This window comes from Musca vetustissima, unplaced genomic scaffold, assembly GCF_032173495.1.
Source record: "Musca vetustissima isolate MV318-11 ecotype Yass unplaced genomic scaffold, APGP_CSIRO_Mvet_v1 utg47448, whole genome shotgun sequence".
NCBI lineage: Eukaryota > Metazoa > Arthropoda > Insecta > Diptera > Muscidae > Musca > Musca vetustissima.
In genome coordinates this window covers 182,525-254,613 of record NW_026879202.1, presented here as the reverse complement: position 1 = coordinate 254,613, position 72,089 = coordinate 182,525, and the positions used below count along the sequence as shown (strand labels likewise).

General features: G+C 32.8%; 3 protein-coding genes across 3 annotated transcripts; all 3 read left to right on the top strand.

Moving 5' to 3' along the window:
• Positions 1–1,901: 1,901 nt before the first annotated feature.
• On the top strand, positions 1,902–11,110 carry LOC133323997 (GATOR complex protein Iml1; the record flags this gene model as incomplete). Its single annotated transcript, XM_061532895.1, has 14 exons — positions 1,902–2,328; positions 2,440–2,614; positions 5,696–5,890; positions 6,244–6,321; positions 6,604–6,668; positions 8,721–8,849; positions 8,915–9,219; positions 9,274–9,441; positions 9,944–10,104; positions 10,174–10,339; positions 10,412–10,524; positions 10,606–10,661; positions 10,726–10,831; positions 10,889–11,110. Coding segments are annotated over 14 exons (2,366 nt in total), but the record flags the coding sequence as incomplete, so codon positions are not given.
• A 5,850-nt stretch (positions 11,111–16,960) lies between these two features.
• Positions 16,961–19,762, top strand: LOC133323999 (N-alpha-acetyltransferase 60). Its single transcript, XM_061532897.1, has 6 exons — positions 16,961–17,077; positions 17,469–17,607; positions 18,009–18,173; positions 18,260–18,480; positions 18,558–18,671; positions 19,630–19,762. The coding sequence occupies exons 1-6, from the start codon at positions 17,061–17,063 to the stop codon at positions 19,760–19,762; spliced, it is 789 nt and encodes a 262-aa protein (XP_061388881.1). The 5' UTR covers positions 16,961–17,060.
• Positions 19,763–50,676: 30,914 nt separating this feature from the next.
• On the top strand, positions 50,677–71,090 carry LOC133323998 (protein cueball). The gene is made up of 4 exons (XM_061532896.1): positions 50,677–50,781; positions 68,997–70,362; positions 70,560–70,893; positions 70,977–71,090. The coding sequence occupies exons 1-4, from the start codon at positions 50,700–50,702 to the stop codon at positions 71,088–71,090; spliced, it is 1,896 nt and encodes a 631-aa protein (XP_061388880.1). The 5' UTR covers positions 50,677–50,699.
• Positions 71,091–72,089: the final 999 nt, after the last annotated feature.

Sequence of the window (72,089 nt, the reverse complement as noted above, 5' to 3'; positions counted from 1 at the left end):
GGAACATGATATGTCAAAACGACAAACAAAGCGAATTTAAATTAATTCGCTTTGACATATCAATTTTGAAGCAAATTTTTTTTCTACCAATCAGAACACAGAATTTTGAAGTATTAACAAATATTATTTTACTTTTAATTCTTTTTTTGAAATTCTTCTCATTTGAGTAATTAATAATTTTGTGAATGAAAATCGTCAGAAAGATTAAAATCAACATTTGTAAATGCAATAAAATGGCGGTGGAGTAATTTCAATATGTGATTCACGCAGAAAATGTGTTTATAACGCTACGAAATGTTAGCCCTATACCCATCCTTTCGTATAAAGGATTGAGAATATCTCTACTAGCTGAATCAATCAGTCAGTATGAAAAAAGATATTTTTCCTCTAAAATCATATATAATATGTGGATGTATTTGGTCCGATATGGTATATATAAAATGTTTGCTTATTCCATATACTAGAATTTATTGTGGTTGTTCGAGAATCAAATATCAGATAATTGTCGCAGGATTTTTGCACAATCAGGGTTAAGCTCCATAGAAAAACTAAGACCAGTGGATCGACCGAATACACCTCATTGCTCACAAATTGTTAAGGGCCCCATACACTATACATCATGCCGAATTTACGATTCAAAATGTGATTTTTTTGAACAAAAATCGAATAGTGATTGAAGAGTTTTGCCAGTCAATCTCACATATACAAAAAGGGGTTCATCGGCATGACGGCATGATGTATAGTGTATGGGGCCCTTGAAATATTTCATAAAATTGATTTCAAAATAATTTTATTAAATTTTTGTTTGAAGTTTGTATTTTCCTACGGCGAATCCAAAATTATATTTGACATATAATGTTACCATAAGCTTCCTTGATACGGTTACCTTATTAATATACCTTGTGTACAAATATAATAGAATTGTGACGGAATAAAAAACAACTGAATTTACGACTCAAAATTCAATTTTTTGGACAAAAAAAGATTTTTTTGAATAGTGATTGAAGAGTTTGCCATACACTAGTCAATGTCACATATACAAAAAGGGGTTCATCGGCATGACGGCATGATTTATAGTGTATGGGGCCCTTTATATCCCGAATTCGTTAAAGTGAGTATTCGTTTTACCGGCCGTCGACTGTATTACTAAATATAAAAATGCTCTTGTGTATACCCAAAGTGTATGATATAATCGGCCTCGTCCGATTTTAGTCTCATTCTCGTTGGAAAGGTAGAGGAGAAGCTAGTTTATACCACTTATCTAACTGTTTGGAACCGAATACACCAACGGCCAGTGAAATAGAATATTTATGGTTTGACATTATTTTTGCTTTTTAAAATCATTTTATTTTTTAAATAATACGTTGGTCTTTCGAAATAATTTTTTATTTAGTTCTATAGATATTTGTTCTTAACTCTTGGTATTTATATTCAATTTGTAAATTAATTTTTTTATACATTTTCTTCAAGGTAATTTATATCTTCTTGATCCACTATTTCCTCTTTCATGTGTACGATTCACATTTTTTCTGCTTTAAAATATATTGCTCATATTCTTTTTTAATTTTTTTATAGCTGCTTATATACATACTCTGGTATGCGGTGGTTACTCGTTCTCTATAATTTCTTCCCGTATAACTTCTTTTTTTAATTTATTTTCAATAACTTCCTTTGGTTTTGTTAAATGTTTTCTCTTTAAATGTCCAAGAATTTTCTATGTTTCTGTCACCACCACTTATTTCACACATGCTGTACAACTATCTTTTTTATGGCATTCGCAAAATGCGATAATTATTATTTATTTATTTATTTTTTTGTTGGTTTAATTGTTGTGCCAACCAAATGCAATCCAAAACTCCACCACTTATTTATGAACTTATACAAAATACCATACATTGTAGGAGTTGATTGGAAATCTCTTACAATACCGGCATGTTTGCCCATAACTACGGATTATTTTCCTGACAAACGTTCGCTGCACAATGATTATGTTATATCCGATTATACACTCCTGCCGGACGATGTAAATTTGGATTATGCCAAAAGTCGTGCCATCTATCGAAAACCGTTGACAACTGAGGAGGTTTGTACTGAAATTGTTTCGCAACGTTTGGCTCAGGGCTTCCAGCTGATTGTTATCGAAGAGAAGCCTAATGCTCCAGCTCAGGCGCCCTGTTGTGGTGGTTTGAAACAACAGAAGCCAACATCCGTGTTGCATATGAAACCCGACAATGAAGAGACCAAAGAATATTTATTATCAATAGGTCGTATATTTCATAAAATAACATTAAATGGATCGGTAATAACGGTGACTGGTTATAGGCCAAGGTAAGTTTTTTTTTTGTTTGTTTTTAATTCATTTATTATTTATGAAAGAAGAAACGCCAATGGAAAGGTAAAAAATATTCCAATAATTAAAATAAATTGGAAATTTTCTAGACATCCATACCCACCAATAAATGTCGATTACCGTTATCGATTTCATGCTCCTCAACATGAAACCTATGAAATATCTGGAGTTAATTTTACCACGGAGAAGTTGGAAAATTTCAATTGGAATTATATGGATCATTATATATGTACTCGAGGAGATACGGATTATCCATTAATGGAGGTATGTATGGCATTGAAGCGATGGTTTATTATACCCTTCACCACATGACCGATTTGAGACATTTTAGACTTTATTTATGAACTTTTATTATGAACATAAAAAAAAAACAATGAAAAACGATCTGACCGAACTTTGTGTGCCATCCCGCATAGGAATCCTGACATTTATCTATACTAAGTAAAGTGATTGACTGACTGTCTTAGGATCTTGAAATTTGTGGTCCAAAGTTGTCAATTCGTACTAGAACGGCACGAAAAGTACAATTTGTTTTTGGCGAACTCGAGCTAGAACTCTTAAATTTTAACTGAGCGTCACTGATGGGGTGTAGAATAGATGTAGTAGAGGTTTTTTTTTGACATTCGAAATTTGGTACCATTTCTTAGAATGAGAATGAATAGAACCAAAAACTTGAAATTTGCAAATTAAGGTTATGAAGTAGGGTCGATACAAGGGGGTGGGTGGTACCATTTGAATTTGGAGAAACGGATGGAGCTGGAATCCTGAAATTTTAAATCAACATTACCGTCGGTGTGTAGGGTAGCAATATGTTGGTAGTTTTGAAATGTGTATGAAAAGTACTAAATGGGACTAAATTTGGTACCATTTCTTAGAATGTGAATGAATAGAACCAAAAACTTGAAATTTGCAATGCGAATTAAGGTTATGAAGTAGGGTCGATACAAGGAGGTGGGTGGTACCATTTGAATTTGGAGAAACGGATGGACCTGGAATCCTGAAAATTTAAATCAACATTACCGTCTATGTGTAGGGTAGCAATATGTTGGTAGTTTTGTAATGTGTGTGAAAAGTACTAAATGGTACTATATTTGTTACAATTTTAATTTAGGTGAACCGATAGAGGTGGAACACTGAAATTTGGAATTAGATTAATGCCATGTTCTGACGGGCATTCGAACAACGTAGTTCGCTCTCAGAATTACGTATACGAATTAACCCGTTCATACAACACTATTCTTAATTCATGTCATCAGAGTTTTTTTATTTCAAACTTTTTGTTTCTTGTTTCACACCAAAATTGTAACATATTTGCGTGAATCACATATGGATCTAAATAGAAAAAATAATTCTCTTTCTCCTGACTATAATATCAACCCCTATCTCTTTACTTTTAATTCATGTTTTCCATTTTTTCTGAAAATATTGTTGTTTTCAATACATTTTTATATTTTCTCAACTCAAATGTCACATTTAAAAAGTGGGAGAATTTTTGTTTGGGTTTCCCCACTTTTGTTTCTCGTTTTGTACGCTAATTAGAACCAAAGAAATGCACATTGCATTATGTAGACAACAAAATTTACATCCTTCTGCATATATAAAAACTAGAATTTTGGTTACTTTTCATTAATCATTTTCAATTTTACTGAAAAAGTTTGAAAATTTTAAAAATTTGTTCATGCTGTCAAAATTAATTTATTTTCGATAAATTCTCTCAATTGTTAGAGATGGGACAAAATTCTTGGTGATTCAGAGAGTGATTCGAATTGAACAATGTACAAAAGTCGGTGTTCGCTCAGACAATTTTGTTTGGGAACTAAGTAATTACTTCATAATTTAGGGTCGAACAACGAATGAGAGAGCGAACAACGCTCGTCTGTACATGGCATAATACTGCATTGTAGAATTGAGATATATTGGTAGTTTGGGAAATTCGTACTTATGTGTACTAAATTTGGTACAATTTGCATTTTGGGTGAAACAATAGAGCTGGAATCCTGAAATTTGGAGTTAGTTAGTTATAAATTGGGTTGTAGGATTGCGGTGTGTATGAATTTCTACAAATGTGTACTAAATGGTACTAAATTTAAATTTAGGTGAAATGATAGAGCTTGAACACTGAAATTTGGAAATAAGGAAATAAAGATAAGAAGCTAACACGAAGTATTAGGAGGAAGGTGGGAAGAGTTTCGATAGCTATAGAAATTGAACAGAAAACATAGATGCTGTAGCTTAAAGCAGGTTTCATAGTTGATAAGAAGCATAGAGGTAAGCTCAATGCCTAACCTTTCGCAGTAGACGTCAGCCCCTGTACCTTCATCCATCTTGGATTAGTCTGTAAAAAAAGGCAAGACCGTCCAGAGGAGGGTTGCTACGGTTTCAGACGTCTCTACTAGGGATAACGACATCTATATTGTCAAAACTCAGGACTGGTGATATATAGTCGCTTAGTTTTACGCGTTGGTCCAATGTGATACCTAGTTCGTTTAGGATACATCCATGCCCGTAGGTACAATTTCGCCATAAATTTTGTTCATGCAGCCTTAGGGCACTACGCGCTACCTGACACTTAATGCTGAGACACAGAGGCCTTAAGTTTAGCATTACGTTCAGAGCTGCTTGTGGGGTGCTTCTCGCGACTCCAGTTATTAGAATCGAGGCGGCTCTTTGTACTTTGTCTAGTTTGCTGGATGTAGACTTGTGGCGCAATCAGTGCCGTCAAACAAGATAACTTTTCCCAATGGGGTTCTTGCATGCATAGAGTGCAATCTGCCCTCTCTTCGCCCGTTCCTCGGCGTTCTATTCCATCGTAATTGACAGTCCAGGAATGTGCCAAGGTAATTGGCTTCGGGCGACAGGTGAAGCTGCACTCCATATGTACTAAATTTCGTATAATTTTAATTTTGGGTGAATCGATAGAGCTAGAATCCTAAAATTTAAAGTTTTAGAAATAAGTACTATAAGAGAATATACGTAATAAATTGTACTTAAATTTTAATTATGGTCGTTATTGGTTTTTAGATAATACCCACATTCGTTAACGAAGTTTGCGGGCATATGCTCGTACCTTATATAAAGCGAATATTTCGTAACACTCTATATAAAAATACTACATTACGTTACCAATCTTCATAAAATAGCGAAAGTTAGATGATTTCAACAGACGGAAAAGTCTTAATAGACATAGAATTTTATTCTCATGAAAAATATCAATTGAATGATAAATTTAATAAAAACTTTTCCTTCGGGTGGTGAAGGGTATAAAAACTTAAAACAATTATTTGTTTAATTAATTTTCAACGTTTTTAATTATGTTAACAAAAAATGAGTAAATTATTCTTTTAGAGCTTAAAATATTGGCGTTTCCGTATGTATTTGTTGCCGAAGGAAAATAAAGCTATGAATAAAATTATGGAACAGGGATGTCAGTACTGTGATGTATTTACCGAACCGACACCGGAAAGTGCCAAACAGCAAGTTGAGGATTTTATGCGTTTTATGGAAGTTCACATTAACAAACTGAAACGGCGTAAAGCACGCGTAAGCAATTTTCCATAGAAACCTAAATGTTTATCAATGTTCAATTTATTTTTGTATCTTTGTATTTTTTCTATATCTGTATCAACATGAGTCACTAATTTTTTATTTTATTTATTTATATTTTTTCTTTTATACATTTTTCAATTTTATTTATTTATATTTATTTTCTTTGTTACCGCTTATTGTAAGAAAACATATTTTAATTTATGTCTTCTTGGTTTATTAATTATTTTTTTATTGTTGTTTATGCTTTTACAAAATTATGTTTTTAATTTAAAAAATATTTCATACTTTCCCAACGATGTATTGTTGCTTTTTTGTGCCTTAAATGTTTGAGTTGGATTCGTTTACAGGATAGTCCTACCGCACAAAGTCATCTAACAAGACGGCGCCACAGTACCAGCATAATTTCCAGACCTCCGCCTAATCAGGTTCTCTACCTTTCAAATTCTTTAATTTACCACTTAACAAACAATTCTATTAAAAACCACTACTACTACTATTAAAAAAGATAAACGTTTTAATTTTCTTTTGTTTTTACCATTTTTTGTTTGTTTTGATTTTCGTCAATAATATTCACAAATTTGTCCATTGTCCATTTGTCAATTCATCACTAACGTGTGAATTGAAAATGATATTTTTTTTCTTTCTTTCTGTTATACCTTTGAAAATATTTATAATAATTATTTTCTTTAATATCCTTCCAAATTTAGGGTCTCACTAATTCTCCCTTTCGTGAAAGAGTTGGCAGTAATCGTTTACCGGAAAAACGACCAAGGTTTTTATTATTGATATATTCAATATTCCTTTGATTTGGTATTTTGTACAATAGTATTGGCATTTTTTCTTTGAATGGCTTTGTTTTTCTGTGATATATACATATATATATATATATTTTTTTTCAATTTCGTTGTTAAGGTGTTTGATTTTATTGTTTATTGTAGTATTATGCTTAAGACAATTATAATTAATATATATTTGAATATCTTCTGTATATAACATAAGGAGTTTATTAGTGCTTGTTTTTTTAAGTTTACTTATATAATATATTTAATTGGAAAGGGCTGTAAGCATTTTTTACAAGGAAATTTCTATATAATCTAGTCCGAATTATATTACAAAGCGTGACTCTATTAAATATTGTTTTGCAAATATTTTCCTTTCCACAAATACTAAATTACATGCAGGATCGGTTGTAATGACTAATACCAAATAATAATATCAACAAGTTTAAGTCGATGGGGATTTTTTGCGATATTTCTTTCCAACGAAATTATACATTGCTAAAACACATTACAACGGACGAAAATGGTTAAATCCTTTTATTAATTTATGTTTTCGATGGCCAGCTGCCTCAAGTGGATAATTAAAAGGCCTTTTAATTATCCATTTGAAGTGGATAATTAAAAGGCGCCATTCTCGCCTAGTCAGTCCTTGGATAATAGAAACTCGGTCATTTCCTCCGAGACACAGCACCCGCTGATTGTCCGCGACTGCTTATTTGATATTCACAGCTACCCAAAGAATAGGATTGGGCTTCCCACTATCCGTAATCTGTGGACCCGGCCATTAGCGTTCAGTTATGCTCCCCGTAGGCGGATCAGATCTTATTTGAACATCTTCCAATAAATTTTCCCTTCAGCAGCCCCCTTAAGTCCCTCACCTCCGAACATCGAAAATAAAAGAGTTGTATTGTGACGAAATCTCTGAAACAGCTGGATTAACCTGGAATCGAGTACCTGGCCAATGTTCTCGTTATGTCAGTAAACACATACATAGTTCCCAAAGCATGAAACGTGGACGCATGTTTATTTATAGTTCCGGAACAATAAGTTTACCGTAATTCAAAACAAGGATTTCCCCAGGGTAATATTTTTGGAGCTGTTTAACATCATTTCTTCCATAAAATCTACGGGTAAACTATTTACCACATGAAGTGCGTAGTTTAGAATGCTGTTGCTAGGAACAAAGATTGAATACCGGATTCCACGTCCATTTATTATCAGATGTCTTCAACTACGTTCAATGTGTAACATTTATGTAAACATTAAACCGAATTCTCTTCCTAGGCTATTTCCATACATTGAGAAATTTAATTACAGTTTATTCGTAAAAAAAATTACCAGGGAAACCTTCGAAATAAAATAAAACCAGTTAATTTAGATACGAGAAAGCTTTCACTGATATAAATCACCTGAAGTTTGTTACAACCCTTTCCAATTGAACGGACAATTAACCACCTGTTTTTGTTAATAAAAGTTTTCTAAAAATGTTTTATATCAACTCTTATTGTCTATAATTCTTACGAATAATTACGAACGAATAAAATAACTTTACAAGAACCGGTGGTAAATCCACTCTCATCATATTTCACAGCTTTTAATATAATAATTTTAAGCTATTTTCATATATATTTTTTTATTTATGTATGTTTTTCATGTTTTTTTTGCTATTTCTTTTCATTTATTTTATTTTCACGTTTTTTTTTAATTTTTTTTTTGTTTTGGTCTTTGGCTTTCAGCATGTTACAACTAGATTCTCTGATAAGCATCATCTAATATTTAATTCACCACAGCAAAGGTTTGTTGGTTTGTCACACACACAGTCGCACATAAATAGCTGCACATTAATGTAAATAAATTTGCAACATCAAAATTCATTTCACACCTAAAAAACATTTGTAAATACACAAGAAGTTTACAGAATTGTTTTTTTTTTAACTTATTTGGCTTACTTTGTTGCTTTCTTAACTGTTCTGTTTTATTGGCTATATACTGTATTTTATTTTAATCTTTCTAAAAATGCTTAATATAATTTGTTTTTAATTTAGTAGTATACGTTCAACTGTGGTTAAACCGGAGCGTGTAGGTGGTCGTATTATCCATCCCGCCGCCGATGCAGCAGCTGTTGCCTTAAACGCTTCGGATTCCAATGCCCCACATGATGATTATGACGAAAAGTAGGAAAATATTTGAATTTTGTAGTATTTCTATTCTAATATTAATTTAATATTCCCGATTATAGTTCGACAACGGAAATAAAATTACGTCCCAATGCCACACTAAATGAAATATTCGAGGCAATGAAACATCCGATACATGGCGTTGCCTTTATATCGCAAACACAAAGCCTGCCCTCATACACATTTGTATCATTCGATGCCCTGATGTGGCTGAAAAACAATTTGGACAATAGTCGAAATCCCTTGGACATATTGGAGAATATGAGAAAGGAAAAAATGATATGTCATGCATCGGGGGATTTCAATAAACCAGTTATACCGGGTTTCTATTTATATTTTATAGCTCAACAGGATAAAAATGCCAAAGGTAAGATAGTATTTTGTAATGGTATTTCAAAAACTTATTCTTCAACCCCTGTAGATTATGCTAAGCCTCTCAACGATTTAAGTGCTTTTGAAAATGAATGGATGGAAATTGAGCTGGCAGGCTGCAGTCATTTATGGACAGATGAAACAATACTGCCTCGCATACCGAATTTCCTCAAGGATATTCCTTCGCCTCAATCATGGACAGAAACGTCTAAAAATAGTAAGTTACTCACTAAATTTTTTACTACGATACCAATTTTTAAATTGTGATGTTTAATTGTAATGTTTAATAATTAACAAATTAATAGATTTTACGATTATTTTTATTTGAAATTAGTAAAAATAAGTAAGATTAGGCCAAATTTAACAAATGTGTTAGAGCAATGCAATAAAACAAAAAAATGTCTGCACATGCAACAACACTGTATGTATTTGCAATTAGACCCATTGTGCGAAAATTCCAAAACCTGGGACTAAGCGAATACCCACGATTGAAAGGCCAGTCCATGGGCTTTCATAATATATACTTTTTTTAATTGTACAATTTAAGTGTAGGTCTGGTAATTTATATATTCCAAGGACAAGTGAGATCAGGATGATGGATCCACCTCATTTTGTACTGGGCACGAATTAATGACACAACACAACAAAATATAATGTTCAAAACTAAAAAATAAAATAATATTCTAAAAACTAAAAAAATAAATTCCTGTTTTTTTCAGAAAAAATATACCGGCATTCACATCTGGAAATCGATGTTAATCAAAAAAGTGAACGTATGGAGTGGGGTCATGTTAAATATCATACTGTGATGCAAACTGGTTTTGCATTTGAAATTGTGGTGCAATGGGTAACGTCATCTGGTCCCATTGTATGGGATTTGGTAAGTCTATATTTTTATCATAGAAACAAATTAATCGATTTCTAAAAAAAATATAACTAAATTTCCTAGACTAATGGTTGGATACGTAAAGCAAATCAATGTAACTTTCAATTAGTACCAGTTCCTGCCGATCCAATGGCTGAGCCTTTTACGGAGAAATCTGATCCATTGAGAGGTCCTATTTTTATACCCTTAGCTACTCATGTTTTAAATTCTGGCGAAGGTTTATTTGAAGGTTTGTTACAACAAAATTTTCGTCCGCTCTTTTCCTATGAGATATTACTAGCAATGAAATTAACATTTTCAGAATTTCCCGAAGAATCAAGAGCAGATCGCATGCTACAATTTCAAGAAACAATTTTGTCACGTTTTGGATTTCTACCCTGTGTGGTGGAAAAGAAATTTTCATTTAACAAAGATGTAAGTATTTTAACAGGCTAACATTTTAAAAATAGTATAACATAGAACATTATAAAACCTACAATATTCTTGCCTTTCTAGGTTCCCAAAGAATATCAGTATGTTCACTGTTCAGGAAATATGTTTGTTCTCATACGGTAATATTGACTAACCAAACAAAACAAAAGTTCGAATTATTTTTAATTAAATTAATCATTGCAGTTGTTCCAAAAATACCAACTATCAACTCGATTCGCCGAGTCGTCAAGAAGCCAATGTTACAAGATGTGTTTATGGTCACACCAACAATACAAATGTTCCCAAAAAGGTATCTATCGAATCGAAAATAACTATTCATCAGTTAGCATAATATGTCATTTTGCAGATTGGTTTCCTATGGGCATGGAATCACATGATACCAAATAAAAAATGGAAATCTCTGGTTATTAACAATTCCTCAGATGGCGAACTATTTCAATTGAAAATGTTAAAAGACTTTCGTGAATTCTGTTCAAATGTCGATGATCGTTTGTTGAACTTTTGGAGATCATGCCATGAACTGAAACGTCAATCGTTAAGTAGTATTGAAAACATAAACAACAACAATAATATAGAGAGTAAAACTTAATTTTTTATATTACTATATATTTATAAATATTTGATATATTTAAAATGTCAATGTTATGTAATATGTATATATATGAGAAATACGAGTATGTTAGGTTTATTTATTAAATGAATAAACGTTAAATAAATAAGAACGTTAAATTATAAGATTTTTTGTAAGGAATTGTGGGAGTTATGTAATGAATTACAAATATCGACGTGTAAAAGGAAATTGTAATTTCCTTTTGGGCATTTTTATTTATAAAAAGGCATTTCAATTAATAAAAAATTCTCAATAAAGTGTTTTCGCTGGTTAACAAAGGAAATTTTTGCTATTATTATTTTTTTTTTTTGTAAAGAATTATTATTTCTAATAATAAAATTTATAATAATGATAATAATATCCCCCTGAAAACAGTCTGACAAAAACCGAAAATATTGTCTTTCCTGCCCTACTCCTTTATGAACAATTCATTATTTTTCCATTAACAAATCGTTGTTTTTGAAACCCCCTTGTGCCGGTCATGTTATGGATGCACACTTTTTGTCTTGATACTTATTTGTACTTGCATTTTCCTTATCCATTTTAATATTTAATGTAACAAAATAAAATTCAAAAACCTTCAAATGACTAGAAAACAATTGTTTTGTTTACAGGTCATAACTATCAAATCAGCCCTCTTTTACTGGACTTTCCAGTAGCAATACCATCCATTCCATCACCCAGTAATAATTTGTACGAATTATTAAAATTATTAAGTAAACGAACATACCTATTGTCATTTCACATCGGTCATACCAAACATCTGACTGTGACTTTCCACGGGACTTTCTGTCTTAAGACACTTTCACTATTTTTATAGGTTAGGTTCCTATTCTGAGGACCAGCATCGTACTTGACTTTGAAGTAGATTCTGTAGTTGGATTCCATTCCATCTGGAATACAGCAATGATGCGGATAACGCTACTAACTCGATCCCCATGAAAAGGGAGGTTAGCAGGGACGGGAAATTGAGGTGTGGGAAGACTCGTAACAAAAAGTAGACAATTTTTAATTTCAATTATCACGTTTACTAAACGTACTTCTAAGTTTTGTATATATATATATATATATTTGTTAATAATTTTATGTATTAGATTCAACAATAATGTATATTTTAAATTCGTTTCTGTTATTTTGTCAATGCAGTTGCAAAAATGATACTAAATATAACAATTGTGAGTTTTGTGTCACCCTGTAATTTCGATAAAAATCTTGTTATCGAAAAGGTCTGGAAGAACCAGCGAAAGTTGGTCTGTTCCCGTGTGAACAGTACTAACTTGTGTATACAGTCCAAAATATTGAAATTCGTATTCGAATAGTACGAATTCTGTGATCAGAATTAGTTTTGATTGTTGTAAAAATGAATATAGAGAATAATTTAAAACGATTTGATTAAAATGATTGTTCCGTCGATTTAGCATTTGGTTTTCTTGATATTGGACTTTTATTTTTCAGGAATAATTTACTGTATCACCCAAATGCAATGATGTAGCGATGTCAAATTTTGTTCATATTCTATTAAGGATAGTTGTATTAAATCTGTGCACAGAAAATTGCTCTCTGATTACGGAAAAAAATTGTCAACAAAGGGTTAATGCAAAAGTGATGATATTTTTTAGTTGATCAAAAACAAAAAATTCAAAATACGCATTGTCAATGTTGTACATTTTTAACTTTATATTTTGATACGCAATGCGTAGTTGGGTAAAATTCTTGGAAATACATGTATTTAACTTTTGAGGTGAATAAAATCGTACGCATACGCTTGAATTTAGGTACGACCCTAAAAGTGAAAAATGCTAGTGTGTACATTGCTTAACTTACTTAAGGCTTTATAGTTTGGCCTTTTCAATAAAGGCTATCGAAAGTCTAATATCCCATTTTTTGGCATAACGTTTTGATTGAGTCAAATGGTGTCTAGTTTCAGACCCGGCATATAGCTCCCATATATAGTTTCGTCCGATTTCATGTAAATGGTGCATCATATATCCTTCGATTTGCACGAAATTTGGCATAAAAATTGGGCCTAGAATGATGTCTGCCAAGTTTCATGAAAATCGGTATATTTCAGATATACTATATATACCATTTAATGTATGTCAAATTTCCTATATATCTTTCGAAAAACTTTGGTACAGCCTAATCATTTAGGTCTAGAATGATGTCTGCCAAGCTCCGTGAAAATCCTTCAAGATTTAGATATAGCTACCATATATAGTTTCGTCCGATTTCATGTAAATTGTGACCAAAATCCATATATATCTGTTTGCAAAATTTGTAACGTAAATTGAGCCTAGAGTTATGTCTGCCAAGTTTATCAATTTGTCGGATATAGCTCCCATATATATTTTTTTCATGTAAATTGTGCACCAACATCCATATATATCTTTCGATTTGCCCGAAATTTTGCACAACGTACTGAATTGAGCCTAGAGTGATGTCTGTAAGTTTCGATAAAATCGGTCCATATTTCTATATAGCTCCCACATATAGTTTCGTCCGATTTCATGTAAATGGTTCACCAAAGTCGCTATATATCTTTCGATTTGCACGAAATTTGGCATAACGTACTGAATTGAGCCTAAAACAACCTTGTTTCGTGAAAATCGTCCAGATTTAGATATAGCTCCATTTTATTATAGATTGATTTTATGTAATTGACGCACCAAGGAACCAATAGGAACAAAACGTTCTAAAGTTAGTATAACCTAACCTGTGACAAGTTTGTTTGAAATCGCTTAATATGTGGATATAGCTTACATATATTTTTTCGCCCGATATCAAGCAAATTGGGCATCATACTCCTCATGTTAGTCATATTGACATCAAATTTTGCACAATGTACAAAATTGAGCATAGAATTACGTAGTTGCGTTTTCTAGAAGTACAGACATAGTCAACCGGATGACCTATTTATATTTGTTTGAAGTCGATTTACACACTTTATGGACAAATCTAGGTAGATTCACATTTAGATAAATATCACATATTTTATTTCATCCAATTTCATGTTAATAGTCCTGTTTAATGTACCCATAGTGGTGAAGGGTATCCTAGAGTCGGCCCCGTCCGACTTTACTACTTTCCTTACTGGTCAGGAATAATGTACTGTATCACCCAAATGCAATGATGTAGCGATGTCAAATTTTGTTCATATTCTATTAAGGATAGTTGTATTAAATCTGTGCACAGAAAATTGCTCTCTGATTACGGAAAAAAATTCGGGCCACAAAGGGTTAAGCAAAAGTGATGATATTTTTTAGTTGATCAAAAACAAAAAATTCAAAATACGCATTGTCAATGTTGTACATTTTTAACTTTATATTTTGATACGCAATGCGTAGTTGGGTAAAATTCTTGGAAATACATGTATTTATCTTTTGAGGTGAATAAAATCGTACGCATACGCTTGAATTTAGGTACGACCCTAAAAGTGAAAAATGCTAGTGTGTACATCGCTTAACTTACTTAAGGCTTCGTCTGGCCTTCTTCAATAAAGGCTATCGAAGTTAATTCCCATTTTTTGAGTTTTTATTTCAAATATTTATTTATTTTGAGAGATGTTTTAATTATGTGGCCACTTCAAAGCAGATGTATTTTCATAAAACCGTTATTTATGGGAAAATTGCATGCAATAATTTTCTATTTTCACACTAAATCGCTAAAGTGCAGTATATCGAAGTGTTCTGAATTAAAAAATTTTCAAAAATACTTCAAACGAATCGAGGGCCGATCAAAAAATGTTTACCACAACAAATGTTTTAATTACTTTTTCCTTTTTAAATTAATATTTTTATATTAACTATTTCTTTGTTATTATTATTTTTGTTATTCTTATTGATTTTACTCGGATGAGTTATGAGCTATGTAATGTTTTGGCCTTAAATAAAAATAAAAAAAATAAAAAATAAATCCAGTAAAAGAGAGTCAAGTGAGAGTGCAAGTTTGACAGTTCAACAACAACAAACTTACTGGAGTTTACTGAAAGAATTTTATGCAGTAAGATTTTGCAAACTCAGCCAATTTCGGATCAGCTGCTTTATGACCAAACACGAAAATTATTAAGGGAACCCTGGTCTGGTAAATGAATACCAATGCTTGTTAAGGTTTGTAACTTTGCACATATATATTTGAAGATTTAAAAAGGAAGAAAATAATTTACAAAAAAAAATGTTGTTGTTGTTTTTTGTTATCAAAGAAATGTCCTTATTTTTGATGGCGGGCATGATAACTCCTCACTGGAACATCGGAATCCGAAAATTCCAGCGGTGTTAGAAAGAGTACATGTCTGGCTCTCGTATGAACTAGGATTATTGACTTCGCACAACAATTAACAAAATGGCGGAACTTTGATTTTTTTTTTTTTTTTTTTTTTGGAAAATCGCCTATTTTTTACCACAAACTAAGTTAAAAAATAAGGAAGTTCTTCACCGAATGGCTTTGTCCTAGTTCATACGAGAGCTATACACTCCCAGAGAAACGTGTCAAAATTTGGAACCGATTGGATTATTAGTTTTTGAGTTATCGTGCCCGCCATTCGCAAAAGAGAAAAACGTGTTTAAAGTTTGAGAAGCCCTTTAGCCGTCACTTGATGCTGACACAATAAATCGGCTATATTTTCAAGAGTTCTCGAGATTTTCACTTGAAATTTTGTAGGGACATTCTTGAATTAGTGTAGATTCGAATTAAATCAAAAAATTTTTGACCCCGAGAATGGGGGGTCCCCTTAAAACATTTTCTTAATTTTCAAAGTTCACTTTCAAGTTAAGTTGTATAAATTTCTTTTATTATTCATTTTATTTTTAATATTAAATTCAATACAAATAATTGTGTTCGTCCTTGGTTTGTTGTTTATTTTGGCGCAAATAAAATGTTTTCAGCTGTCATTTGTTAAATCTTACTAAAACTCCTTGTACATTAGAACTTTTTTAGCGGGTTAACCTACTTTATGAGGATTTATTTGGCATATATGCAAAGGAAATGACAATTGAAACCCACTGGGTTAACGAAATCTGGTTAAATGTAAACGTACTATAAATGTTGTCTGCTTACTTTTTTCAGAATTATTGCAAAAGAGAGTAAAAACAACTTACTCTCTTAACTAGAACTTACTGAATAAATGTTAATGAAAATGTAACCAGACACACCTATTATTATGTCTCGCCCTCTATGCTTTCAGGTTCTTTCTTATTAGGCATTTTCTTATTTCTCTTCTATTCGTAGCTGGTGGAACGTTTTTAATTTCGGTCGGTATTATGTTTTGGGTGTCTTGGGTGACGGCTGACATTATTTAATTGAATTCAATTAAAAAACGTACACAATTTACGCAAAGGGAAAGAAAAAAGAACACAACAACAATAACAGGCACAAGGAATTTGATTTATTTCACTGGATTGGAGATTTCAATTAGTATTGCTTTAGAAAATTCGATTAATTGGCGACTTTGTGTGGTGAAGCAATCAAACAGATAAAAGACGTTGGAAGAAAACAAAACAAATTGAAGTTGGACGTCAACAAAAAAAAAGGTTAGTGAAAAGGGAAATATTCTTCTAGTTTTATTGAGCCACACAAGTAATTCATAAATGTTTATTTTACAGGCGTCTCCCACCCTCCCGCAAACAGCTGCTGTTATTTTTGTTTAAGTTAATGATTGTTTGCTGGGCCTGACCGACCGTTTTGAGCCGACGTCGGTGGTGGGTGTTATGTGGATTCAGATTCTTGACACTTGATGGATATCAATGCACATCGTATCTATTACTAAATTGGAAGACACATGGCCTTTGTTCTGAAGGCATTGCAAATGTTATAGACTGCCATTTATGAAGCGCTACTAAAAAGGGCGTAAAATAAGACACAAATCAAATGTATTTTCAAGCGCACACAAGTTATTTTACAACTGTTGTGGAATATGGCGCAATTTCATTTGTAAGTACCGATAGGCCCACGAAATTTTAATTGGAATTCAATTCGGTAATTCGTATCGTTCATGGTCAAGCCTAAAGATTGCTTAATTTTGCGTGACACTTGTCTCTTAATATAATTTTCATTGTTAAGGGGTGACCAAAAAGAAAACAGGTAGCTGACAAATTAAGAAAGAAAATACAAGGAACTTAATGGAAAATTGAATTGAGGTTGGGGGGTTGGTGATATGCCTGACACATCTATTTTTGACAAATTGTCCGAAAAAGTTCTTATCTCTGTGTTGTGGTATGACAATAATTACCATTACCGGATATTAAAATATTACTATGCATTGTATTTGTTAATATCAACATCATGGTTTGACCTACATATATTTTTGTTGTCTATTTTGCAGATACTCTAATAGCCATAATAAACATGGCACATCTTCTGAACCTATTATAGATGTAAATCGTGTTGATAGTGAACATGTTCCACTTTGTTCTGTTAATGATGTCCAATTACGATTTTTGGTTCCAGATGACTTGGCTGAGGTATGTTGTACAGAATGAAATTAATCGTGTAAATTGATAACATCTAAATGTACTTTTTTTAATATTAAGCATTTGAAACAAAAACAAGCTGTTATTGTTCTAATGTTCTATTGTTCTATGCTATATTGAAATATCACTATAAAAAATCTTTTCTAAATTTGAAAGGAATTTTGAACGACATTCAGTAAATTCTACAAAAAAAAGATAATCTATATTCAATAACTAACTAAACTCATTAAGTAGTATAAGAAAAAGAATGAATTTATTTAGGATTTATAGAACCGAATATCCTAATCTCTAATCTTATATAAATATACTTATGTATTTCGCCACCGTTTTTGAATAGCTTATTTTCGAAATATTAATAAAATTAATTTCTAAATAAAATTCATTTTTTAAAGGTACGAACATTATGCCAAGACTGGTTTCCCATCGATTATCCATTATCCTGGTACGAGGATATAACTTCCAGTTCTAGATTTTTCTCCTTGGCTGCTGTATATAATTTAGCTATAATAGGTTTAATTGTAGCTGAAATTAAACCATATCGAAATTTAAACAAAGAGGTGCATTTTAGATATATTTCTCATAAAAAATTAAATTTTTTAATATTATGCCCACTTCCCATTAAATTTATTTTGATGTTTTATAGGATAAAGGTATTTTACCCGATAATATGGGTAAAACTGCTGATATTGGCTATATTTTATCACTGGGTGTACATCGAAAACATCGACGCAATGGCATCGCCTCATTACTATTGGATGCTTTGATAAATCATTTGACAACGGCCGAGAGACAGTCAGTAAAAGCAATATTTTTACATGTGTTAACTACAAATCAACCTGCCATACTATTTTATGAAAAACGAAGGTATGTATAAATGTTATTGGCTGTAGGCGTCTGTATTTATTGTATCTTAATTATATAATTCATATATTGTATTACAGATTTAGCCTGCATTCTTTCCTGCCTTACTACTATCATATAAGAGGCAAAGGTCAACGTGATGGTTTTACATATGTGACCTATATAAATGGTGGTCATCAACCATGGACGTTATTATATCCTTTTCAAAAAAAAAGTATTATGAAAAAATAATTTTATTTCACATCCATCCACAGTTTTATGACTATGGTTATTATGTGCCGTCATAAAAATGCATTTCGAAATTACGACATTTTTAAATATCGTGTCTATGTTTTATAGAAATCTAAATATGTCTGATCACTATTAACCTTTATGCCGAACTTGCAAGATGAAGATGAAATTAATTTTCCTCCGCTAATCGCTGTGCTACTTAAGGAGATAAAAAAGTGGTATCGAATTTGCATCAAACTTTGTATAACGTAATATTCCAACTTGGTCTTCTAAATTCGATCACCACAGCAGATCCGGAAAAATTAAAATCGTCCAGACATCGGAACATACCTTCGTCTCGAATATCAATTCATTCTCAAAAGTAAAGACGATATACTGAGGCTACGACCGAAATAAGGCTAATAATTTGAGACTTTACAACGGAATCCATACTTTTCAATCTGAAATTGAGGAGGTTTTATTTATTATCTTATTGAAAAGATAGACAAAATAACTTGAAATAAGGGAAAGGATATTTTGTATAAGACTCATTGGAAAACCGTTAATGCATATGACTTTTGATTTAATCTTAGCCGCTGCATCCATATAATATCAAGATTTTCCAACGACTAAAAAACTCAAGATATCAATTTAGCACATCGGGCTCAGCATTTTGTGTTCACGTTGGGTAAATATGCTCCCTATTTGCGAACATTTCCTCTTAAATTTTAGATTTGTTGAATTTTGAATACTTCAGTATTTAATAGACCAAATGTTAAATCGTTTTAAATGGACATGTCAATGTTTGTTCGTATAGCTTCCATATTTTTGGTATAATTTCGTTGAAAAAAATGTAATTCGGTCGGATCGAATTTTATTTACAGAAATATATTTTTCTTATTAACTGTATTTCCCCAAGGTATTTCCTTAACTCCATAGCACAGATCATATAAAAGATTATGCATCGAAACTACGACATACTGGTGAAGTTTTTAAATGGGTTTCGACACGTGTCAGACAAGTGGTACGATGGATATGCCACAAAACAGTATCACGCTTTAATTTTGCCCATTGAAAATGCCCAAACGAAAATAACCGCGAGTAATGGATGGAGATGCGCATGGAACGAACACATACACACAATTTATATGGGATTTGGCGAATCCATATAATAACGACTATATAAAACACAAGAAAGAAAGCAGAAATTATGTATGTAAATGTATTTTACAATCAGATTTAGACAAACGACAAATATATCATATATATGTATGTATATTATTACAAATTTTGCTTAATATTAAGTTATTGAAAACAAAACAAAGCGAACATATTTATTGTTGAGCATATTTAACAGTACATATACAATCTATTTTCATTAATCCGAAACTCCTTGAATTCCCGAAACAAAACCAAAATTCCAAATTATTAATATAATTTAAACCTTGGGTATTATTTTCTACAAAGTATACAGCTTTGCTTTAATTTTATGGTGATATTAATTTGTTCCAAGTTTAACATTTTTTTAATTAATTTATTTTTTTTTTGTTTGTTTTGTTTTTCTAGTTTCAATTATATACTTTTTGTAAATACAATAATAGATTATTTTCCCCCATCAGCCACTGTACGTATACAAATATGTAATCATAAATGTGAAAAAAATGTTCATAGTATTAATATTACAGATAAAGAAAACATACCAAGATGTGTATGCCTATAAACCAATCTAGTTACCAAATAATAAACAGAAAAGAATAACACAAATTTAGTCGATAATAATTTAAGACAAATTTACACTTTGATTTCTTTATTTAAATTATTATGTATTATACATATTTTTTAATTATTATTTTTTTTAATTATAATTTATGTGATTTTATATACGATTTAATTATATAGTGTTTTATGCTCCCACTTAGCTAAATTATAAACAATTTTATTTTCAATAAAAGAAAATAAATTTTAAATCTTCATCTTGTTTCATTGAGTAATGGGCGGTGGTTGCCCAATTACCGACAACATTAATCTTGCAAGGTTATAATGATTAGGACGAAAAAGGGAGACGAGGGTCATTTCGTTCCTATTGCAATATTCTGTCCACTACAGACCTATTTCGAGTCAATAAGACTCTAATGTCTCATATCTGGAAAGTTTTGCTGTTGGAGTCATGTGTGGTAATATCGTGGTAGACGCTATAGCGTTAAGTAATACATTTAAGTAAATAGAAATATATACCTGACATTAACCAGTATAGTGACATCTGGCATTTAGTTTTAATTAATAACCATATGAGTATATCATCCCGATTCTGTACTTGTCTCCAAATTAAGAAAGTCAACTACTTCCAATGGCCGTTTCCACGACAATCGGATCTACGCTCTGGAACGACCCGAGTTCGACTCGGCCAGGGATTGTCAACTCAGCGACAGCTGTACAAAACGAATGTTTTTTTCCACAGGTGAGCAATTCATGTCGGCAGCTTTGCTCGCCATTCTTTTAATCGGTGCCGGCGTTGAACAAAACCCAGGTCCTGATGTCTGGTTTTGTTCAGTGTGTCATCTACGCATCGCTGGAAATTCCACCTCTGTGCTGCTAGCTCCCCGGCTAGTTTTCCGTTAAGCAGAACTCCTACCAGTTCCAATGCTGGTAGTTCCACTAGATATTCTACTAGTGATTCGCGTACTACGGCTAACACTCCGTCTAGTTCTCCATCCAGTAGTACGACCACTAGTGCTCATACTGGTAATGAAGCTAGTTATTCTACTAGCTTCTCTTCATATTCTACGGCTAGCACTCCGTCTAGCCATTCATCAAGTAGAATTCATTCTAGTGTTCCGACTAGCACTCCTTCTAGTCATCCTATTCCAACAACGAATACTCAAAACTTCCCATCCAGACAACAGCGTTACAGGCAGGTTTTCCGTTCGCCGAATAACTCCAAACGCCTACCTTCACAGCAGCAGTCCATGCAGGGGAGTTATCCAAATACCTCATTCCTTATCATGCAATTTAATTGTAATGGTCTTAGGAATAAGGTAATTGAGATCAAAAACTTTATGCATGAAAACAACATCCTCATTGCTGCCTTGCAAGAAACGAAGCTGACCAGTAGTTGTTCCTTATCCTCCTCCGGGAATTACAATATCATTCGGCGAGACAGAGACCATGGCGGGGGTCTTGCATTCATCATCCAGCGAGATGTCAGATATACTTTGACTACCCCTTCGTCTCCTTCCCAGTCTGATCCTTTCCTGGAGGTTTTGTGCATTTCAGTTCATTCCGACGATTTGAAATTGAAATTGTCAATGTATATATTCCGCCCGTCAACAGCATTGGGGCTAGATATCATCCGAACATCATCCATCTGCTGCAAACCAGATAGACGAGTCCGATTTCGCTTCCATCAATGAGGAATGCACTACCAGAGTCACTGCCAGGTGTTCGAGCTCTCCGCTCCTTCCATACACTTCCTGGCAAACCAAGGTCGCTTTAAATTCAGACCATGTTCCCATCCTGGTCACGGTAGAGAAAACCAGCGATTTCGTGGAGCCCGATCAGCGTACTTTCGTGAATTATAATAAAGCCAACTGGCACGGCTTCACAAAATTCATTGAGGACTCCTTAAGTCCTATGCCGCCACCCGTATGTGCCAGAAAGGGTGAGAAGATTTTCCGAGAAATTATTGAAAAAGCGACAAAACGCTTTATTCCTGCGGGCAGAATTGCTCTAATGAGACCAAATTATCCATCCAGGGCATCCAGATTGGCACAGCAACGCGATCAACTCCGTGCCGAAAGCCCCGCTGACGACAGAATTCCGCAGCTTAGCGCTCAAATAGATGCTCTAGTCCTTGAGCACAGGCGCTCTAAATGGTTAGAACACCTTAACCACTGCAACATAAATTCCAAGCAGCTATTGTCCACAATTAAGAGTCTATCTGATTCCAAAAGAAATAAAAATCTCGCTGCTATTTCCTTCGATAACATTCAACATTCTGATGCCAAAAATGTGCAATGCAGTTCTGTCGCCAATTCATTGAGCATCCATCTTCGCAGAACAGGACCAAGCGAGCAGTTATCCGGAGATCCAAGAATCTTAAAAGAGACTTGCAGCCACTATCATTTACAGCGAGGTAGAGGCAATTATCTCCAAATCCAAACCACCCAAAGCCCTTGGTCCAGACGGCATATCCATGTTCATGTTAAAGAAGCTTGGAGCAATAGGGCTGGGCTATCTGACCAAAGTCCTCGAGTTATCGATGTCACAGTTGGTAATTCCTGACATTTGGAAAGTTGGCCGGATTATTCCAATTCTAAAACCTGATAAATCCGCTACTAATGGGGAATCCTACCGCCCGATTTCTCTTCTGTCACAACTAGCCAAGGTTTTAGAGTCTCTATTGCTTCCGTCCCTGAAACAGCATTTCATTCTTGCTCCCCACCAACACGGTTTCAGGGAATCATATAGCACAACTACGGCTTTGCAAGAAATTACTACCAGGATTGCGAATGGCCTCAATCAGCGACGACCATCTGAACGGACCATTATGGCACCTCTAGATCTGTCCAAGGCGTTTGATACGGTCGATCATTCCGAGCTGATATCCGATATTACCCTTCTCATTTCAAACAACCCAAAATAATGCACTCCGAATTGCAACCGGGTGTGTCCAGATGACGAGCGTCGATCACCTCCATGAGGAGACCATAATGGGTTGTTGACTAAACAGTTCCTGCTGGCATGCTATCTGCCGTGTCATCCTAACCATCACACAGTGATGGCAGATCCACCTCCGCGACACATCCGCCAGGACTTCAGGCGCTATCGTGATCGCATCCAAGACGTCATTCCATCGGACGTCAACAGATTGTCGATAGCGAACGCGATGAAATCCGTGTAATCCATAAATGGCAACAGATGCAATAAAGTCCTACAACAACATCCTCCTGCAATTTCGGAGAGTGAGAGGCTTCTTCCTAGGCAAACCCGTTCAATTCTGGCACAACTAAGGTCCGGATAAAGCAATGTACTCAACTCGTATCGAGAGCGCATTGTCCCCGGAACCGTAAACAGGTGTCCCTCCTGCCAGCAAAGCCCTCACGACACACACCATTTATTCAATTGTCCGTCCGAGCCTACGAGTCTATTGCCCATAGACTTATGGCTAAAGCCAATAGAGGTGGCACACCTCTACCTCGGCTACCCTCTTCAAATCCGAATTCTTAAATAATTAATTAATATATTTTCCTTTTCCTTCTTCCGTTTTCTTTTCTATCAACATTTTTTCCAATGGCTGCAGCCACTGATGTTTAGAAGTTGAGGAAATCTGGCGGTACAATTGAATAAATGCAAGTGTCCAATACGAATTAAGACGACTGGATCTTGGACGTGATTACCAAAATTACTCAGCATTGCCAAATTTTAAAATAAACAACCTGTTGCGTAAATTTGTTTTATATTTGACCGAAGAAACTAAAACTTTCATAGTTGATTTTTTGTTATTCACCCCAAGCTGTCCTACCTTGTATTATTGTACCATATCTGTAAATCGTTTTTAGTAGTTTTGATGTATAAAAATGATTTCAGCTTCGTTAAGATGATAATATTATGGATAGGCCTGCTTAGCCTTGTAGAGAGGTGGTCCGCCAGAAACAGTGACGTAAATGACATACATTTTCGACGTATATTACAGACGTCAGAAACGTCGGAAACTCACCCAAAGCCATTAGGTTTTTGACAAAATACCTATTTCCATTAATAAATTTGGAAATTACGTATGCTTTACTGAAATCCATAAAAAATTTCAAATTTTTTTCTCCAAAAAGTTTAGAATTTTGTATTAGTGCTAGTAAGAAACAGACAGATATATGTAAAAATAATATGTATTTTTGAAAATAACGGTATATGGTAATAATATTCGAATAAATGACGTTTTCTACATTTATTACATTTTATACAGGTATATGACGATTTCGACGTTTACACCTTTTTGACAGTCGAAAACCTAAAAATTCGTCATACGGACCATCCCTGTCCTTGAAGGGTTTCGAAATCTTGGTTAAGTGAAAGTGAAGCTTAACAAGTCACAATTTTTTAAAAATTAAATATTTTTGCTTATATTTTAAAGCCTGTGGACGTATTTTTTGTGTCCGTCCGAAGAGGAACTATTCAGATTCACTTTAGATACCACTTATGTTTAACGGTAATTATGTTATTTATATTCCATGTGGCAACATTAACATTTATTAAGTCGGCGACCATTTTAAGCGACGGCGACATAAAAAGATAAATGTTGACGGCGTTAATGTTATATCTAGCGTTGCCTTCCTTTTCCGCTCTCTGCTTAAGGATACTTCAATTCCATTGTGTATACGTAACGTTAATCCTGTTCCCAAATCCAGTGGATTATATTTGACGTATAACCAATGGAATTGAGAAAATATAAAAATCATGGCATAACTATTCAAGGTAGCATAGTATGAAAATAAACTATATGAAACGTTTGCAATCGTTTCGTACCGTACTTTTCGAAAGAACAAAACGAAACAAAAGAAAACCACACATAAACTTCTTTCGTTTTGTATATCGTACTGTTTGTGCTCATGATTGCAAACAGAACGAAATCGAAAAGTTCTCAGTTACAACAAAAATACATGGAAACGTTTAAGCTGTTGTTGGGAGCGAAAAGAAAAATGAAAAGTTTTCAAACGTTTGCCGAGCGAAATGGTCCATTGTTGTGTTTGTGTTGTTATCAGTGTTGCCATTTGAAAATTTTATTTCCGCCCAAAATTTCCCTAAAAAGTGCCCAAAATCAACAATTTATGCCCAAAAATTCAAGAGTTGAAAAAGTATACACTGACGTTAAGTATAAAAAGCATTTTTGCGGCATGGAAATATGGGAAAAGTAATAACAAAATTAATTTTTATTTTTGAATATTTTTTGTTAATGTCTTTGTTTTAAAAGTTTGTACTTTGTTGCGGAAAAAGTCCCTCATCGAAATATTCGTTTAGTCTCCATGTGTCTTTGGACCAAATCCGATTAAATTTAGAGTCCATTTACAAATGACCGTCTGTCTGTCTGGACGATATCTGTCGAAAGAAGTAACCCATTTCATCCAAACTTAGCACAGAGTAATTTTCTTTCCAAATTTAAATCAAGTTCCCCAAAAATGTCGAAATTTTTAAAATTCGTTCATTCAATATCAGTTGAACGGAATGTCTCATTCAAACTTTCACCTACTTTTACCAAACATAGATTAAGTTCGAAGATGGGAACCCAGGGGTCAACGCTTCTACATTTTAAATGGTTGTAAATATTGATTTCATGCATTGATTGCACATCGTAATATTATACCAAATCTGCATTAAATCTGGATATGTGGCCTCTAGGGCACTCTTTAATAAAAACATATACCTTATATAAACCGAATGGTAAAAACTGTGTAGTCTAAACACGAAAGGCCTTAATACGTATACTTAATATAAATTTAGGTCAATTATCGGTCACAATATAATAAAAAATGTTCCACCTTGGCATTAGAGAGTAAGTTCATAGACCACAGCAAACCGTAGATTGCGGTTGTATATATGTCGGCAAACCCGACTGAATGACCTAAAATGAAACCAGTAAGCGGAGCAGAATATTCGGAAGGGGCTGACTATACAATATCCCACACAAATACGACTGGATATACATTTTCAGTGAATGGTTGTCCACATATGAGCATTTTGATATATTCGCCACATATGTCAAGATAGTTGAGATGATTTCAAAGTACAAATGATTTTATTTAATATGTTCGTGGATAAAACATGTTCTTCGATGCCCAGATCCACTTCCCGGTTATATTAAATGTTATTCGGATCATACATATGGTCTATAGAGCGATTAGAATTAGACATTAATAACGATTTTGGTCAATTTTATCCCATAAATACTTTCCGATCACTACATTAAATATTTTGTAACGTTTGCGCGACATTTGATAGTGGGAAAAAGTTGGCCTATAATTTCTGGAGCAACCGGCCAAATATTAAATGATCTTCATTAAAACATTGTTGGGGTCATAGTTGTGAGCTCTACAGCGACCAGAATTACAGACAAAAATAAAGCTTAAGGTCCATTTGAACATATAGGAACAACGACCGAAGTCCCAACAAAAGAAAACAAAATGCACATCAACAAACAAACATAAACAAATGATAATTTCCCCCGAGCCAAAATCCTCATAAGGTCACCAAGATAGCAATCGAATTCGGAAAACAGCTGTTTTTTCTCAAGTCTAATGCCACAAATTTCGACTTTGTTTACGTTTTCATAATGGAAGTAATTCACAATGATGCATTTTGACAGCAAACTTGAGAGGTATCGATTATCAGCTGGTCTCCTTGGGTGACCTTATTTATAGGCCATACCGCGAGCAAACGTTTGAAAACGTTTTATTTTCGTTTCGCTCCCAAACGTTTCAACTAAACTTCGACCAACAGAAGTACCATGATGCAATAATAAAGTGATGTATCACAACAACAACCTTTGTTTTTGTCTTGATTATCTGTCAAATTTTTCCATATAATATTTCAAATGGTTGGCAACACTGCACAACGAATTCAAGTAGAAATTACCCACTTTGACAGTTAATCAAGACATCAGCTGCGCTAAATGGAATACCTATTCATTGTGCCATGAGAAGTACACTAAAGCAATCGTACAGTTTCGTTCTTTTTGATTTGAAAAGTTTATGGTTTTGTTTGGTACTAAGAAAGAAATTATTATTTGTTTAATTATTATTTAATAGATTACAATAATTCAATTAAATTACATTTTCATGGACTTAAATATATATATATATATATATATGGATTTGTCTGTACATCTATATACGTCTTAACATTTTCTTTTGTTGTGAGACGGAACGGCATTATATAAACATTTATTGAGTAGTGTGTATAATAGGTTTCAAAAATTAGTTAAATTCATTAACAATTAACCTATATTGTAAACAACGTGTTAAGTATACATACAGTGCTTTAAATCCTCTTGTGTCATTTAATGCATTTGTAACTTCGTCATTTGTAAGATAGGGTTTTAAGAAATAGTGCTGCCTGAACTCTTTCAAAACAGGACATTTTCCAATAAAATGAAAAGTATTCTCAACTTCATCTACAGTGAGCAGCAAAAGTCATGGTACCCCATACAAATAAAAACATATTCAGTAATTACTCAAAAAATAATTTAAAAAATTTAAAACAATTATTTTTATTTTATGTATTCACTCCTATACTCCAACAAACCATAAAAAAATCGAGATCGTGTCAACCCAAATTTTTACACAGGATAAGTCATGGTACCCCTGGTCAGAGCTGATATTACACACCATTTATGGGATAAAATCGTTTAGTAAAATAGGCTGCAACTATTTAGAGTTTTGTCAAATTCTCTTTTAAAACACTAACGGTACTTTCCACATTCCCATTTGCTTAATGCAACAAGTGAAAGCAAGTATTTTTTTAAATGCCTAAAAAGAACTAACTAAATAAAATAATAATTAATAACCATGAAATGGGAAAATCCAATTCCGAAACAGGTAAAATGTTAAACAGAACCAAATCAGCAGTCCAAAAAGCAGTTAATCGATACAAAAAAAAAAATATAATTGAAAATAAACCGCGATCAGGCCGTCCCAGGAAGCTCAACATCAGAGAAGAACGAAAAATTGAACGTATTTTTAAAAAAGGATCCAACCAGCTCTCCTAAAATCGCTGCAGACATAAAAGAATCATTTGAGAAAGCAGTTTCAGCAGACACGGTACGTAGGTGCATCAATAAGTGAGGATTTAATGCTCGCACTGCCCGCAAAAAACCCCAACTCAAAGAAATACTTCTGACAGTATGTTGAGATTGAAGATTGTACTTTGATAAAATAAACCTTAGTCTTATTTATTGTAGAATGCTTTGATATAATATTTGTCATACATAAGTTTTGTATGTATATACAGAAAATAAAATTTTCATCCGTTTGCTTGTTTTAAATATTAAAAAACGTCTTTTAACAGGTTATGGGCCTGAACGCGTAAAAGATTTAACTTTGTTAAACTTTTTGAGATTACATTATCGATCTGCAATGACAACGAACAATAATCTTACTGAGAAGCTCCGCGGAAATGAAAACTTTGAGGATTGTAAGTTTGCCGTAATGGCTCATTTTCAAATTAAGGAATTATGGGCGTCTGTGGAAGGCACGGAAACCAAACCGGAAAAGAAGATCCAAGCTAGAGCAGAACTAATAATGTTAGTGGATAAATGTATTTATCCTCATATTCGAGAGTGCAACAGTGCCAAAGAAATATGGTATACATTGAACGAAGTTTTTGTTGATTCTGGCTTAGTAAGAAGAGTCGACCTTATCCAGAGGTTCTGTTCTGAGAAACTCAATAACTTTGCGTCCGTGGAAGGGTATGTACACGATATATTGACTAGTGCGCATAAGCTAAGGAGTGCTGGATTGATGTTGGATGAAGAATGGGTCGGATCCATGATGCTTGCTGGTCTTCCAGAGGAGTACAAACCAATGATCATGGGCGTACAAAGTTCAGGAATAAAAATCACTGGCGATTCCATCAAGCTAAAACTTTTGCAGGATGTACGAACCCGTGGTGATGAAAATCTCGCTCTTCCTAAACAATCCAAAAGCGTTGTGCTCAAAGATGTACTGCTGGTACCTGAATTGTGCCTTAATCTGTTGTCGGTGTCAAAAATAGTGCAAAATGGTCACGAAGTTCATTTTAATAATAAAGGCTGCTAAGTTATGAACAATGACAAGGAAGTAATTGCAGCTGGATATCATGTGAATGGCATGTTTCAATTGAAGACTTCAAATTATGGTGCTTACATGGGCAAAATTCCGCAAGATGGTAAAATGTGGCACAAGCGAGTAGGACATGTCAGTAGTGAAATTTTAAAGAAAATGGTTGAAGGATCTGTCGCTGATATTGCTTGTGAGCCATGTAACATTGAATGTGTTACGTGCTACAAAGGAAAATTTTCTAGGCATCCATTTCACGAATCGGCAAATCGTACCACTGATGTCCTTCAGTTAATACACAGTGGTGTTTGCGGTCCAATGGAATGCCGTTCATTTGCAGGCTCAAGATACATGCTGATCTTTGTTGACGACTTTTCTTCAAAAGTTTTCGTATATTTTTTCAAGGCGAAAAGTGAAGTGACTCAGAAGTTTTTGGAATTCAAAAACAATGTCGAAAACGAGACCGGCAAAACAATCAAAATTCTCAGGACCGACAATGGGTCTGAGTTCTGCAATTCCAGAATGAAATCTATCACCGTGCAAAGTGGTATTCAGCATCAAACTACTGTGCCTTACACACCGCAACAAAAGTCAGAAAGAATGAATCTTTCTATTATCGACAAAGCAAGATGCCTCTTAATAGATTCCAATCTGCCTAAAGATTTTTGGGCAGAAGCTGTTAATACTGCGGTATATTTATTGAATCGTACTCCTTGTAAAAGCCAAAATTTCAAGAATCCTGATGAAACCTGGTATGGTGTGAAGCCTAATGTAAAAAATTTGAAAGTTTTTTGATGCAAAGCTGTCATTCAAATTCCAAAGGAGAAACGCAAGAAGTTGGGCCCAAAAGGCAAAGAGATTATTTTTGTTGGTTATTCAAAACATCCGACTTCTTACAGATTTTACGATTCCAAAACCAACAACGTAATCTTAAGTAGAGATGCGAAATTTTTTGAGACAGATTTCATGTACGAATCGGAACCTAAAGAAAATGGATTTTCATTTTACAAAATTGATCTCGGATGTGATTCAGTGGGGGAAGAAAGTCCCATCATTTAGGGAGCACAAAATATTGAAAATATTACTGATCTGGAAGAAAATTCCGAAGAAGAAATTGAAGAATGCACTGATTTGACAAATGATGAAGTTGGAATCACATCTCCGCAATTAAGAAGGTCTTCCAGAACTATGAAACTCAATCCAAAATATGCACAAGTGAGTCATATTGAATGCCCTGAAGAGCCGGCAAGTATGAAACAATCTCTAAAAAGTGAACACTGGAAAAGAGCTATCGCTGATGAACTAAATGCCTTATCTGAAAATGGTACTTGGGAAATAGCAAATTTGCCTCCAGGAAAGAATGCAATTGATAGCAAATGCACATTCAAAATAAAAGGAAATTCCAACGGTGAAATTGAACGCTACAAGGCGAGACTCGTAGGTAAAGGATACTCACAGAAAGAAGGAATCGACTACAGTGAGACCTTTTCTCCAGTTGTGCGCTATTCATCAGTTCGACTACTCCTGAGCTTGGCAGCGTGTTACGACTTGGACATAGATCAAATGGATGTGGTGACTGCATTTTTACAAAGTGATCTCAAGGAAGAAATATACTTGAAGATTCCAGAAGGGTGCAAAGAGGACAAACGAAAAGTTTACCGCCTAAAGAAATCGATATACGGATTGAAACAGGCAAGTAGGGTTTGGAATAGAAAATTGGACGAAGAACTTAAGAAAATTGGACCTACACAATCCAAAACCGAGCCATGTACTTATTTCAAAACGCCAAATGGAGAGAAAATTTACGTTGCAGTTTATGTCGATGACATATTAATTTTCTCGAATAATCAAAAACGAAAAGTGCATATAAAGGAAAGTCTCTCAAAATGCTTCAAGATGAAGGACATTGGTCCGGCGCATTACATATTGGGGATGAATCTTACAAGAGATAGAGAAAAAGGAAAGCTATGGTTGGATCAAATCTATATATAGATGATATGCTGAAAAAGTTCAACATGGATCAATGCAACGCAATTTCAACTCCAATGGACATTAATCAGAAAATTACTAAAGATATGTGTCCTAAAAGAGAAGAAGAAATAATTGAAATGGCAAATGTACCATATCAGGAAGCAATTGGAAGTATTATACATGCAGCCCAGGTAACAAGACGAGATATCTCATATGCAGTGGGGGTTCTTTCAAGATTTAATAAAAATCCGATTTTTATAATTTTTCTACATATTCGAAGTGGAGAATATTTGACAATTTTTCTGTTCCCTCCACACCAAGTCGCGCAAGATCGTCGGGCCTTTTTAATGAATTTTTCATATAGATTTCAAATGAAACAATTATTAAACTGAACATCTTTATTATAGCTTTGCAATGCAAGACTCGATGGAGAACGTTAAGGGATAAATATAGGAGAGAGCTCAATTTAAACAACAAACCATCAGGATCCGGAGGATCTTCTAGGAAGCAATGGCCCCTCATGGAGTCAATGAGTTTTCTCCAAAGTACGATGGAATCGAGAAAGTGAGTTGCAATGATATTATTTTATCTATCAGATTATTTACAAATATGTATATTGTACTTTCAGCACAATTTCAAATATAGGCGACTCAAGTAGCGATATTGAATTTGGTAAAAACTTTGGATTAATAACATATCCATATCCGAGTAATGACATATCCATCTAGTGCTTACGACAGCTCCGGAATAAATTTCCGAATGATAGCTTCTACACAACTTCGATCGATTTTATGGGAATGGCGTACAAAACCACCTACGTCCTTCCAAATAAACCCAAAGGTTGTATGTAATTCCACAGTTAATTAAAGAACGTCGATTTTTTCTTTCCTTACTGATTTAATCGGATAAGTGTCATTACTTGGCGGAATTTTCTCTATGTGTACAGCTGTTATTGCTGGTCAAATAAAATTATGCTCGCCTAACTTTCAGTGCCTATAACTGTTAAAAAAATACTAATAAATTGATACATTTTAGAAACTCCTTCGGAAACGAAGGGAAAATGACGATTTATTGACAGAAGTTCTACACTGCATGAAGAGGAAATATGATGTATCACAACAACAAACCGAATTTGAAAGTTTTTTCAATTTGCTGCGCAATAATATGCTGGAATTGCCCCAAAGTAGAATTATTGAGACACAAATTCAAATTTTACAATAAGTAAACAATAAAAAACATAACAATTAGAATGTTAATTAAAATTGTTTTAGTCTCACGCAGTGCATTTAGGAACACATAGTTGGACTATCATCCATTGAACATAAATAATGAAATTATTAAACTTAATTTTCATTCGTCAGTGCCTAGATTCATACCGAAATGTGGATCTGTTGGATAACCGTATGCTCATTAAAAACACGACATAACCAGAAATTTCGATTTCAAAATACCGAAAATCGATACAATTCATTTAATAAATTTTATTTAGTCTATTTTCTACATATATAAATAATTTGATCCAACATCATTTAAATAGCCGCATAATATATTTCTATTTGCTATTGCCAATTGACTTGCATTATTCGACACATGAATATCGGCCTGTTGAATACTCGTTAGTAAAGAATTTTCTTCACTTCCAATTTCGGTTCGGCTCAGGTGCAAGAAATTATGAAGAACCACAGTCGCCAGGACAATCTAGACAGGTTGTACAAATATTAAAAAAAAAATAGACATATACTTTCGATAGGATTACCTTTGTGGCATTATCGGGCAAAAATCCGATGGGAGTGTGGAGAACTCTCCATTTTGAAGCCAATATTTATTTATAATATCAATACAAAGGAAGCCTAAGAGGCCTATTATACATGTATTGTTAGAAAAGATTCAATGCAATCAATAAGGAAATTCATAACTTAACTTAACCTAAAAGAAATTAAATCAAAATATAATATTTATAAGTGGCTCCCCAGCCATATGAATATTGTATATAAATTATTTTTAATCATGGGATAACCCAAAAGCAATCAGCCATTTATATGATTTATTTCATTGTAATGGGACTTTAGTTTTTGCTTAAATGTATGATAAGAGTATGAAAATAGTTTAAGACTGTTGGGAAGATAGTTCCAAATGCGATAGACTCTAACAAGATATGAATGTTCATAAATTGAAGAGTGAACCAAAGGAATATCGATTTGAATATTACGCGTAGAACGAATAAAAGAAAACGAATTTGATAACATTTCAGGTTTTTGGGTTTTCATAACTTTATAAAAGTGCAATATTATTCTTTGGCAAAGATAATCTCTAAAGCTACAACCTAAAAATGCATAAGAGTACTCAATTGCACTAACGTGATCATATATATGCAAAGAGTACACATATATTGTAATTTTTCTGAATATTCTTTCTATTTTATAAATATTATATGACCAAGTCCCTGAATAAATTTCAATGCCGTAATCAATTAATGTCTTCATTAAGGAAAAAGCCAGTCGAATCCTCACAAATCTGGGGGTATATGCTTTAAGGCTATAGAGTCTTCGCAATATAAGACAAATTTTGTTTGAGAGAGCATTGATATGACTGCTAAAATTAAGATTGGAGTCCAGTATAACTCCAAGACATTTCAGGGAATCAGTAAATTCAATTCGAACATTATTAACATACAGTGCAGGATAACTTATCTGACGATTTCTGGAATGGAAAATTACACATTTTATTTTTAACGGATTTATTTGAAGTTGATTGCGAACCATTAGATTATATATATTACATAGGTGGGAATTAATACTATATTCAGAAGAACCAGATTCAAATAATAGAAAAATGTCATCAGCAAAGACAAAGGGCTGGCAAATCTGACTTTTTAAAATATTTATTATATCATTGATATAAGAAAGAAAAAGTATGGGTCCCAAAACTGAACCTTGTGGTACACCCGATGTCACACACCCAACACTAGAGCAGAATCCGTTTGTAGACACATATTGTCGCCGATCAAATAAATAAGAGAAAATTAACTTGCACGAAGTTTTTGAAAAATTAAAATTATCGCGTAGCTTAGCAATTAATATATTGTGGTTTATGCGATCAAAAGCTTTCGTTAAATCCAACGAAACCATTAAACAGCTTACATAATCATCCAACTTTTTTCTGATAGAGTCAGACAAAGTAATTAACGCAGATGTTGTGCTGTAGTTTGATCTAAAAGCAAATTGATGTGGGCTAAAATAAGAAAATAATCGATAATGTTCCAATATTTGACTTTTCATAATATTTTCAAGAATTTTAGACATTGAAGGAAGTATAGTAATTGGTCTAAGATTGTCATGATCAAGACTGCGATCTTTAGGCACAGGAACAACACGTCCAAGTTTCCAATCTGACGGAAATTCAGAAGTAGTAAGAATTGTATTTATGAAATGTAATAAATACGCAGAAATTAGTGGAAAAATAATTTTTATAAATTTTATAGGAACTAAATCATGTCCAACAGATTCAGATTTAACAGCATTAGTGTACATAATCAAGTCTGTATGTGATATAGTGTGAAAAGAAAAGGAATTCTCACTTCCAGCAAACGTTTCAAAGTTGAAAGAATAATCATCACTAGTATTCATATTGCTAAGAAATTTATGTGCAATAGCTTCAACATCAGCCTCTTCTAGCACACTTTCGTCTCCGATACAACCTAACGAACGAACTTTCTTCCACATCTGAGAGTTATTAACATTAGAAAAATGCTTACAGCCATATTCATAACGAGCTTTTCTGATGGTAGCCTTGGCTTTATTTCGTAAACGACAATATTCTTTCCAATTCTCCTCAGACGAATTTCGAAGAAATTGTCCGTATGCTTTATCTCTGGCTTTCCTTGTGTTTATTATACTTCCACAGTTCATCCAGGAGTTATTAAGTAAGTTTGTTTTTATTCTTATATTTGGAACACTGTTATGAAGGATGTTTATTGCACGATTTAATTCAGACAATTGTAAATCAACATTATTTGTGTGATAGATAGGCATTAAATCAATACCATCAAGCTGTTCAGACAAATCATCATATCCAAGGCGATTGTAATCTTTTATCACGGCACATCCATTATTCAAGGTTGGAGAAAATTGAATAGACATATAAATAAAACTGTGATGGGAAGAGAAGAAAGGAAGTTGTAATTGATTTTTATGGGCAACAACGCATGGATCACTAACCAAAAAATAATCTAATAATGAAGTACTGTTATTTGGTATATGGAAATGTGTCGGTAAACAGTTATGTATAGGATGTAGTCCACATCTTGATGCAAGTGATCGGAAATTGTATAATTTGCTAGGATCAAAAAGATTATAGTTAAAATCCCCCATAACAATTATGTTGGAATAACGATCAAAAATATTAGCATAATCAATTTCAAAATCTTCAACTGAACCATTAGGCAAATAAACAAGCCCAAAAACAATTGACGAGTCTTTTCCAAAAACCTCCACAAACAATGATTCGCATTTGCCGTATTGTACACCACGGAAAATAACTTTAAGGGAACCCCCCCCCCCCCCCCCATTCTCGATTTTTTATTTTTAAGATTTTAAATGGGCTGGTAAATGAATACCCATGCTTGTTAAGGTTTGTAACTTGGCACATATGTATTTGAAGATTTAAAAAGGAAGAAAAATAATTTACCAAAATTTGTTGTTGTTGTTTTGTTGTTTTTTGGGTTCAAAGAAAAGTCCATATTTTCGATGGCGGGCATGATAACTCCTCACTGGAACATCGGAATCCGAAAATTCCAACTGTTTTAGCTAGGATTATTGACTTCGCACAACAATTAACAAAATGGCGGAACTTTGAAAAAATTTTTATGGAAAATCGCCTATTTTTTACCACAAACTAAGTTAAAAAATAAGGAAGATCTTCACCGATTGGCTTTATCCTAGTTCATACGAGAGCTACACACTTCCAGAGAAACGTGTCAAAATTTTGAAACCGATTGGATTATTAGTTTTTGAGTTATCGTGCCCGCCATTCGTTTTGAGAAAAACGCGTTTAAAGTTTGAGAAGCCCTTTAGCCGTCACTTGATGCTAACACAATAAATCGGCTATATCTTTAAGAGTTCTTGAGATTTTCACTTGAAATTTTGTAGAGACATTCTAGAATTAGAGTAGATTCGAATTAAATCAAAAAAAATTTTGACACCGAGAATGGGGGGTCCCCTTAAAACGTAAAGCATTGGATATATAGAGACATACACCACCAGCTCCCTCTCCTCTCTCTCTGTGAGGAAACATAGATTTATCATTACTGGCATTGCTAATTCCGTCATTTCTGATTAGTTTATAATTTGGTATCATTAACGAGCTTGTAAAAACATTGGGTTTAAACCACGTTTCAGAAATTCCAATTATATCCAATCCACAATCATGAAAAACATTCTTAAACTCTTCTAGTTTAGCATTAGAATATGATGGGCATAAGCTTTGAGCATTAATATGACCAATATTGATATTGTTAACAAAAGACAAAGATACGTTTTTAAGAATTTGGTTATCGCTTGCTATAGGGCCAAGGTTTGCATTATGGATCATTATATTTTATACAATATTCATATTTTAGGGGGAGCCAAAAACTAAAACATTTCTTGAAAAAGCAAAAAATATACATTTTTATACTGAAAACAATTCATTAATTTTTCCACCTGATTGAAAATAATTCAGAAAAAGTTATAAACAAGTAAATGAGATCATATATGTAATATTTGAAGTTAAATCAGATTTATAGTTGACTATCTTTACGTCCTTATTTGACAATATAAGTTTAACTTTGAGACTTTCTCTATTAATAATACTAAAATTCGTTATTTTCTTTTCATTTCTTAAATTCATACAAAACTTTAAGAGTTTGATAGCCACGTGTGACATAAGGTGATCACGTTTGTTAATATTATTAAATTTAGTTAAAAATGAATGTCGAGCCTTAATATATAGGACAGTATGAATGCCTTCAGGAACAATGTCAACTTTTAAGAAAGCACAAAGAAAAGTGACAACATCTTTAAATATTTCAATGTTTCCAGGTAAACCAGTTATAACGATATCGGATCTATTCAACTTATATTCAATCGTATGATTTTGTAGCTCCAGGTGAAGAAACTTACTATTGTTGGAATTATCCTTTGTGACAACAAGCTCTCTGCAACGACGTACGTCATCTCGAATGTCTTCCAAACTCGCTGATATTTCCGAACGAACCTCTTCCAATACAACCTCAAAGCTTTTCTTTATTTCTAGTTGTTCCTTCTTCACATCAAATCCAAGCATCCGAAGAGAATCGCTAAGAGCAGCAAATTGTTTTCTTACTTGCTTAAACGCACCATCGGAATTGTCCGGAGGGTTCTCCATACAGCTTACACATGTATATGCCAGATTGCGATTTTTATCCAACATATTAAACACAGTTTTAGAGACATTTTCGCAGTCTGCATGAAACCATACATTACAGGCTCTGCATAGTAAGCTTCTGGTTCCAGTAGTTGAATCACTACAAATCCCACATGGATAACTCATTTTTAATGTATTAGACTTAAACGACTTTACTTTTTGTTTCTTTAGATCTTATGTTCAGTTGAAAACACAACAGGTTGGCAATTTTAAATAATGACGGCGTTAACTTCGAATGAGTGGCATTGTATTATGTATCCTAATTACGAAGCGATCACCAAAAGGACAGCAAAAAAGGACAGTATGGCACGGCCAAAAATGATTAATGATCAACTCGTACAAAGTACATGCAAGAAATTATTGCTTTATCATGCTTTACAATGCCTGCCAACAGTAAATTCCATATATTTGGCTTAACAAATGTTCCAATATATCACTTTATAACCACACTACATTCACTCCTATTTTTTTAGCTTAATATTTAACTTTCAATCATGCACGTTTACCACTGCATAGCGTTGCCAGGTAGGTTATTCCAAAAGCCGTTTCAATTCTTACCCTTGCTCCAGATATAATATTATTAAACTTTAACATTTCTTCATTGTTGACTCTGGAATATGGTTTTATAATGTGGTTTGTGAGTGGAAACGCTGCATCTCCAACCAAATAATATGGGAAATATGTATGTGAGCCCGGGAGTCTGCTTGTTGTCCAAAATGGGTATTTCTAAAAACTCCTCCATCACTGATGCTACCGAAGTTCCCAACATCAATTAATGTAAAGCAGCAATTTACAATGCAAATCATATAGTACTACAGGTATTATTTATATAGTAAGTAATGTTTACTTACGATGCTGTTATATTTTTTGTAATTATAAAATTGAGAGCCAGCGTTTGGCGGACAAGTAATTCGAATGTGTTTGCCATCTATTGCCCCCACACAATTTGGTAACACACACAGGCTTTGAAATCCCTCAGCTATATCACACCAATCTTTTTGAGATGGCGGTGGAATATAAAATTCTTTTAAGATTTCCCATAACTTTTCACTGGTTTCCTATATAACGCATCTTGCTGTCTCAAGCCCAATGCGAAACTTCATTGATATTGTATGAAGGCTGCATCCATGTGCTAATTAGCTAAATATATATATATACATATATATATATATATATATATGTTTTCACTTACTATAGTGTAATATAAAGCCGATTTTCTGGTTCTATGGGCTTTCTGTAGTTCGAATTTTTTCCCAGCGAAAACCCTACGAGATTATATAAGGCCCTAAAACTTTCTTTCGACATTTGAATAGATCTTTCGAATAGATCATCATCCTCCGCTTTTAAAATGTTTACACATATTTTTCTCTGGTTTTGAACAATTTCTTGTTGCATCTGCGATAGGATGATCTATTGATTAATTCATGCAACAATAATATATTTTCCACGTCTTCCAAAATATTTCAAATTCAATTTGTTTATTTTTTAAATTGTTGACAATATTTGAATTAACGTATTTGGTTAATACGTACGTACAAATGACTTTTACATGCGTATAAAGGTGAGTATTTTTGTACGGAGCGCAATAAATTAGGTACGACCCTAAAAGACACAAAGCACTATGCATTGGAATTTAGCAAAGATGATTCAATCCAATTAAATGGATCTACCGATGCTGATTGGGCTGGTGACGTGGACGATAGAAAGTCAAACACTGGTTATGTTTTCAAATTCCAAAACGGGCCAATATCCTGGAACTCAAAGAAGCAACAAACCACAGCACTTTCTACCACCGAAGTCGAGTACATGGCACTATCGACTTCAGCACAAGAAGCTATATGGTTGAAATCACTTCTCACAGAGCTTAATGAATTTCAATCTATTGAAATCAAATGTGACAACAAGAGTGCAATTTATCTTTCTCGAAATAGCAAGTTTCATGCTCGACACATCGACATTCGCCACCACTTTATTAGAGAATTAATCGAAGAAGATCAAATAAAGATATCCTATATAAAAACAGGAGATATGGTAGCATGACTAAAGCATTGCCATCCTCTAAACATATCCACTGCTGCAATTTACTTGGTATCAAAGACCAATCTAGTGGGGGTGTTGAGATTGAAGATTGTACTTTGATAAAATAAACCTTAGTCTTATTTATTGTAGAATGCTTTGATATAATATTTGTCATACATAAGTTTTGTATGTATATACAGAAAATAAAATTACACCAAAAAACTTGTGTACTCAATGCCCGAACGATTGAATGAAGTTTTAAAACTCAAGGGATATACTACCAAATATTAATATATTAAGTCAATTTAATTGTAAAAATTATGTAATATTAAATAATTCATTATTTTTCTCCAGGGGTACCAAGACTTATGCTGTGCAAAAATATGGACTAGGACACTATGTCTATTTTGTTTTAATAAAAAAAAAATGAAATATAACTTTAATTTGTTGTAGTATAGGATTGAATGCATGGAATAAAAATATGTATTTGAAATTTTGTGAATTACTTTTTGAGGAATGGGGTACCATGACTTGCTGCTCACTGTAAGTTACAAAGTGTGCAGAGGCCACAGAAGAGGAATTAAAACATCGAGAGTTGAAGTCTAACAATCCACTCCTAGCTTTGATAAGAACACCAGCCATGTAAGATGGATAACGGAGTAAAGCTTGTGATTCTCCGAAGTATGTTAATTGTGAATAAAAATCGTGAAATTGGGATCTTCTTGCCAAAGAGATATTATCACATTATTCTTTGTGATCGCCATTTTAGCCGTTTTTAGTTTAGAGGCTAGATACTTTTTGAAGGAGAGATTTTATGTTATTTCGACTCCTAAGTATTTATAGATATTAACGATTTCTATATTATTTTCCTCGTATTTCCAGCAGAGCGTTTTAGATATTGTTGGTCCGTTACGAAATATTACAATTTTCGATTTTTCTAAATTTACCTTTAAGCACCACAAATTACAGTTCTCGTGCAATGAGTCAATCATTCGCTGTAGCTTATCCATAGAATCGGACAATATTGCGATATGATCTGCGTAAAGCAGTATTTTAATCGGAGAGCCCGTTACGTTTACACCATGGGGAAGTGCATCAGACGGGTCATTTAGGTAAAGCGCAAACAAAACAGGGCTTAATACACGAATTTGACTACTATTATTTGTATAATAGTGTTGTAGTATGCGGATATACTTAGAAGACAACCCGATTAACGAAAGTTTGTAAAACAGAGATATGATTCCCAGCATATCAAAAGCACAAGAAAAATCAACAAAAAACCCATATGTACTTTTCCCTGCCAACTTATTTAAGTGAATTACATTTACCAAATTGAAAATATTATCTGTGGTATAATACTGTTTTCTGAATCCAGCCTGCCATTCATTAAGTATATTGTTGCTTTCTATCCATTGTGTTAGGCGGTTCAAAAGAATATTATTGAATATTTTGCAAATAGTATCCATTAGCGATAAGCCACGGTAGTTACTTGCGCAATTGTGGTCACGAAACGAAACGATTAAAATCAAATGAAAAGTTTGTGACTTTGTGTGATTCGTACGGGTATCGTACTGTTTGTTTACGTTCTCTGCAAGGTAGTCTCATGCAGACAACAACATTCACCTTTCAAAATTTAAACGAAATTATCTTCCTTCGAAATGTACGCAAATCCTGTGTCCAGTAGCTGACTATAAAATCTATAAAAATAAATTGCAATGATAAAAGAAACCTAATGGTGTTTTCACATGATATGTATTTTATATATGTGCTGTCACTTATTTCTTCCATATGTAATTCCTTATGTGTGTTAAAATTAGCAGCGTACACAAAACTTTTATTTTTCGTGTTCAAATCGGCATATGTATTTTACATATGACATAACCTATAAACAAAAAAACACCTTTTTTCCTAAATTAACATCATTTTTTTATTAAAATCTACAAACGAAATAATAATTTGTAATTGTTGCCTTTTCATCCTTTTCTTTGACTTGCAATTGAAATATTTTCTTCCAACAATAGTTCCGTTCCAGAACTTAAATATTACATGTTTTGCAACTTTTTACTCGAAAACCGTTCCTCAACCCACAAAACTGGTAAAACATTGAATCAAATTTAAGAGAGCACAAAACAAAATGGCGTTCTCTTTGTAAACTTTTTACTCGAGAAATTTGGCCGAATAAAAATGGTAAACAGGAATGCCTACTTCTGATTGGCTGTTATTTTGTTTTTGAAGTATTGCCATCTAATTTTGGCATATTTACTAGATTTGCGTTCCCGAACTTTTCAAATTATTTTGTACTCTGAGAGCAATTTTGAAATGTTTCCCTTTTACTAGATTTACTATACGGAAAAAAGCATATGTAATTGAAATTTCCGTATGTTTCACATGACGAGTTCGAGTTGCTTTTTTTTTTTTTGTACTTCATAGTAGTTGTCAAGTATGTTGGTAGAATACATTCATGATGTATTCATTCACCACGACTGATTACTGGTTACTTGAAAAACCATATAAAGTACTCTCTTTATTTGTTTACTTATTCTTTACATTTGTGAAAATCATTAGCAAAACAGAAAAGATAATAACAACTATAAAGATATTTTGCAATTATGAATAAATTTAAGGAGTTCTTGTATGTGCAGTGGATTCTTTGACATTAGTAAATCAGGTAAGTTATTGTAAATATGAAAAATGTTGAAATTATTCCTTTGGAACTCAAATCTTTTGCAGCAAAAAATGATGTGTTTTTCATCCTCGACAACATCGCATTCATCACATAAATTGGTGTCACATATACCAATTCTGTGGAAGTATTTTTTACAGTAAGTGTGGCCGGTAAAAAGTCTATTAATTATTTTTATATTTTTAGGTTTCATTTTGGAAAATTTGTGCCATGGCGTTTTTGATGGTTCGGTGAAAAATTGGAAGAAGTATGCCCCTTTGGTTAGAGATGTTTCTTTGTATGTGTCCGAAAATTCGTTCCACAGCTGTTCTTCAATCATTTTATACGCATCCATAACTGACAAAGAAAGCGGAATAGTGCATCCCACGTTAACTGCATGCTTTGCATAATAGTCGGCTGTTTCGTTTGGTGGAATTCCAACGTGAGATGGAGTCCATATAAGAATAATTTTTTGTATGTTTGAATTTATAATCTTCGAAACTATGTTTTGAGCAGTAAAGTTGTTGGTGATATTATTTTTTAAAAGAAGACAAGCGTTTTTACTGTCGGTAAATATAGCTGCCGTAACAATTCCTTCTTCAATTATGATATCCACTGCTTTCTCAATAGCATGGAGTTCCCCTGTTAGAGATGACACCTTTTCATCAATCCTAAAAAGAAAATTGCAATTTGAAGATATATTGCAGACCGCACATCCTGTGCTATTGTTTTTTATGGATGCATCCGTCGCCCAGATAGAAACACCTTCCGATTTGAAATCATTTATGATTTTCCGATAGTGAGCCTGAAAGAATTCTCTAGGAACATTGTCTTTTGACACATTAAATAAGTTTAAGCGGATTTCGACTTTATTTCTGGTGTCTACTTGGTATCCAATTTGTATTCTGTTGATGATGTGTTGGAATTTGATGAGAACGTATCCAATACTGGTCTTATTAGAGATGTTGGAAGAGAAATATTGAAAAAGAGACGGGTTGTGAATTTTTAAACGAATTATTTCTTTTGCAGCTAGATGTTGTGCTCTTAAATCCGTAGGAAGGATACCAGCGAGTGTACAAACGACGTGATTAGGTGTAGATGGTACAAGACCCAAATTCCTTCTGAGCATCTGATTTTGAAAACTGGTTAGTTTTTTGTTGATGTATGCCGGTCTGTGAGCCATTGACGAAATTGCGTATTCAGTTCTTGAAAAAATCAGCGACTTGTACATATTTATTGCTTTCATCGGTTGAATTCCACGCGAAGGTCCTGTTATCATTTTTAGGCCATTTACTGTATTTCTGCAAGCTGACATAATTTCGTCATAGTGATCTTTTAGCGAGAGACTATTCTTAATGTGTCTGCCTAGGAATTTAATGGATTTAACCACATTTATTGGGTGTCCATTTGCCAGAATTTTAGGACTTTTTCGACCGCCTTTAGCAACATACATCACCGCAGTTTTCTCCAAGTTGATGTCAAGATTTAGTTTTCCAAGTAAACCAATAAAGGATGAGAATTTCCGCTGAAGAATTGTGTTGGCATTTTCAAAATCGTAACTATTGACCAAAAGGATGAAATCATCTGCATATTGAAAAAGATGTGTGTTATCATCAGATATGCCGTGCAGTCCTAGAGTATAAAGATTAAAAAGTGTTGGGCTTAGGCAGCTTCCTTGTGGGATGCCATTATATATATTTAGGCTGGAGTTACCCAAATTAAGCGTTCTTTTGCACAGAAAATTTCCGATCCAGATTCTAATTTCTTTTGGAATATTTAGTTGTTCTAAAATGATCAGTAGGCAGTTAATATCAACACATTCGTATGCTTTGGAAACATCCATGGAAAGCACTAACACTTTATCATTATTTTCCTTATACAGATTAATAGTATGAAGAAGGTCGTTTATGCAGGTTGATGTTGAGACATGTTTTCTGTATGCATAAGATCTTGTTGGTAAAATTTTGTTTTCTTCTAGATACTCGTTCAAACGTTGTTTTATCATGAGATTTATAATTTTTGCTAGGACTGGAATCAAAGCTATAGGTCTGAAATTGGTGTGTATATCTAAATCTTTATCCTTTTTTGGAATAGGGACAATTTTGATTTTCCTCCATTCATCAATGTAATTGCAGTTCCTCCACAATTTATTATATGACAAAAGAAGATTGTTTTTCGCTTCTATGGAAAGATTGTTAACCATATCATAAGTAATGCCATCCTGGCCCGCTGCAGAAGGTTTATTCTTGTTTTGGAGTACATTTTTTAGTTCTTCTAGAGAGAAATCTCTGGATTGATGAGTATACAGCGTTTTAGTAATTATTTGATTATTGTTGGGAACTTGATTACATAGATGTTTTAGATACGACTCATTGTTATCTGGACACCACTTGGAATTAAACTGAGGTTCAAAGTAGGATTTGCAACCTTTTACATATCTAAACAGTAATTTGGAGTTGGAAATCTCATTTAGTTTCTCCAGATGTGAAAATTTGGCTTGTTTTTTGGCGAAAAAAAATTTTTTTTTTTGGCTGAATGTTGCCAATGAATGCCAATGAATGAATATTTCACTTAGAATACAAATCTCAATAGAAAATTTGTTTAGATATGTTTCAAGGAAATTCTTGTTTTTGTTCAGACTTTGGATATTATGTTGGAGAATTCTCATGATTTATGTCCATAGAAATATTTGTGCTTATTGGTGAGGATTCTTCTAATTGAATTGCAAAATTATTTAAAATTTGCAAACCTTCCATGCAATTAGCATTTGAAAGAACTTTTGCCATCTGTTTTGTAAAATCGGATACAATTTTTTCATAAGGAGCTACTCTTGAGCAATTTTCTGATTGAAAAACTGGTTTGCTTGGAATAATGAATTCTGGTTCTGCTGTTATTAACGTCCTTTTTGGAGCAACGGCTGCGACTTTATTGTACTGAATTTTCGTAAGCCTTTGATTAAATTCTTCATTCAATGTTTTTTTGGGAGGTTTAGATTTACTGGAGATTTGTGGGAATTCATTTTCATATTGGTTGTCATCAAGAATGGCATAATAATTTGAAGTGTTCTTTCGCAAACATTCTTTCCTAGATAAGTTAGAAATCGCCATAGATTCTTTGATGTTCCTTTCAATAGCATACTTCGGACATTTCCTCTCATCCATCGCATTATGGTCATACGAATTGCAGAGAATACACCTCCTAAGAGTACATAGATCAATGCATTTGATTGTGGATAAACAAGTATCACATTTTTGTTCGGTACAGTTGTTGGGACAAACAATATCTTTTCCACAAAGTAGACATCTTTTCTGTGACTTACACCTGATCGCAATATGTCCTAGACGGCCGCAATTTTTACAAAGCCGTGACGGTGGTATGTATAAGTCTGCTTCGACAATCGAATTAAACATTTTAATTTCTCTTACTAAGAAATCTGCTACAATGCCGACTTTTATAGTTTGAGATGGCACGTACTGACCTTTTTCATTTTTATAATTAAAACGGTAGACTGAAATAGCCTTAAATTCATTATCGCAATTGTTTATTTGATCAACGATCGTTTTACCATGAAATTCAGTTGGCACAGATTTAATAATGTACAACTTTTGAACAAATCTATCCGGTATGAAAGCAGTAAGCCCAATATTTTTAAGATTTGGATGCAACACAAAATTATTGGCCGATGTTGGATTATTAAAGGACAAACGAAAAGTTTTGTATCCTATATTTTTTGCAACAAAATGTGCAGAAATATTGGCATTTTCTAATTTAGCGAAAAGGTGCAGTTCAGAATTTTTCCTTCTCGTGCTAATTGGTTCCTCAGATGTAACCAGGACAAAATAAGGACCAGGATGTTTATTGTGGTACAGGATTGTTTGGTTTTCATAGGGATTGAAATTGTGGATATTGTTAGTGTTGACAGGGTTATTAATTGGAAATGATGGGTTGTTGAAAGGTGTTTGGGGATTATCGGAAAATGCTGGCATATTACTTATATTTGATGGCATATTGGTGTTTTTGTGTTGTGTGTTAATATTGTTGACTTCATTAGTGTCATTAGTACTGTAGTTAGAGTGTGCAGGAGTAATGTTAATTGTTAACTGATTTTCACTATTGTGTGTTGGGTTAGCAGATGATGGTGTAGAATTGGTGTTAGTTTGGTACATTTTGCTTTGAGCTGGTGATGCTGAATTTTTGAATTTTTTATTTCCAGGTATACTTAAATTTTCAAATCTTCTCCTCGGCTCCAAACGAGGGGGTGGCTCCTCGTCCCCCATTTCCACGGAAGATGTTGAAATTGCAATCTGTTCCAAAAATTAGCAAAAGTGATCCAAAGGAAAAAAAGCAAAAGTGTATGGTGTAGGTTAATGTGTAATTTGGTGTGTGGGTGTGTGTGTGTGTATGAGTGTATATGAAAAAAACGAAAATAAAAAACAAAGCGATCCGCGCGTTCGTAGTCTGGCATCAACAAGAGTTGAGAAACGACTGGGAGTTCGAGTTGCATATGTAAATAAAGTGACAGCACATATGTAAAATACATATCGTGTAAAAACACCATAACCTGATTCTTATTAGCACATTTTCTAAATGAATACTTTTAGGCGTCAAACCGAAATTCTTTCTTTTCACTTTTAAAAAATAAGTACAACCGTTTAATGATATAACTTAACTAACGTAGCTATTGTAAAATAATTAAATTATTCAGATTATTGCTCGAATATTTGAAACATTTTAACATGAACATTTTGATTGAGTACACTTTACCACTAAGAATTTAGAAATACTAAGTACACAACTAATTGTGTCAAAATACCTCGCTTATCTTATTATCATTTACTTCGAAAAACATCCAATAAGAATATGTATATAAATTTAATTTAAGCTTATTTTCATCCAAAAATGACGTACGTACGTAATTTGTTTCAGTCCATCGAATATTAACAAATTAAGATAAATAAGTACAGAGAGTTGGGTGAAACACCGTCGAAAACGAGAACAAGCAAGCGAACATCAGCAGCAGCATCAACATCATCAAAGGTTTCTACTATTTTTTACTACCATAACCATTTTTTCCTTTATGATATCGAAGAAAATAGTAAAATCGAATAGATTCTTGCAGTATGTGAACAGACCAAATGTTGCAAAGTGAAAAATACATAAATGGTCTGTTCCTGTACTGCAAGAATCTACTACTTTTAACTACGATAACGAATTTTCCTTTATGATATCGAAGAAAATAGTAAAATCGAGTAGATTCTTGCAGTACGGGAACAGGCCAAAAATCAAAGAAAAATAGTAGGTTTTTGCAGTACGGGAACAGACAAATAAAAAACCAAGTATTTATAAAGAAAATCGATTTCAAAAGTCAAAAGTCGAATTCGACTTTTAGACACATCAATACAAAATGTCGTTTAGTCGAAAGTCGATTTACGTATCCCTAAGCGTGGTTTTACATTTGTCGGGATCGGGATCGGTGTTGAGAGTTTCTCTCTCTTGAGAGAGTAATTAGAGTTGCGCTATTTTTAATTTTGTAACAAGCGTACTTTTTGTTCACAAAAGGTACGAATTGACATAAACGTACCAAAACAAAAATGAGATTTTTTTATTATTTGTGAATACATTTACGCTTAAATTATAACATATATTATTTATGCAAATAACTGGTATAAATATTGGCCAATATTTCTCGATAATTATGATTTATTAACAGTTGAAATAGAATTTATATACCTTTTCGTACTTTTATGTTCCGACCTGTGGTAATGTTTTCCAACACAATTCACAATTTACCACTGAGAGAGAAAAACTCTCAACACTGATCCCGATAAATGTAAAACCACGCTAACACCTTCCTTTTTTTAAGTTTATCTAAAGATTTTATAAAAAAAGAGAAACATTTTCTACAGATTTGTTTTCTGCAGATTTGTTTTCCAACGATAAACCGATTATTCAACTAATCGATTGTTATAAAAAAATCCCCCTCGACACCTTTTTATGCGGTGTACACACTAGCATTTTTGAATGGCACTCTTGCCCAAATTTTGCTTGTTTGATAGTGTGCAAGATCTATTAATAAGGTCACCAAGATAGCAATCGAAATACGAAAACAGCTGTTTTTTCTCAAGTCTATTGTCAAAAATTTCGACTTTGTTTACGTTTTCATAATGGAAGTCAATTCACAATAATGCATTTTGACAGCAAACTTGAGAGATATCGATAATCAGCTGGTCTCCCTTGGTGACCTTATTTATAGGCCATGATAGTGTGGCCTCACATGTTTGTCATTCATCAGGCAACCACAAAAATATTTATGGTTGTAAGTCAGTAATCGATAAAAAAGTTGACAGTCAAAAATTATAGTGTGTACACAGGGCTGCCATATTTGCCGATTTATCGGCATTTTGACGATTTTTCACTCTAAAAATGGAAAATGCCGATTTTCCGATTTTTGCCTCAGAATTGCCGATATTTCAACAATCGACACAAATTGTCTAACTTTTTAATTTAATACGGCGTTACCATACAAACATATAAAATTGGCAGCTTTAAATCATTATAACTATCGGCGACTCGCCGCAGCAGTTTTCAATGGCTTAGATATCTGCATTTTTGTCAGCATTGTACTCTGTCTAGTTTACATTTTACATCGAATAAGGCAAATCTTTAGACTCCGAGTTTAGGGAGTTAAACTTTCTGAATTTTGAAGAAATTTTTGAAAATGCAGAATATAATTTAAAAAGTTTTTGGAAAAAAATTTCCGAAATTAAACGTGGGGACTCCAATTTAGCTTTTCCAGTTTTGTCTAAATTTGTACAAAGAATTATGGTTCTTCCACACTCCACACCAAATGTGGAACGAATTTTTAGTCAGGTAAACCTTAACAAAACTAAAATTAGAAGCTCACTTGAGAATGATTCATTGGAAGGGATTCTTTATTCTAAATATTACCTCAAACTAAATAAATCAAATTGTTTTAATGTCAAAATTGATAATGAATTACTAAAATTGTGTAATAAAAATATGTACTAGTTTGTACGTTATTTTTATGATCTGAAAGATCTCACTAGTGTACATAATAATTACTATATTTTAGAAAAATCCAATTTTTTGTAGAAAAATGAATCATTTGTTATTTCTTATACAGAATTGAATTTGTTATCTTTTTTAATATAATAAACAATATTGATTTGTTATAAACCAAAAAAATATGAATTTACTTATAAATTATATGCTTCCGATTTTTTGCCGATTTTTAAAAATACAAATGCCGATTATGCCGATTTGTTTCTGAAAAATTGACGATTTTTCATGAAATTTAACTGGTAGCACTGTGTGTACACCGTTTTAGTCTCCATCCCACCACATTCGTAACCATGGCCTATAAATAAGGTCACCAAGGGAGACCAGCTGATTATCGATACATCTCAAGTTTGCTGTCAAAATGCATTATTGTGAATTGACTTCCATTATGAAAACGTAAACCAAGATCTATTAATATATTTATAGGCCATGACGTAAACAAAGTCGAAATTTTTGACATTAGACTTGAGAAAAAAGCTGTTTTCCGATTTCGATTGCTATCTTGGTGACCTTGGTTATTAATAGATCTTGTTCGTAACTTTCCGTCTTCTTTTTTGACTTCTTCTTTACCGGGCATTTTGTCGTATCCCATCCCATTCGTAACAGTTGGAACGTTTTTCAATAATCGAGGATTTAAATACAAGTACAATACAAATGTCAGTTTGCGATTTACATTTTAGCTAAATGGTCGATTTTCGTGCTTGTAAGGAACCGACCAGAAGCAAATTAACCATCAAATTAGCTAACGGCTATTAATGTTTAACGTGTTACTGCAACATATAAACAAAAGTCGTATACTTTTATTATCACTCGATTGTAAATAAATATCTAATTGAATTGTGTGACAACTAAAGAATAAAACAAATGAAAGAAGAGAAATCTATTGTGAGAATAATATGCTGAGAGAATTTTAGAGTGCAACATAACCAAAGTTGAAATAAAAGTGAATTGTTGTTGTTATTGTTTATTGAGGGTTATTTTTCATTATTTCTATTGGAATACAACACGCGCATTTTGGCCAATAAAGTATATGCGAAATGTGGAAAATATTTAAAATGCTGATATTTCTAATGGTGCTATGTGCACAGCACCGCTACGCACTGTCCGATGGTGTTTGGGGTAAGTTGCTATTTGGTATTTGTTTTTTGTGTTTTTTGGCTTTTCGCTTTGCCAAACACAAATGTCAGATGATAAAATTTTCTGTTGTGTTTCTCCCTTCCACATGTATTATACAATCGCTTGGTCGTTTCCAAATGCAAAGCAAAGAAATATAGAACGTTTGTTGTTAAGCTGTTAAATAATTTTTTAATCAAATGATATATTGCACATTTCGAGAGGCCTTTTAAAACAACCATCTGTAACGAATAAAAAAAAAACGTGCAAAATATCAAATTGTATCGGCATCAACCTGGTTCGTTCGTGTTGTGTTTTCCCATGCCGCTCTCTGCTCTGTTGCGTATATGTGCTATTTGCTGCTGGGATTTATTTCTCGATTATAATTTTTATAATCCGTGTATTTAATTAGATTTAGAAATTCTAAAATCTGCATAGCTGTTTTTCCAACTTGTTTTAATTGAGTTCGAAAAATAAAAGCATAATTTCTATCTTCATTGAAGGGGTATAACATTAAGTTATGTAACAATATCTTTTAAAAAAATGCCATTGCTTCTGAAAACAAAAAAATGAATGCTTAGCATAAACAATGAGAAATGATGAATGTCATATTATTAATATTGTATCATTCCTCCACAACAATTTGGATTTAGGAGGTAACATAACACCTCACAACCTCTGGTAAAAATAAGGTGATATGTTCGTGATAACTTCTTTGGCAATTCCACCGTTTAAATTCCCCGATAAAAATAATTAAAATAATACTAATAGTACGGATTTCGTTAACCCAGTGGGTTATTATTGCCAATTCCATTGTATATATGTCAAATAAATCCTAAATCCTCATCATGGCATAATCCTTGATACTCGAATAAATTTCAAGAGCCACATTCCGCACATAGTTGACAAAATCAATAAAATTACAAGAATGAGGTATCCATTAATAAATCGGAATTCAGAACTTAATATAGAAAAAAAGATCCTTATTTATAAAGGCATTTTCCTTCCATTAATGTTTTATGGAGCTCTGCCAGAACAAGATTCTTAAAATCATTCATTTGACGGGATTTGAGCTAGTTAAGTAGAAAATTAAAAGGTTGACTGACAATTTCATAATAAAATGTCAAATGTCCCAATACCAATTAATGAACTAATGCCATCGTAATTTTATCAAATTAACGTATTCAAATCCCTAACTATTAACAAAGATTTTTTTGCGAAATTTTCCTGTAATACTTAATACTAGCTTTCACATTCTTATTTTGTTATATAAACAAATAATAAATATGTAAAGTAGAAAAGGAATTTTAAATTCCTAAGCTCTTGTATATACATATTGTATGTTCTCTTAATGTTTATCTATATTAATCGAAATAAAGAATGAAATGAAATTATAAATATTGATAACTACATATTGGCAATGATTTGAAATTCATTTAACAACTTCATACCCACTGCAAATATTATAAGGACACTGTTCAGAGAATGTTCAGTCGTTACAGGGCTTCGATAATAATGACAATGTTTCCGTCGTGGGTAATTTTGTATCCTATCTAGCCCTAGTGGCTCTGATTACCACGAGAGTCCATACTAGATTATAACGAAGGTCAAGGAGCCGATGGAATTGATCGCTATAAACGATAGATCTTATTCTGAATACCGTCATTGTTACCGATACATCGTTAAAAAGGAATCATTATTGAATATTTAAGCTGTAGGAGAATCTGTCTGGTTCTGCACAACAATAGAAAGCCAATGTCAATGTCAATTTTCCGTATTTTGCTATATCTTATCAATTATATCCCACTATTGCTTGTTGCTACATGTTACAGAAATTTTGTTTTGACATTGATATTTTATAGTTTATTTCTAAGATTCAAAGTATTTCTATAATATGACACTCACATTTTTATCATTGATTTATAAACATTTCTAAAAAAACTTAATATTGTGGTGTCACAATTCCTGTCTATGTGGATTAATATAAATAATCTATAAATATTCAATAGAGAAAATACGTATCTTATCAATAACATTTCTAAAGACCAGAAGAAATGTTCAGGGTTACTCATTAGATAGAAGAAAATAATACTAAATGCTAAAATGCTGTTGTTGTATGGAAAATGTCCATTTGTTTATTTTCCATCGAAACTTGACTGCTTATATATTTTTTTATATATATACTTAATTTTAAATCACGAATTACCTTAATGTATACCAAATCCGGTCTTTTAATATTATTCAATTTCTATGCCAATAAATTGAATACGCACACACACAGCTGTATTAGAATGTGCCGGTGGTGATTCAGTGACAGAACGTTTGCTTTGTTCTGCACTAATGGTTGAAAAATGCAAGTGTAACAATGAAACCGAAACATTGAAATATTTCTTGCATCTGATATTTCCAACATATTTGACTATGTACAATTTTGTAATTTGATATTTTAAATTACGAACTTAATATATGCCCAATAAATATTGTTACTATTTCATATCAATTCTCTGATTTTTAATTGTCTTATGCAGCACAATATTTCATAAAGTATTCAACACACGCGGTATTTAAGGATAATTCTATGTACATTTCGGCCTGTTGCATTCACGTTAGCACAGTATGATAGTTACGCGACCAGGAAAGTCGCATTCTTCAATAGCAGGCAAAAAAGTCGGCATCATAGGCAATAATGATCCGAATTTTCGGTGGCTGTCGTTCCATTGCCTTTTTCGAAGAAGTAAAGTGCAATCACACCTTCGGACCAAGAGCGCACCATTTTTTTCTGGATGTAATATAGCCTCTCTTCAATTTCTTGAAATCCAAATACGACAATTTTGATTAACATACCCACATTTGGACGATTATGATTTAATATTCTTTTAAAAAATTATATGTGGCTGTGGCAGAATCACAATTTTGTAGTTTTGTTCATTTTTATGCATTGTAAAATCCATTTTCGTCAATGTCAGATTTTCAACTGAAAAGAAAAAATGGTTTAATAACTCATTTTGACAGATACCGAGATCCAGCTTTGAAATCACTAAATGGATAAACATTTATATTTAATTCCAATTTCATTCCAAAAACATTCTTGCGGCTAAGTTTTTAATTGGTACCAATATTTTCAACTACAACTTTAACACATATTTCATCATTTTTCGGAACACCCGTATACTGTCATATTCAAAGTGTTATTGAGATCGTCACCATACTTTGCAAATGCGTAAAATGTACATACAAGTGAATTGTCAATGATTGAAAAGAACGAATAAATACATATTTATTTAGAAATGTTGTTGTGTGATTGTAAAAACACAACACCAAATTACAATCAATATAGATACGACTGGAAATTCAATGAAAGAAGAAACAATTTAATGGAACCTATCTCAACTGCATGCGGCGTGTGGCGTCTTTCGCCCGGAAGTGGCGTTCCATGGGGATAAGGTTTTAACGCTTACTTATAGAGATAAAGAAGGTGGGCTAATATTGTGTTATGGAAGGCTATGGAATCTATGAAATAATTTGACTATAAACACCAAGAACAGACATGTGTAAACCCATACATAGTTTTCCTTATAAGGGTCGTACCTAAATCCATGCGTATGCGTACTATTTTATTCACCTCAAAAGTTAAATGCATTTCAATGAATATTACCCAAATACGCATTGGGTATAAAAATATAAAGTTGAAAATTTTCAACATTGACAATGCGTATTTTGAATTTATTGTTTTTTGAAAATAGAATTCCAGTCATTGAAAATTTGTTCTTTCTTATAAATGTAAACATTTTTCGGTTAATTAAGGAAATGTTTTCATCCATTTTCGCCGTTTTCAATTGACACACAAGTAAATAAGGTCATTGCGTATTTGGGTAATACGGACGTTCAACAAACCCTATAGAGGTGAGAAGAAGGAACGTACTGAATTTAGGTACGGGCCAAAAATACTCAAATGTGAAATTAATTAATATGGTTTATTTTTAGTATTTTTATTTTAAACTAGCATTCAAAATAAACACTATCTATCTATAGAAAACACGAAGTTATACCGGTAATAGATAAATCAATGATTGCCATAATTTAAAAAAAATCCTCTTTAGTTTTCTATTTTGTCATCATCTTTGCACTCGACAAACAATTTGAAAATAGTAAACAAAACACAATTAAGCTTTCTACATTTCAATTTTTCGTTTGGTTTAAAGTGGCCAACAACGGTACATATTTAAACAACAACCAATGAAAAACTTTTGAATGGGGAGTATAGATTTTAGTTTTGTTTATATTCGAAAATATTTGTTTTGGAACATTGTGTCGGTCGGTGTGTATGTAGGTATTAGAATGGTAACCGCATCAAAATGCCATATCACTGTCATTGCCTTATCTCTCTTATTCGTATATTCCATCCATCCAGGCAATTCAGGTTAATGAGAACTAAACAATTTTGACTTGAAAAACACACAATGAAAAAGAAATCCACAAGAAAGATGAGAAGGCAAAAAAGAAAGAAGGAAAACGACTACTTTTTTACGGCAACGTTTGCAAAACATAAAATATTAGCATTACCTTTAGCCGGGCAATCTTTGTCGTCACTCGTTCGCTGGCTCGCTCGCTATACGTGACCTAGCAGATATCAGAAATGGCGTTGACGTTCAATATACCCATGTGTTGTTGGGAGTATTTTTTTTTGTTCACAGCAATATGTATTTTGATGTCGTCTACTCCGTTTTATAAACATTTTCCAATGATGGATCAAGAGTTGAAGTTACCAGGCATAAACGTTAGCCAGTTTTTCGTAAGGAAAAAAATATGTACATATGTCCCTTGTTCCTTGCTTACCATATTTAACGGAGTTTATTTATTTGTCAAGCGATTTCTTTAGAGATATGTGCTAGCTAATATGATGTCAGTACTTGGGGACAATGGTCTTGGTTTCAATCAATTAACTTCGAACATAGATTCTATATCATCCATCAATTTATTAACAGTCAACATTTTATAGTTCATAAGAACAGCAACTGAGTCGTCAAAAGCACATACATTTCCCCAGTATATTTCTATTCCTTTATAACCATCCCCCCTTTTCATGTCTATAGCACTAGAAATGTTCACAGGTCTTTGATTGGTGTAATTACAATACCTTAAACCTCTAAATACCTTTTCTTTTCGGATTGTTATCATGTATTTGAATTCTGGACTTTAACCCTACCTTTGAACCCTAGACTTTATTTCTTCAAAGGATTACTTCTAAAAATCGTTCTTATTTCTGTTTTTTTTTTTTCAAATAAAACTGAATTAAAATACTTCCTGTGACCATCTTAATAAGTCTCGCCTCTGCAAATTCTTCGAATACAAAGCGAATGATATTCCATATTACACCGGTATGTGGATAAATAAAATATGAAACTTATCAAAACGATAAAACCGAAAATTCTATGTTAGCTGGTTCGTCAACATTTCATATTACAAATTTTTTGCCGGTTAGCAGAAAAAAAAATAAAACAAAATCAGCGACAAAACTTGAACAAATTTGAATTTCAAATATTGAAATAAAAAAATACCAGCATGGTGTATCAGTGTTGCAATCCAATCCACAGACAAATGATTCGAACGTGGTCTCTAATATATGTACATATATACATCAGCAGCAGCAAAATATATAAAATTGTGTCGCTTAAACAACTCTCTCATCTCATATTTTGCTTACCTTTTTTTTTTGATATTTTATTATTAGGGTTCGTTAACACATTGATATTTTACTTCGAATAAACCTTGCTTCGAATTGAAGTAAACATTTTATATTTTACTGCGGAAAAAGTGTAATACACTTCAATCATATTATCCATTGGATACCTATTTGTTTGAGAAAATAGACGGGAATATTTGTGTCTGTTCCAGAACCTGCCTCAGCCTTATAGCTAATGAGGGTGTATACACTTTGATACAGCCAAAATGTGCCTCATCGAAATATTGGTTTTAGGACCCATGTTTCTTAGGACTAATATGTCTGTCTGGCCGACTGGTGCGCACGATAACACTCGAAGCTGCAATCGATTTCTTCCAAACTATGCACATCGTAATATTTCTTCCAAACTTGGTTCAAGTTCGAAGATGGGGAATATTCTTCCACTCCTCTCTCACAAATGGTCAAAATTTTCAATATTTATAAATCTAATATCAGGCGAATTGGAATGTTTGATTTGAATCAAACATTAACCTACTATCTTCAACTACCCTAGATCGAGTTCGAATATAGGAATAAAGGGTCAAGATTTAAAGGGTTTAAATTTGAAATTTATATAAATTCAATATTAGGCGAAAGCAATGTTCGATTCAACAAACTTTGCAGAGCCTGTTATTGTTTTAACAAGATCAAGTCCGTTGGCTCTCTCCTTCTGGTGCCTTCCCCCATAAAGGGTCAATACTTTATAAACTTGTATGTTTGATTTGAAGCGAATTAAATAGCCTATTTGATCAACAATGAATCCGAAACCTATTTGATAAAAACCTTATACTTTATATAAAGCGTATAATAAAAACTTTATGTAATTTGAATGTAAAAATTAGCCTTATTCTGGAATTTGTTCGGTTTTTTTCTATAAAGTTATTCTGAAACAGAACTCACAGCGAATTTTTCTGCATTTTCACTTTCCCCTTTTTGCGAATCAAGTTCGAAAGGGGAAATGATGAAGATGACTGTCGAAAACAGTCAAAATATTGTAAAATAGAAATAAAAAAAAAAAAAACAGGAAACCAAATACAGAATTTTATTTATCATAAATCTGAAACAAATCCAACATGAAAAAATATTCTTTTAAATGTACGGTGTGCATTATTTGAATGACGAAATAAAGGAGGAGAGGAGTATATCATAAAATAATTTCCCACTTTAAGAATTTGAGGAGATAAAAATCGAAATTAAATAAAAATTCACATAATTATGTAGTGAAATAATAAACTGCGAATTAATTTAATTCAATCGGAGATTTCTTCAGATTATTCATTGTGTTTTTGACATCGTTCAATGCGGATTTTGTATTCATAAAAAAATGTTATTTTATTTGTAATCTGTTGTAGTTGTTACACCAAATTGCAATAAAACAATAAACAGCTGTTTCACATGCTGTTGGATCCGTTGGTTATTATAATTTTTTCATTTTAATTTATTTTTTTTTTTTTTGTTTTCATTATAAACTTAATATAAAAAATGTACAAATTTTTTCTACGATAACCATTTTTAATTAATGATAAAAAAAGCAGCCACCTATATTATTTGCATATCCATATCAGGTTATGGTAAAAAAGACTCGTCAATATCTCGACACAAATGTATGTGTGGATAGTTACATATGTAAATCAAATATTTTTTTGAAATTTCAGCTGGTTCTGCGTGCTTAAAAATTATTATTCAGAACAAAATGTAAAATAAAAACTCAGTAAATCAGAAATGTAGAATTTTAAAATGTCGTAAGACATTATTGGAGTCACGAATTGGAATCAATGTATTCTTTGTAAATTGAAAATTAGAATCCTATTTATTGCAATCACTACGGGAGTTATTGACTTTTCAACAAATTTTCAATATTTATAAATCTAATATCAGGCGAATTGGAATGTTTGATTTGAATCAAACATTAACCTACTATCTTCAACTACCCTAGATCGAGTTCGAATATAGGAATAAAGGGTCAAGATTTAAAGGGTTTAAATTTGAAATTTATATAAATTCAATATTAGGCGAAAGCAATGTTCGATTCAACAAACTTTGCAGAGCCTGTTATTGTTTTAACAAGATCAAGTCCGTTGGCTCTCTCCTTCTGGTGCCTTCCCCCATAAAGGGTCAATACTTTATAAACTTGTATGTTTGATTTGAAGCGAATTAAATAGCCTATTTGATCAACAATGAATCCGAAACCTATTTGATAAAAACCTTATACTTTATATAAAGCGTATAATAAAAACTTTATGTAATTTGAATGTAAAAATTAGCCTTATTCTGGAATTTGTTCGGTTTTTTTCTATAAAGTTATTCTGAAACAGAACTCACAGCGAATTTTTCTGCATTTTCACTTTCCCCTTTTTGCGAATCAAGTTCGAAAGGGGAAATGATGAAGATGACTGTCGAAAACAGTCAAAATATTGTAAAATAGAAATAAAAAAAAAAAACAGGAAACGAAATACAGAATTTTATTTATCATAAATCTGAAACAAATCCAACATGAAAAAATATTCTTTTAAATGTACGGTGTGCATTATTTGAATGACGAAATAAAGGAGGAGAGGAGTATATCATAAAATAATTTCCCACTTTAAGAATTTGAGGAGATAAAAATCGAAATTAAATAAAAATTCACATAATTATGTAGTGAAATAATAAACTGCGAATTAATTTAATTCAATCGGAGATTTCTTCAGATTATTCATTGTGTTTTTGACATCGTTCAATGCGGATTTTGTATTCATAAAAAAATGTTATTTTATTTGTAATCTGTTGTAGTTGTTACACCAAATTGCAATAAAACAATAAACAGCTGTTTCACATGCTGTTGGATCCGTTGGTTATTATAATTTTTTCATTTTAATTTATTTTTTTTTTTTTTGTTTTCATTATAAACTTAATATAAAAAATGTACAAATTTTTTCTACGATAACCATTTTTAATTAATGATAAAAAAAGCAGCCACCTATATTATTTGCATATCCATATCAGGTTATGGTAAAAAAGACCCGTCAATATCTCGACACAAATGTATGTGTGGATAGTTACATATGTAAATCAAATATTTTTTTGAAATTTCAGCTGGTTCTGCGTGCTTAAAAATTATTATTCAGAACAAAATGTAAAATAAAAACTCAGTAAATCAGAAATGTAGAATTTTAAAATGTCGTAAGACATTATTGGAGTCACGAATTGGAATCAATGTATTCTTTGTAAATTGAAAATTAGAATCCTATTTATTGCAATCACTACGGGAGTTATTGACTTTTCAACAAATTTGGTATTGAATTTGTAAACGAAAAATCGCAGACAATTTCGATTAGTAAACGATTTGTAGGTTTATTTAATTTGAAATATTTCTATACTTGTATTCTGAAAAAAAAAACAAATATTTTTTCTTTTGAGCGTAGAATAATTTTTAAACCACAATTAACCTAATAAATTATAAAAATAAAACTTTTACGCATCAATTATTTAATAACCTTAAAGCAGTAAAAATCGAACAACGAAGTATACACCGTGAGGTCAATGAATACATTTATTTGTGAATATAGCCCGAAAACACGCTGTTATAGCCAGCCACCACAAGTTCATTATTACTAAAGCAACGCTTATAATTTTTAAAATCCTAATTAGGGAAACAAAAAAAAGTTGCAACAACAAATATTTGAAATAACTTTTATGTCAAAACGTCACTTAAAGATTTAATGCGAGATAATTATACAGGGTTATCCATTGCGTGGTTTCAAATGTTAACGTAAATAAACCCACATATATCATTGGTTTTGTATTTCGTTCGACAGATTTTTCGGGAATAAAAAATAAACTAAGTACGAAGCCATTAGATAAGGTGACCATACGTACTCTTTTTTAGAGGATAATCATCTATTTTCACTGGCTGTCATCAATAAAATGGATGTCCTCAATCTGTCATCTTTGTCTTCTATATTTTTAAAGCCGTGATCAATATTTTGATTTAGTAAATTAAAACAAACTAATAAATTGTATGAAATTATTTTCAGAATTTTAAACATATTTTTAACCGAATTATCTGTTATTTCATTTAATGGGTATTAAATTTCAATAAAAACATTTATTAATTATTAAATTTTCGTAAATTTTTAGGGTTCCTGTACACTTTTTGCAACCGAATTGGCTACAATGTGATATTTTGATTTCTATGTTTCTAGGTGTTCCGAATATAAAGAAAATCACATTTTCTTTTTTTTTAATTTTACAAAAGTTTGCCTTCAAAAGTGAATGTAATTTACTACTCCTTGTGGCTTATGGGTTGCAAAATATTCGGAAAAACATAGTCGACATAGGTCTACTTCTTTGCTATGTTCCCTATATAAAGGTCCCAAGATTATTGGCTTAGGGCTTTTAACGACTTTTTAACATATTTTTTGTAGGATAAAAGCAACTAATTCCGGGATGTACCAATAGTCGGCATCTGTTTTATATAACTTCAAATAACTAAAATATCCTATAACTAAATATAAAAAATACCTTGAATAACCTTCAATAACACTGCAACCTATCTCTGTATAAAATTTAATCAAGATAAGTAAATTTATTCAGTCAAAATTTGGCATTTGGCCAATGAGGTTTGTCAACACTAGCGATAATTCACGTTTCTTAAGAAAACATTACAGGGAATGTCATTTTGAAAGACTCGTAAAGGATCTTCTTCGTAATTGTAAAGAACATAGAGGAGAGTACTTTTGAATTTAAAATCATTAAAAAAAATTTGTTATTATGATATGTTTATCAAAGTCGGCACAATAATTGCTGGTAACAGCTTTTACATTATATGTATATAAACTTTTTAATACAACACTGATGGAAACGTCCGATAATAATAATGTATTAAAGAAAATAGCTGAAAAATTAATTAAATAAATAATTTTTGTTTAACTAAAATATGACGTGCCGACCATTGGAAAAATGTGCCGAATGTTGGCACAAAGGCACTATTTTACATAATTATTAATTTAATCTACTTTAATTAAACAATTTTTATTGCATCGGGGATTAAACAAAATTTGGAAACATATGAACCAAAATACAATATAGTGAAAAAAGTGTTCTCGGGATGGTGAAACGTTTAAAATACCTTATTTATAAGTAAATCAAAATGTACGTTTTATACAAATACTATTATTTTTATTTATTTAAAATATACTTTCTTTTATTTTAAATAAACTTTCTTTGTCTTTATAAGCACGTCTTCACCTATAATGATCTTCATCTCCAGCTTATCAAGGAAGAGTAATGAGACGCGAGATCACTAGTTATTTTTTTATAATTAATGACAGAACTTAACATTCTTGTCGCTAGTAAACACGGTGTAAGATATTTTTGGTTTTTTGTTATTTTATTTTTTGCATTTTGTTAATTCTCAATCCAAAAGTCAATAACATTTTGGCCTACAAAAAAAATAATAATAATAAATAAATGAACAAAAAAAAATGTTAAATAGCCATTTAAACATGACATGTCTGCATTAATATTGCCAATAGTATTGGCGCGCAATTTGGGCAAGCAATTCCATTATCTTCAAGTTTAGAATATTTTTTTGAAGGTTAACAAAAACAAAACATTATTTCCATTAAAAAAATACTAGTTATTTTTATTATAGTTTCAATAAAAACGGATTTAAACGCCGTAAAGTGAAAGCTGTTTCATTTATTGACTTGGTTCGAAATACACACATTTTGTATATTCATAGCATATTAATAATGAATGGCCCATGGAGATTGGTCTTAAATAGATTATTGTACTGACACTTTGTTGTTGGTTTTTTTGCTCTCTTTAATTTTTCATTATTATTGTTTTTATTTTGTATTACGGAACTTGCACAGGTGATAGTGTTGTTGGAGGGTAATTTTTGCAGTTTACTGCCCCCATTTGTATTTCCGCAAAAGTTGTGAGCTGGCGCAAAAAAAAAACTGTTAAATACCACATTTTGTATTTTGAAAGTACAAACACAATCGCTGTTGTTTTTTTTTTAACATTCTTTCATTCATTCAGTTACTCAATGATGTGAATTGTGTTATGTTTCAATTGAACATCTGTTGCAAAAACAACAAAAACCAATTTAATGATGAATGACAAATTTTATACGTCAGATGATTGTATGGTATATATTTTTAAAAGCACGTGCCAGTAAAGATATAGGTCTTCTGAATTATTTTGCAGTAATAATTCATCTGGATGTTTTTAATTTCCTTAAATAACAGGTTACTAAAGAATTACTATATAGGTGTACATTATTCTCCGGAATATACCCTATTTAAATACGGTCAGAATATAATATAGCTGTCACATCACTCGGAAGTCTTTGGCCCAATGTAATCATCTCGGCATTAAGTGATTATAATTTCCCATTCTCCGCAAAGAGGTTAGTGAGTTCCAACAAGACAATCGTTTTAGAAATTCGAATGTGAGAAATCTTGAACAACACACAGTCGATATCGCATATAACGACGATCAAAGGACCAGAGAATGTGGTCGCCATATGCAATAGCCACAATTGCCAAATACAGCACAGGGCTTTTACTGGGTTGTTAACACCCTGCACCGTAACTTTACTCCCTTTGTTCTTCTTGACCACCGTAGTTGATTAATTAAAGGGATCCGAATATCCCCAAGCTTCCACGAAGTGCAGAGAAAAGTTGACCTAGGTCAGTTTCACACTGCACATAATGGAGACCCCCTTCCCATCCGCCACCCGGGAAGTCGCGCCTAGTAGGATATTGGCCACTCCCCTGTTAATTTAATGTTGATAATTTTTGGGGACAGTAATTTTACTTACTTAGCTAGCTTGCGATAAAGGAACATTTGTTCCATAAGCCGAGCATAAAAAAGATTTGCAGGCGCGCCGGTCTTTTGCCCAATTCTTCCAATTTGAAAGACCATGTTCGGCAATGTTATCTTCCACTTGATCTTTCCATCTAATTCGTGGCCTTCTTAGTGAGCCATCAGCTGGTTCGCTTTTCGAGTGGGGGAATCCTCCTCATCCATTCGTACAACATGACCTAGCCAACGTATTCGCTTCAGCTCGATCCGTCTGACTATTTCGATGTCCGAGAATAAATGGTTAGTTAGCTGTCTCATCTTCTTGCGCAATTACCTCTGCTTCAGATCCATAGTATCAGCGTCTCGTATAGTGTGAGTTTGGTCTGGCGAGAGGTGGCCTTGCTTTTGAGTTGCTTACTTTGACCATAGTATAGGCATAGGCATAAGTTGGCCAACACTATCCTGAACGTAGACATGACTTTGAATACCTCTGAACGGATAGGGCTGTCGAATGCGACTTTGTAGTCGACGAATAGGTGGAATGTGTCGATGTGTTTTTCGTGGGACTGTGGCGCAGGGTAAAAATCTGGTCTATGGTGGATTTGCCCTATTTGAAGCCGCATTGATATGGTCCAATAATATCATTGTCCATTGAATTCAGTCGTTCACACAGCACACTGCATAGCACTTTATATGCGATGGGAAGGGACTAATTCCTCCAAAGTTGGCACATATCGTCTTGTCATCTTTTTTTGTGCACGGGACACGGGATGCTGGGGTTCCAATTATTTGGCATGCATTCCCCTAGCAAATTGTATTAATCAGCTGGTGCAAGCTCCTGACCGGCATTTTATTCAGGATGACCGGTATCTGGTATGATGTCTGGAAATGATGCATTTCCAGACTTCATCCTGTACATATCGATTTGCTCACGCTCACGTTTTTCTTGTTCTTTTATCTGATACAGCACTGCTAATTTAATGTTGACTATTTTGGGGATCACAGTAGATAGAATTGTTGGTGGTTGTATTTATTTGTTAATTTAAAAATGTTAAATCTCGGCCTATACAACAATTTTAGTTTATTTGTATAGACCACATGGTCTATTTTTTTCGAATGTCAAGTACATTTTCCAAGTATTTATCACATGATAAGGGAAGACAATAACAACAACAACAGAATATACAATAGATAACACGAACCCTAATTTATCAGTGACGTATTCTTCACATGTTCTGTAATGGGATATGTTACATATTTATTACGTAGAGGTTTAGAGATTAAAACACAGACACTTGTGATCAAATCAGTAGCACTTATGTCATTGTTTTTTTTTTTCTTCTTCTAAAAAATGTGTTACAATCTAATGTTTAAGAAGAATAAATATTATTTAGATAACCGATAAAAGATATACTTTTATTATTAACTTTGTCTACGGCATTATTAAAAAAGTGTTTATGTTTATATTTACACACCTCACTACCAAACTATGCGGTATATTTTGATAGTTTGTCTTTTTTAAATTAGTCATTAAATTGTTTTAACCGATATTAAATAACTGTTTTTTATACTACTAGAAAAGTGAATTAAAGTGGACCTTTATAAAAAAAAACATGACATTTTGATTGAATGGAGTCACCTCGTTCAAGATAAGTTAAATTCGCAAACTTACCAAACTGCGCACACAACCAATTTCACAATTACCCGAGACCAGTTGTGCTTATCTTAATCGTTTTGTATATTATTGCCACTTTTACTCTTTTGACTTTTGACGTATGTTCACAACATTTAGAGAGAAACCAATAAATCTAGAAATTAAACACTAGTTAAAAGTTTTTTGTTAAAATGTGGCATATATTTTGAAGTTATTTCCAATTTGTATACCGATTCGGTGAAATTTATTTATGAACTAATTTACAGAACTGAACAAATTAAAATTATTTTTCAACGAACACAGAAAAATAATAATAAAATACCCTCGATAGAAGAGTGCAAAATATCTTGATGTTGTAATCGATCATCATTGCAATAGCCATATATTTAACCTGTTATGTTAAAAATTCTGTGTAAAAAGATCAACGTGCAGTAAATACATTGACATACAAATAACAGGTTTACTGCATGTTATATCCTCGGCATATTTAATTTAAATTAACTACTAGATTAAAATATATAGTTGTTGCGTAGGGGCAACCACCGGAACAAGTCTTCACGTGCGTAAAATACATGATTGTATAGTTATTTTGGTTAGATTTCGTTATAGTGTGTTCAGTCACCAATCATTTTGCAGCTGATTTCAAAATCGGACACCCTTGGTCCATAGTGTTCCTCCTGAGCAAGGATAGGATAGAAGAAAGGAAAATGGAGGCTATTAGAAGATGAGATTAAATGCTTAACCATAACATTTTTGTTAAATCCACGTTTTTTATGTCATCTAAACCGAAAAGGAATGGTAGAGAGAATATCAATATTATATATGATCGATGGTTTCCATTTGTTCCTCATCTCCACGTCAGTAGCTCGCTCCATTCATGTCCCGATTGGTTGGGAGAAACATAATCTTTCAATGAACTGTTATGATCACTGCATTGAATTTGATCTATTTTTACATTAATGACAGCAATGATGTAGTTCTCTCCGGATTTCAAAGCTGATTTAAAAATAAGATCAGCTTTGAAATCCGGAGAAAGATATTGTTGGCCAACAAATGCTACAATGGTCTAAGTAAGCAGTTTAGAAGCAAGACCACCTCCCGCCAGACCAAACTCACACTCTACAAGACGCTGATGTTGCCAGTGCTGGTGTATGGATCGGAAGCATGTGTACTTGTGCAAGTATATGACGCAGTTTTTGGAGTGTTTGAGAGAAAAATTTTCCACAATATTCACGGCCGATCTGCTTCGACGGTGAATTTCATGAGTTTTACAATCTATACACGGAAATCGACATAGTCAGTCGTATCGTGCTGCAGCGTCTACGGTTGGATGCGGATACCCCAGCACAAAAGGGATATAAAAGCAAGCCTACTGATGGTTCATGCATAAGCTGAAGAACACGATTTCGTTGGAAATATCGAGTGGAGGACGATATATTAAAGCATTGTCTTTCAAATTGGAAAAATTGCGCACAAGATCGACGCGTCTGGATTTTTTTTAAGTTTGGCTAAGGGAACACATCTTCTATCTCGAAGTATTCTAAAAAGTGAAGCAAAATTGATCATTTTTGGTATGAAGATTTGATACCAAATTTGAATTCAATTTTGAAGTCAATTTTGCTAAAAAAAAGTGTCAAAATCCTCGAAATAGCGAAAGTTTGAAATACTTCTATATGGGGAATATACCATTTTCAATACCAAACATTCTAGGAGTAATATGTGTAAAATTTCAATGCTCTACCTTAAATATTGTGATTTCAACTGACAGACATGCATAAAACGACATAGAATTTTATTTTGATCAAGAATTTATATACTTCAAAATGTCTCCCGTAAATATTTCGAGATGCTGCAAATCGAATGACAAATTTAATATTAATACTTCATTAAAAAATAAAAAAGCTGGTATTGCATCTGATAACGGATAAATCATTTAAAAAAATCTTGTCCCTTTTAAAATTATCCCACTCAAATGTAATACCAGCGTTTTTTACGGTATAGGCTTTTTTATTTATTTTTTTCGACGCATTTTAGATTTCTTCATATTTTTCTAGGGCGGCTAGTATGATGTTTTTTTATTTATTTTTTTTTAATGTAAGCATAATTTATTTTAAAACTTATTTTGCTGCCTTTTACAATTTGCAATTAAAAAAAATTATTTCGCAATTATAATTCGCATTCTTTGATGTTGGAAAAAATGTCATTTAAATGTTATTACCTAAAAATGCTGATCGAGTTAAATTTAATCAATTAAGGGCGGTATAGATGACAAAACAAGTAAAAATAATATCAAATGAATGTGCGTTTAAAAATGGAATATATATATATATATATATATAGGTTAATCTCGTTCAACCCGTCCCTATAGGATTATTGTGTTAGTCACAAAAAATAATAAAAAATAATAATTTTGCAGTTTCCCATATCGCCACATTTAATCCTTTTCGCTTTTATGATGTAAAAAAATCTAAACACTATTAATTTTATCAATTTCAAAATTTTTTGTCATTTAATATTTGAAATAAGTTTTTGACCATTGATCCGTTAAATTCCACAACTAATTTATTATTAATCGCTTCGTCTGACAATATGTAAACATGTTGTTTTTTTTTAATAATGTATTACGATTAATTGCATCTTATCAATTTAGAATATATTGGGATTTCCCATTAATTACGTTCTTGAAATACTAAACTTCACCTCAGAGACAGAGCCTATTTGCAAATAATCAATCTAAATCGAATCTAAATCATCTAGTAAATGTTTGTCACATAATTGATCCGGTGAACTTTGTAACAGTTTTTCCAATGCAAACCAATTGGAAACATTATAAATAGAATAAAATATTGAATGTTTTAAGGTTAGAGGAATTTGAAATTGAACTATACCAATAAAATGTTTTTTTTTTTCTCAGTTTAGACATTAAGATATGCCATCAGTTCTGAATCTATGTTTAGAAAAACAGTACAAATTTTCTGATATTCTTTTAAAAAAGTAAAAATGCATTAACGTCCGGCCTTCATAATATGAAAAAAATATCGAAAATATCAGAGTATTAATAGCCTTTATCAAAATTCTTGCTTTTTGTGGCGTCATGTTATTGACATCAAGAAAAAGGCATATCAATAAAAAAATTTAAAAAAATCAAACCGACTTATTCATAAATTTAACTAAAGTAAATTTAATATAACAACCAAACATAATTGATTTCAATTTGTATTGATTAAGATTCAATTTATGTCTTGGATTTTAGCCAGACATTTTATCCCCGCAGTCCCAAAAGAAGGGTAGGGGTTTCAACTAGGAATTCATGTTATAATAAATTTCTGTTTGCATAAAAGTCTTGACTTTAGATTCCGCAAGACTGAAATACGACATATAAAAAGGGGGCAATTAATTGCATACAACAACTACAAAACTATTTCTCATTGGTTCATTGCGCGAAACATATAGCGCAATTGTATTTGTCATATTAATTGCGATTAGTTATCTACAAAAAGTTATCAATACGTGAATTTTGAAAGGTAGGTAGCAGCAATGCGATACCTAAAAAGAAATTTATATTGTTGCACACATGACGCTACGTCGAATTTGGAAATTTCTAATGGGATTTAAAGTTCATGCATAACTATATTTAACTCTAAAATGCTGACTGTGCCCAAACAAAATATTTGGAAGACTGTTATTTTACTGTCTTTTTTTAACCTGCGATATATTATTTTTTCTTGTTGAATTTGTTTCGGCTTTAAGTATTTTGTTTTCTGGCTCTTATTTTAATTTTCAGGGAAATTGTTATGAGAGAAACAACAGATTTGTTTCACCGTCTATGCTAAACTGTGTTAACTTTTTTATTATATTTGTTAATATACCAGTTGATTTCGCTTTCTTTGACATTCAAAGACAATATTGAAAGTCAAGGGTAGTCATACTGCTACCCACTCTTTACAAATAATTAAAAATAAAAAACCAAATGCGTATCGCATCATATTTTTAGTTTTTCTCTCTTTTTTAATTTTCTTTTTGTTTTCTTCTTCTTACCTTTGCTTGCAGATTATGCTGTAACAGCGAAAACAAAAATTGTCTTTTACAACGACCAATGGCGGGATGTTACCTCATCGGCCCATCAATTTGATCATTTAACGGCCATTGCTTTCGATGAAACCGAAGAAATTGTTTACTTCGCTGATCGTCTGCACAATAACGGCAGCATATTTTCATTGAAGTTACCCAACGCCGCTTCAGGTGATACTCACAACATTGACACGGTAGTTCAACGAACTGAAAATGAAACAGTCACCGGCATTGCCTACGATCCGTTGGGTCGCAATGTCTACTGGGTCGATCAGACAGGAAAAAAGATCTACTATGCCTCAGTGGATAGAGCTGGCAAAGATCTGCCGAAAGTTCTCATGGATTTCACCAAGGAAGACACCGTGCCGGATGGCATTGCAATTGATTTCTGTCGCCGCAAACTGTACTGGACTAATTCAAATTTTGCCAATGCCACAATTGAGCGCATTGATTTGGATGGCACCAATCGTAAAGTGATTATCGACAAAGATTTGTATTTACCACATGGCATAGTTGTGGATCAATTGTCGGACCGCATTTACTGGGTGGTCGATCAGCAGGGAATACACTTTACTGTTGAAAGTGCCAAATTGGATGGTACCGATCGTCAAATTATTGTCAAGGGTCTCGACAGTACACCTTCGAATTTGGCCGTGACAAAGGAACTAATCTTCTGGACAGATCAGCGACACGAGGCGATATGGACTCACACCAAAGAGGCTAGTGAAAAGGTAAATCGCACCGAAGTAGGCGTGATTGAAGAGGAGGCAAAACCACACATAATCCTGCGTATGCAGGACAAACCAAGTGGCATAATAGCACGTACACGCTTTATGACCAACCTGCAACAAGATGAACACTGTGCCAGTGTGGTGAATAAAATAAAGCGCCGTATTCTAGATGCAGTACCAATTTCTGTGCCCAACACAACGGGATCGAATAAAACAACCACAAAACAACGTGACTATTGTCTCAACGATGGTGAATATATACCACAAAGTGGTATATGTATTTGTAAGGTGGGCTATATCGGTGCACGTTGTGAGACTAATGAATGTCACAACTACTGCATCCATGGCACATGCACCATGTCTTCGACTGGTCAACAGAAATGTTCCTGTCAACGTGGTTTCTACGGCAAACGCTGTGAATCGTCTATGTGTGCGGGATATTGTTTGAATGATGGTGTGTGTAAAATTGAAAGTAATGGAGAGCCGTCATGTGAGTGTCCCGACAATTTTGGCGGTCAACGGTGTGATCAAAATTCGACAGAAATTTGTGCATTATTCTGTCGTGTACTGAAATACGAGCCAGAAACATATGTTCCTTTCGGATGTCATGATATGTAAGTAAAAGTTTAAAAAGACTACAAAAAAGTAAAATAACAATCAGAACCGTTAAAGGGACAAAAATAGAATCAGTATTGGTTTTTTTTCATTTCAATTTTTTTATGAAAGTATTTTCTATAGGAAAATCACGATTAATAATCCCCCCTATCCTATTAAATCCTAAGAACAAATATTTTATATATTTTTCTTACAGATGCGAAGAATTGTCTTCGGAAAATGAAGAGGCTGCTCAACTATATGCGATACCAACATACAAACACTTAGAAGTCTGTAAGGATCAAGTGACATGGACCAATACAGTTATAATCGCCCTGGTGGCCGGTGTTGTATCGTGCCTGAGTTTGGTTCTATTTATTGTACATGCTATACGCCGATTCTACAAACCGGCCAGGCCAAGAATAAAGAAAACCTTTGTGGTGCGTAGACAACCCGCTTCAACAGATACCCCGTTAACCAATCGACCAATTGCAACAGAACAATGTGAAATAACAATCGAAAATTGTTGTAATATGAACTATTGTGATACGGTAGATATTTAAATACACTAATCTAAGGTGTACAACAAAGTGTTGTGTTAACCGATATTTCTTTCTTTTTCCTAAAATTTCAGCCTTGTTTCGATCCAAAAATGGTACAACAAACATTAAATCGTGATACCAGCAGCAGCAATACCAAAGAAGATAAGAAAATCCTAATACACAACATGGAGGATGATCTTTATTGATTGAACTCAACGTGGTCGTGACGAGTATGGTTTCCATAAAATAAATTAATGACAGTTGGAAACTATGGCGTGCGTATGTGTCGCACTCCTCCCCCAGAAAAAAAGAGGCCTTAAAGCATAGTATCATTGCCATTTATACAGACAGCATAAAAAGGGTAGCTTAGATGTACTTAAAGCAAAAAAATTATAATTGTTCATTCATATATCTTCCAAAATGGTATCTCAAAAACAGCAATCAATTTACACCAATACTTATATATATATTTTTAATTTTTTTTTCTTTTATTGAAATGTTTCTTTATTATTGCTGTTTAATTCGTAAATGATGCTACAGCTTGTCTTCTCTTTTTTATTATTATTGTTTTAGTTTTTTTTTCTTTTAGAAAAATTATTTATATTTTATTTTGTTGAAAAATATACAGCCAATGTCCTGTAAATTAGCTCAAAACTTTTTTTATCGGTGAATTAGCATACTTTTCACTATACTTGTTAAGAGCACATATTTAAAAAATGCACTGGAACTCTATTAAAAACCATGAATGAGTTTTTTTTCTTTTTCGTTTCGATTGTTTAACAAACTTACCTCTATTGGGATATGTTGTACAAATATCAATTCCAAATAAATTGCTAGGAATCAAACCAAAAAATCCAAGTCAAAGTACATCAAAGAGATCTAAAATTATTTCAATGCGGAATTAATATGGAAGACATAAATTCAGTGGTGTATAAACAACCCTTCAGTAATGTTGGCTATATTTTGAAGTATTTCAGCCAGATTGAATACGGCGTTAAAGAAGAGGATGTGAGAGATTTTTTTTAGAGCGCTCAGCAGGCTATTGTGTACCTCCACCGGGATTATATAACAGATAGGACATCTGATATCTTTACTAATACTTTATTTGCATTCCGAATAAAGCAATTAAAATTGAGTGAAATTTAAAAAAATCGCTAAATTGTAGGGGAATGCTATATAATTCTAAATATCGGTAAATTGCCAAC

Bases quoted from the DNA above. Each gene is read 5' to 3' on its own strand.
- LOC133323999 (XM_061532897.1), top strand. The intron at 18,481-18,557 runs GTATGTATAAAT...ATTGTATTACAG, and splicing joins CTATTTTATGAAAAACGAAG to ATTTAGCCTGCATTCTTTCC. The intron at 18,672-19,629 runs ATATCCTTTTCA...ACTCCATAGCAC, and splicing joins CATCAACCATGGACGTTATT to AGATCATATAAAAGATTATG.
- LOC133323998 (XM_061532896.1), top strand. From the start codon at position 50,700: ATGTGGAAAATATTTAAAATGCTGATATTTCTAATGGTGCTATGTGCA. The intron at 50,782-68,996 runs GTAAGTTGCTAT...CTTTGCTTGCAG, and splicing joins ACTGTCCGATGGTGTTTGGG to ATTATGCTGTAACAGCGAAA. The intron at 70,363-70,559 runs GTAAGTAAAAGT...TTTTTCTTACAG, and splicing joins CCTTTCGGATGTCATGATAT to ATGCGAAGAATTGTCTTCGG.